Here is a 72,089-nt window from a genome sequence, read left to right as displayed (position 1 = left end):
CTGTCACTGCTCACCCACCCAACTCATCTGGTCACTTTCTTTTCTTTTTTTCTCCTGCTCTTTCTTCTACCACCTCTCCTATCCTTTGCCTAGACATGTTTCCTCTGCGCGACTTACACTCTTTTGAATCCTCTTCTCTTCTCTCTTTACCATCCTCCTTTTTATCTACGATTAATAGTTTCTCTCTCCACTGATAAAGCGGACATACCAACATTCTTACTACCCTTGACTCTCTCTATCTTTCTACCCCTTTTTACCCTGCTGCAAATCACCACAACCCTGGCTCACCCCTTCTCTTCTTAAGCTCCATAAAGCTGAACAGTGTTGCAAAAAATATTCCTCTTCCTCTGACCTTTCTACACTCTCCTCTCCCCTCTCAATTGTTGCTATGATCTTTTTCTATTCTATTGCTTAGTTGTAAAAAACACTGCTTCTCAAGTATCACCCTCTCATGACACACTCGCTATCTCTTCCAAGTTTTCAATAAAAACCTATCACCCCATCCTCATGACCCCTCCCTACTTTCTCCTTTTTTTACTCCACTGATTTCACAGAACACTTTTCTTCTAAGATCTCTTTTCTTCATTTTTCATTTCCCCATACGTCTTCCCCTTCTTCATCTCCCCATTTTCCCTCATCTACCTCTCCCTTGCACTAATCACTCACCTGATTGACTTTAATGCAGCTTTGTTCCTTTCTCGAGGCCATCCTACCATTTCTCCTCTTGATCCTATTAGTCCCCTCACTGCTCCCTTCTATTTACCCTCACCTCATTCCTTGACTTGTCTTTTTTGCCTTGATACTTCAGCTCAAGTACTATCCTCTTTTAAAACGGCAATTGTTATCCCTATTCTAAAAAAGCATCCCTGCAGCCCTCATTATCAGCTAATTTCATCCCCATTTCCCTTCCTCCCATTCTCACAGAATTGCTCAAACATGTGGTTTACTATCAAGTATCTTCTCACCTAAATCTGCACTCTGTACTTTCTCAACTCCAAGCTGACTTCCACCCAACTCATTCTACAGAGACAGTGCATTTCCATGTTCCCACCCTTTCTATTTTTGTCTCGTCATGGTATAGATCTCCTCTATTTTATCCTCTTAGATTGATTTTAATATGGTTGATCATCCCAATCTAATCTAAGTCTGTCTGTACTCCAATGGTTTCATTCTTATATTTCTAATCACACATAGTCTGTTTCTTGGGCTGATCAAGCTTCAGCTCCTCATTCTCTTCAATATGGTGTTCCCCAAGGTTCAGTTTGTGGTCAGTTTGTATGGAATATGCTCAAAGATTGTCTTCTCCTTTTCCTTCCCTTCTGAGTCTCTTCACTCCAACATCTCAGCTTGTTTTCTTCCATCCAATCAGCCAACCAAAACTGGAGTCCTTCCCCACCTCAACAAATTCTCCCCACTGTTCATCCCCACCTTTCTCCACTCCATTGCTTCTTCGGATTCTAGAATGGCCTCTGAGAGAGCAGAAGCTTAAGGAAGCAGCTCCTGCCCTCCACCCTGGCAACCATCTGAGGCCTAACTGACAATGTCAACCAAAAAGAAAACTGAAGCAATGGACAATCAATCCTCTTTCCATAAAACCAAAGCAGATCAATGATGATTCAGAGGAAGACATTCCTAGCATTGCTGACATTTTTAAACTATTGAAACAGGTGGCCAGTGACATGAGTGAAGTGAAGGCTACACTGAATGACTTGTCTGGTAAAGTCAGTGGCTTAGAAACTCGTATGTTGGATGTTGAGAATAGGACTTCTGTACTTGAAAGGGAAGCCTCTGGAAGTTACAGAGCCTATAGGGAATTGCAGGCAAACATGTCAAAGCTATAGTTAACAAATATGAACTTGGAAATACAGGTTAGGAGCAACAATGCTCACCTGGTTGGCATTCCTGAGAAACCAGAACAACTTCTGTCTGCTTTGGTGATTGATGTTCTGCAAGGGAGTTTACCTGGTTAGGGTATTCAACCAAATGATCTGGATTCAACTTTTACAGCTGGCAAACTTGAGGAAGGGAAGCCCAGGCAAATTATTGTGAAATTTGCGTGTACATCTACAAAGAAATTTTTTTTATACATGGCAAGGCAGCAGGATTCTTTGATATGGCAAGGGAAAAAATTTAATATTCATCTCAATTTCCCAAAGGAGGTAGCACTTAAAAGGAAGGCATTCACTGCAGCCAGGCACCTGGCTAGGGAGCGTGGTCTAAAAACTACCTCATGAAGCCAGAAACTTTGAAACTATTCCTTCCAGATGGTGTGAAAATAACTGATAGCCCTGAAAAAGCATGTGTTTGGCTTAGACACGTTCCATCTGAGACTCCTTTGCCTCAATAGGGCTTGCTTTGCTTGCCTGTTATTGTTTGGGGTTTCTGTGCTTTTGGATTTTAGATTTAAACTATTCTTGATGTTTGCTGTAATAACATTTTAATGCTTTGTTTGTTTGGTATAACATTTTTATTATATAAAAAGGTTGTTTCAATTGTACCGTTTAACTGCCATGATGCGCGTGCATTTGAATGTTTACTTTCGACCTCTGTATGATCATTTAGATCATTAGAGCAAGGTACCCATGGACGTGTCCTTGCGTGCGTGGATGTCTCTGTGCTTATGAGTATGCATACACGGAGTGGATTGGCTGCGCTTCGTTACGAATGGCCACGGATATTTCGGTCCGTTGTAGGAGTGGCCGCATCAGTCTCCCGGGTTGCAGTCATCTCCCAGAGACTCGGTATGGTGTGGCAGCCACTACCCAATTCCATGCGGTTTGTTAGTGAGAGAACGAAGATCCATAAATTGTGAGAAAGGTTAGTTCCTAGTTTCGTTGTATGTTCATGCTATCTCGCATTATTATTGTTGCTTTGATAGTCCCCCGGTGCCTCTCCGACTTGTCCATGTATGCGTCCCCTGTAAGAGTGTCGTGGTTAGGCTACGCATAATGTGTTTACGTCTCGCGTTGTCATAGTTACCAAATGCTTGTGTGAGAGTCTGTGTCGGACACTCAACAGTTATATAAATTGACAGTCTGATTACGTGTCAATGGGTGCATGGCTCAATCAGTGTATAGCTGTTCGTAGTGATCACTCAGTTTGGAATGAGAAGGAGTTGGATATCACATCTCATGCTATAGGAGGGGTCTCAGGTTTGGAATCGGAAGGAGTCAGATATCACATCTCATATTATAGGTGGGGTCCCAGGTTTGGTATTAGAAGCAGTGAGACATTTGTTTTTGACTGTACTTGGTCCGTCCAGAAGGACATGTATTAATGAGGTTGGGCTGATAGAAATATGGGGTTGTGTCCGGTCATGTGTGATTGTGATGGCCCAGCAAAGGCCACTTTCTAAGTTACAACAATATTGGTTCTGCAAATCACAGCTGACTTGGCCTTTATGCTCAATGTTGCTGATGCTCTATGTGGTTGTTTCTAACTTGATATCTCAGCCTGTTGTGTCGAACAGGGGATTGGTGTGTGACGGCACAATTGCTATTGATTAATCCACCTGACCTTTTGTTTTATTCCCTCCTGCTTGAATAGGATTGTAAAGACTGCGTTTTGGGCTATTGTTGTGCTGTATTTTATAATCTTCCTGGTGGCATGTGTTGGGGAGTGGTGACTCATTGTCCAGGTGCTGCTTTATTGCATTCAGTGATTCATTACCTTATTGCAATCACCTCATGTTGAGTTGTGAGCCATGTGTCTTCTTCCATGGAACCTGAATTGCCCCTTTTGTAGTTACATTGTGGGAATCACTAGCTGTCCTATGTGTTGGGTGTTACTTTGTTTCGCAATGGTAATGGATGATCTTGTGATAATGTATGGAGTTTCATGTGTGCTGTTCGTTCTAGTGGCGCTTTTCCACAGGTGTGAAATGACTTTCAACGTATATTCCTGTCATATTAGATGTGTAAGATGCATGTGTGGCTGGAATGTGCATCGCGAACGCATTGGGGTGGCATATCCGAGATGCTCTGGCAAAGCTTGTGTCATGTCTTGGGCTCCTCTACTTATGGGGGATTATATTTTACACTTTGTGGCTAAGTGTATTCCAATCTGTTCTACAAAACTACATGAGTCGTTTGCCTTAATTATTGGTGTGTGTGCTTTTTGCAAGTGCGCATGTGGGTACTATGTGAATGATATGTGTTGTCCAGGTGGATTGCTATGTCTCTTTTTTAGCAGGGGGTCTATTTGTTTTCCTCTTTGAGGCAAGTTCACTCTGCTGTAATGGCAAGGTTACTGGGCTATTGGCCACCTATCCACTGTTCCTATTATTAAACAACTAACGTGTCTTGGGCCGGGTCTTACTTTCTCATGACTGATGGGTGGTCCCTTCCTAAAGAGTGCAGATCTGCGACCTCTTGTTGAGCTTGGAGGGGGTCTTGTTTTCCCATTAATAACGCCACAACTTCTGTGGTGTACCCTTACGGACGGGTATTCTCCGAGATTGTCAAAATCATTGGGTGAGTTATAGCTCTTTTGCTGGCTATATGTGGGGTTGCATATGTTATTTCATAAGGGGGTCGCCGAATGTGCAAGGTGGACAGTGTGTTGTAGTAAGCTCAAAATTGGGTTTGACATTAGGCTACTGACATTAAACATGCATGATTTTATTTGGTGGATATTTGGCGCTCTTTTATGCCCTGCGATGCTGTATGGTAATTCAATGGTAGTGTCTGTTTCTCATGCAACTGTGTTCTGATCTTAAGGGTACCTAGTTCTATATAGAACTGCACAGCATTAGCTGGTAATGTGTTCACAAGGTGGGGTGGTTATGCCTTTTACATGGGTAATGTTATTAATGTTCGAACTCTAATGCAGACATATGGTGTCTGTTGAATTGTGCTATTAATTGGCTTACAGATAGTGTGCAAGATATTTTGTGTGTAAAGATGCCAAACCTTGGTTAGGGGATTATCAATAGGCATATTTACGCTTGTTAAGCTCATTGATGTTTTCCAAGCTTTATCCTTTGAATGGAGGATCACTTTTGAGAATAGGTATTTTTTAGTTTAACACTGGTACAATGAATGTTGGTGAGGCCTAGTGTAATCACTCTTTGGCTGTTATGGCGTTGCATTTGCTGTTTGAATCTCTATACTAGACTTCCATAGTGTGTCCTTGTTGGTCTTGTGATTAATTGATTAGGGGTGTTGTTGTACATATTTAGCCGTTTGCCTACGGTGGAAAGGGAAAATACTTATTTAAGGTCTTTTTACTCTCTAAGAGTTACTTTGGGATTTAGGTGCTGACTTGTTGCTGTATCTTTACAGTGTGTCATCTATTTGTTGCCTTTTATCTAATTTTTCCGGTTGCCTTTTGTCCTACCGGGGCATGGGCTACCGCCTTTTTCTTTTACTTTTTCTTTTACTCTTTCTTTTATTTCCACTTGCTTTGCTGCTCTTGACTAACCAGAAAACATATTTCACAGAATATAATAGATTTGTTAATATGAATATTAAAATTGTGGATCATCTCAACATCGTCTCGTGGAACGTAAATGGACTTAAGACTGTCACTAAGAGAACTAAAGTGTTGTCTTACTTACGAGCAGATTCTTGTGATTTTGCCCTCCTCCAAGAGACACGCCTTACTGACCTTGAGTCTGAGAAACTGAAGCGACGTTGGGTTGGAGAAACCTTTTTTTCAACCTACACATCCAGCAAAAGGGGAGTTTTTCTACTGATCAAGAAAAATCTGCCAATATCTATCCTCTGTAGCAAATCGGATGAAGAGGGGAGAGTCATCTGTGTCTTGCTCAAAGTCCAGGATTCAAAATTGCTTACATGTAATCTGTATGCACCAAACCTAGATGAGCCAGTTTTCTTTTATGAACTTGCAGCACTGCTTCAAAACTTTGATGTGGATTCAATTATACTGGTTGGTGATTTCAACTTGGTGCTCAATCCTGCTCTGGATCGCTCAAATGGGGACTGCTCAAGAAACCCCAAAAAAAGCAAGAGATTATTGGATGGTCTAATAAAGGAGTTTAACCTGGCTGATATATGGAGACTGGAACACCCGTGTGAAAGGGACTATACGTTTCGTTCTCAATGTGATGACACGTACTCCTGCATTGATTTTATCTTAAGCTCAGGACAGGTAACTTCCAGTTGTTGTTGTGATTCTAAAATTGGGCTTATTGCACTGTCAGATCACGCTCCTGTGTCTCTGAACCTCTCTTTACAACACACTTTAATAAAGTCACCACAATGGAGGATGAACTTTAACATTCTTAAAAATGAACTTATCAGGGAAGAAATCAAGGTTGAAATTGAGAATTTTATCCAGATTAACAAGACTGATGATGTCAAAATCTCTTCAGTATGGGAGGAACTGAAGTGCTTTGCCCGTGGTCTTCTGATTGATAGGACTGGTAAGCAAAGAAAAATGAGGGCAAAGGAAATCCAGAGGCTCTCCAATGAGGCAAACAGATTGGATACTTTATTTGCGATCAGCAGAGATGAAGGTACTAAGAATGATCTGAGGAGAGCCAAGTTTGAACTAAATAAAATAATAAAGTCAAGTGGACTATGCCCTTTTCAGGCAAAAAATTAATTATTTTGAAAACGGAGAAAAGACTGGAAAGTTGCTGGCATAGAGACTGGAAGTAGCAGAGGGTGATCGTTTCATTTCAGCAATTGCAAATCAAAACGGTGGAATGGAGAGTAAGCAGAGAGAAATAAACAAATTGTTTCGTGACTTTTATACAAAGCTTTATGAATCAGACCTGAGCAGTGATAATAATAATAATAATAATAATAATAATAATAATAATAATAATAATTTAGCATTTATATAGCGCCACAAACCCTCAGGTATCTGAGCGCTGCTTATTACCCATGGTGTGTGGTGCTCATGAGACGGGTATTGTAAATTTTCTTAACTCTTATGACATACCCCAACTCTCAAGGCCATCAATTGGCAAGTCTAGAAGAAAAATGTACGGTGGAAGATATAAAATTGGCTATTTCAAAATTTACAGCGGGTAAATCGCCGGGTATGGATGGCCTTCCAGGCGAGTTTTACAGAATCCTACCAGAGTCTGCTATACAACTCTTGCGTGATGTCTACAAGGAGGTCTTTGATTCAGGATTGTTACCTGGAATGATGCGGCATGCATTAATAACTGTTCTAAAGAAAAAAGACAAGTGTCCCACAAGGTGTGAAAACTACAGGCCGATTAGCCTGATTAATTGTGATTGTAAAATACTTGCGAAAATGCTGGCGATGCGACTGGAACCAGTGATTACAACTCTAATTCACAAAAACCAGGTCGGATTTCTTACAGGTAGGGCTGTGGCTGATAATATGCACCGTCTACTGCTGTCTATTGAAAATGGTCATAGACAGAGAGTAGCCACTGCTGCTATATCTTTAGACGCTGAGAAGGCTTTTGATTGGGTGGAGTGGGCCTTCGTGTTCTCTTGCCTGAAGAGGATGCGCTTTGGTGAAATATATCAGCAGTGGGTACAGCTTCTGTACAGATGCCCATCAGCCAGTGTGCCCACCAATGGCCTCATTTCTGATGCATTTACACTCCACAGGGGCACGAGACAGGGTTGTCCTCTCTGCTGTTGTTTATCCTGTCTATGGAACCGTTGGCACTCTGAGAGCAGTCAGGTTGTTTAAGAGGCAACCCATGGACAAGGAACTCTGTTGGAAGAGAAATGTTGCTAGAGGTTCCACCAATCATCTGATATGGTTTTGTCCTAAAACGAAGACATTCTGGGAGTGCATATGTGAGAGGTTGGGACTGGTTTTGAGTTGTACGATTCCCCTCTCAGCTACCTTGCTGATTCTAGGGGACATATCAATGATTGATGACATCTCTTTTGGGCAGGCGACTTGGATACTCCGTGCCAGTATGATCGCTAAGAGGATGATATTGAGATCATGGCAGTCGAACAGCTCCTTCAACATTGTTGAATGGGTGGATGAACTTTTGACTGTTTCAACTTATGAGAAGGCAATTTACAAGAATGCGGATGATATTGAGAATATCTGGGACATTTGGAACAGGTTCCTGGAGGTCTACGGTTGAATTTCATTTTCTGTACACAATGTGATGTCTCTGTAGCTGGAAAATGCTCTTGCTGTATTCATTATTTCTTGTAATTTATGTTCAATGTTTCATCGATTTTGCATTGTTCGTTCCATTGGCTAACCAAATGCTTTCTGGTTCTCTGTCCTTTCTTGGTTTCTGACTTTCTTTCTCTTACCCTTTTGTTTTTCTTTCTTATCGATTTCTTTCATTTGCAGATTTGGTTTTTGTATACGCTGTTAATTATTTGCCTAGATAGTGTATTTCTGTGTTTACTTATGACGTTTGTATATTGTAATGTTGGAATAAAAATTTAAACCACCAAAAAAAAAAAATCCATTGCTTCTTTCTTGTCCTATTTTAGCTTGCAATCTTGGTGTGACATTCAACGCCACTCTTTCCTTTTTTACTCACATACCCATACTGCTGGCATTTGCTGTTTTCACCTCTGAACTTTGCTCCTTTCTTTTCTTGACACTAAGCTTCTAAGTTCTTCTTTGATTTTCTCCTCTGTCGACTTTTGCTCTGCTGTTTTGATTGGTCTCCCTGCTTTGCATCTGACTCCTCTGCATTTTTTTTAAAATTCAGGTTTTCATCTGTTGCTTCTCAATTGCCCCATATCTTTTATCTATCTCTCTTTTGCCTTTTGCCTTTCATCTTTTTTCATTTTCTATGTATTGTATTTAAATATATTCGCGGCTTTGAGCCTCCCTATCTTTCCATGCCGTTCTACCTCTATTCTCTGCTCTTTCACGCTGCTTGTTCCCACGCATTAGAATTCTCTTCCTCTTTCTGCCCATTTATCTACTTCTCTTCCTCTCTTTCACACCCGGTTGAAACTCCATTTTCTTTCACTTATTTCTACCACCTACTTTTTCACGTTATTCTGTCGATTCTTGTGTCTGACACTTTGCGTTAATTTGTACCGTTTGTTCTATTGTATGTTTAATGCTTTCTTTTTGATTTTTTGTGATTTGTATTGCAAAGTTTTCACATATTCCACATCATTTTCACACACTAAGTAAATAACAACAAAAAAAGAATACAATCATATATACATTCAAATATTAAATACAAAATTACATTGATCCTAAAATCCCATCAAGATTAGAACTTAACTTTCAACATATTAAATGTGTGTTCAACGCTTTGGCGAAAGCCCTATACAAATTCAAATAAATACAAAATAGGTCAAATACAAATGGTTGCCTGATGAACACAGACTTGTCTACAAATTCATCAGCATCCTTCACAAGAGCCTTGCCAACAAGGACAGCGGTATTCAAACGTTTTTATGCCAATTCCCCCTTGTGTAAAAATGTTGTTGCCAAGCCCCTCCTTGTTTAGAAGTATTGTTGTTGACCCCTCCCCCTGGTGACATTTCTGCTCATATTTCCTATTAAAAGCAGTCACCACACTCTCTTTTGGAGAGACTTGGTCCCCTCCCCTGCCCCCATGGACGCCCTTCAGCCCCCCCCCCCCAGGGGGCCAGCCCCACAGTTTGAAGACCACTGAACTAGGAGATGATCTCATACAGCTGATTAAAAATAAAAATATTCTAAAAGGTTAGCGGCCCTCACAAAGTCAGCAAAGCGTGTTTGATGTTACTTTTCTGCATGGCATTGGACCTTGGGTCTAGTACCATGCCTACTCTTGTCAAAAGTCTTCTAGTACGCATTTTGGTCTTTTGACCTTGGGTCTGTGGCAGTATTGGTCTTTTTGGAGGAGGACAGAAATGAACTTGTAACAGGTGCCTGGGCAGCAACACCCACAATTATATGAAATAGTAGGTGTGGCTGATACCCTTGAGACATGCCAAGAGTGGGTGAGTCTACATCAAAGAAATGGTGCCCATCCTTGTGTGATGTAGGATCAACACAACACACCTGGGTCAAGTCCCACGCAAGTTTAATAACTTTGTCTGGATCGGTTTTGAATACATTCCTATACGTTGAATGGCCCTTTCTAGATTAAAAGAAGATATCCCTCTCTGAGGGCAATCTCAGCAAAACAGTTCCAAGAGTGTTTAACCAAAGGAGTCTCAGGGACCTAATTAGGGAAATAGTTATCTTGCCAAATTTCTCCAATCTCAGGGTTATTGGACCCAGTTAATTTCTTGATAACAACTTCAAGTCTCAGAATTGATGCACGCAGTGCATTTCTTGGTTGTCTCTGTCCTAGAGATCGCTGACCCTTCTCCAACCAGCAAGTATCAATCCCCTTCCTCTTGTGTCGGTTTCATGTCAAACATAGATACTCGCACCCTTTATCCAAGGATCTCGCTTCTGCGCCAGTAGAAAAATACTTTGTACACATTCCAACCAGACAGTTTTTCTTCTTCCTTGCTTAGGATTTTTGTCTGACTGTGATATTGTTACACACCATCCAAGGGTTGCATTCCTGGGCCTCTTGTGCCTCTAGTGGTCAGACGTTGTCACCATCCAGTTGGGTTGATGTCCAGGCCCAATCCTCCAGCTTCATCCTGATATGGTTCTAGGTCTGGCTCACACCCTGTTGCAGCCACCGTCCTACATGACCCAAAACCCTGGACTGGGCCTTCACAGAAGTATCTTTCACAGTCCGCTTCTCCTCCTATGTACTCGTACCCTGCAGTCGGTACTCTTTCACGATGCTTTGCTCCGGTCCGCTCTGCTCACACTCCCTGTACAGCCCCTGACGTTTTTATAGTACCCTTCATTAATGGGATTTTCCAAGAATGAACCTGATTTGTTATTCCCTAGTTTTTCTCTCTCTCCAAGTCATGATTGGTTATTCCCACATTTCCCTGGCCTTCTCTCAGCTGTTTTTATGCTTCTCTTAAAACTCATTGGGTGTTTCCGATCATTATTTCACTATTTTGAATGGAACTAACCAGCCCTAGGCCAGAGGAGGCGGAAGCTTCAACCAGAGTGTCTGCCATTTTGAGTCAGGCCGAGTGTTAATAATGGTACGCGGCCTTGCAGCACAGTGCCCCTACCCTGAGTGCAGGGCAGTCTGTAGACTATTGCAGGAAAGCTAAGTGCATTCCTCCTCTGTGAGTCAGCCAGAGAAAGAAGGCTGCACTCATGAGTGGTACCAACTGAATTGATATAGGAATATTGTATAAATGAGACCCCATCTAAGGCCAATAGTTCTTGGGCAGAATGAATGCATACTCAGGCTCCCTAGAGAGTGGATGTGTGTGTGTTAGATAGTTTGTTCGGAAGCACTGGGAGTGCAGGAGTGGTCGTGATAAACCCCACGTTTGCCACCTCAACGGAGCAGCTCCCTCAGCGAGCAGGCATGCCTAGGAGCCCAGAATAGGGAGTCAACTATTGTGACTTAGTCACACGTGTCTTTTCCTTTGGAACTTCTTCCCATCTCATGCCCTCTTCTGTAACCGCCCTCTTCTGCCATTCCAAGTGCTTTTTATTCTCACCTGGCATCTGAGAATTGGCCACATTATGACATTATGAGTGTGGTGCAAATAGTAAAAACACGGTTTTCCAGCGGTAAGTCGGTCGGAATACCAGCAAATGGAATTATGGTTACCGCGCCACTTGGTCTTGTGGATTTACCCTAGGACTCCAATGGGGATTTTTGGCAGACTTATTTATTTTATTCATTGGGTATTTATAATGCACCTATACAAAATGTGTTTCAAGGTGCAAAAAGACGGGGTAAGGGATGAAAAGGATGACAAAAACAGAAAGTGTCCTACTGGGTCTTGTGACATTCGGATCGTGCATGTGCAGTAGATAGAAGTGCAGGGGACAGGGAAGGAGGGGAAGTGCAGATCCGGGTGGAAGGGCCCGTGGGCTGAGCGAGTGCCAGGGGAGGCTAGATGGCTAGAGCCAGGGAAATGAAGAGAGTGCAGGCGAGGGAAGGTCCATGGGCTAGAAGGGCTCATGTGGTGCAGGCACAACCAGGCAGGTGCAGGGGGAGGGAGCCCGGGAGGGCAAGTGCAGGTTGGGAGACTGGGGGCAGGTCAGGGGAGACCAAGTGCAAGGGTAGACTGGACAAGGAGGGCATGGAGTCCTGTAAGAATCTGAAAGAACCATGCAGCCAGTCAAGTGGCAGACGGCAACATGCAGGGGAGGGAAGGGGAGAGGAAAGGAGGAAGAGAAAAGGAAGGTCTTGAAAAGCTCTTGTCACTGAAGGAGATCCGGCTCAAGTCTGAGAGGGGCAAGGACGCCATTCCACAGGGAGGCACCTGTGGAGGAGAGACATCTACCCCCACTCTCTGCTTGGGAAAGCATCTGATCTTGAAACACGTGTGTATAGGCGCGTTATAAATGCCATGTCATATCATATCTGCAGACAGTTGTAGCTAGAAGACAGAAGGGCCGTAGCAAGAAGATATTTAAGAAGAGAGTGTTGGATGTAGCAGGGTCTCAGGCCCCAGAAAGCCTTTTGGATGATGCAGAGGATCTTGAACTTGATCCTTGCAGCAACTGGGAACCTGTGGCAGAATGACCTCATCATAATTCCGCTGATTTTCTGAGGCAAAGTGAAGAATTTGGGGCTCATTATAGGTTTGTCAGTATCCTTCCGGGTAATTCCGGCGTGATACCGGCAAACCTATTTACTGTTTCCGCCGCCTGATATCCTGGTGTTACCTGGATATACAGGTGGCTGAAAGGGTGGTAAATCCCCATTCCATGGAGGGGAATGCAGGAATCACCAGCACCAGTATTACCGGTACTGGTAATTCCTGCATTTTTTTGCCAGTGGGGGTCTGATTTATGATATGATATTTTATTTATAGCGCGCCGATCCACAAGTGTTTCAGCAGTTCTACGGCACCGCCAAACCTATTATCACCCGCTTTAACTCCAGCATAAAGCTGGGTGTAGATCATTTTTCCTCCAAAATTCGGTGGAATTGCCAGTGGTAATTCTGTCAGCGTTGCGGGAAAAATGGAGGACACAGACTGTTAGGAGGATTCTCAAAAATGTGCTAATTCCCTTCACCTTAGAGACCCGCAGCAACTTTGCTGGATTTTGAAGACTTGATTTTTTTTAATCTGGAGAGAGTGTGAGCCTTTTTCCCACTCTCTCATGTGTTTTCAAATGTGTTTTACTCTTGTGTTTCCTTTGGTTATGGAGTCTAACCAACTCCATAGGCATCATCTTTTCCTTTGTGTCACACAGCACCCTCAGTGCAGTGGCACAGGGAAGACTTTCAGGCTTTCCCAAGGTTTAAATATCTTCTCTGGAATAAACCACTGTTTCCCAGAGTAAGTAAAGTGAAACTGACTTTACTAGTCTTTTAAAATTCCTAAACCCAGCACACCCTATCTTACAATAGAGTGCTGGAGGGGTTACTTAGTATCTATCCCCTGTGTCTATATACTTATATAGCAGTCAAACGCTACCCTTTCCTCTCAGAATGGCCGGTGGCAGTGGTTTTACAACAAACTACCATGATTTAACCCAACCGTGAGAGCCGGTAGCGTTAAATCGCGGGAGCCATGTTTTTCAAGATGGTGTCTGAACCCCCCTCTGTAACAACAGGTCCCGGTCTTCTTTTTTCGCCATTTCTTTTTGAGTTTGTCTTCTAGAGTTTGTCTTTGTGCGCCAAACCAGGTTTGGTTCCTTTGTTCATTCGCCTTTGGCGGGCTTCAGGAGTGAAGACGGCCTCTGGTGCCCGAGTGTCTGGGGTGGGCAGGAAGTGAGGGAGGTGCCCAAATCTCCCTGTGCTTAGTCTCCTAGGAGACCCAAATGCACTCTTTGGTGATTGGCTGGCTGACTGTCTGGCAAGGACAGCCACCCTGCTGGGTGAGTGACAGCTAGGCTTGAATGAATGGGAGAGAACTGAATAAAAGGCAAGTCTCTTGGCTTGGAAGGCAGAGTCGACCACTGGGACGAAAGAACCGAAGACGAGCTTGAAGAGGACGGCTGCTGCAACTCCTGAACCGTTGGTTTGCCCGGTGAAGCCCTGCTGCAGGTCCGAATCGGCAAGTTCACCATGACATAGAAGTCCCTACAAGGACGACTTCTCCCTTTGAGTTGGTGGGACCAATCAACTCAAAAGTAAGCCACCTGGATACCAATCTCTGAGCTGGTTGCCTTTTCCTCAGAGTGCTGCAGGAATCCGTATAACCAGGGAGAGGGACACCAGTTTGTGAATTGAAGATTTGCCAGTTGCAAGCTTTTGGACCAGTTCCAGTGCAGTGCAGGAGTCCCTCGACATCCTCCCTCTTGTTCCCACGACTGAGGCCCAGCAACAGCGAGATCTGCAGGAACTACCAGGAACAGAAGTCATCAGCTGCATCTTTTTCTTCATTGTAAGGTACTGTGAAACAAGACGGAGAGCACTAACTTCTCACGGTGAAAGTGCTTGAAACTTTTGCAACTCTCAGGCCTAATCAGCTTGTGACCCAACATATGGTTCTTCTTTTTACAAACTACTTCTGAGAATTATTGCAGAGACTTTACCGTTTACTTGCCAGAACCGCTTTATCCTATCCAAGACTTTAGCCCATTGACTTTGGCCTAAGCCTATTGAATTGAATTGACTCTTCTGGTGAATTCAAAGTATTTGAACTGTCTAAGAATAATTGAAACCTTTCATGTTCTAATAATCTTTTCCTTTTTACTCCTCTTGAAAAGTATTATAAAATAGTATTGAAGTATATTTATGTGTGATTATATTGCCTCCTTCTTATGAATGTTTTATAACTGACAGATAAATACATGAATAAGTATTTATCAAAGAAACCTTGAGTGTAAGAGTTTATTTGAACACCTGTAATTGTAGACCTCTCTGTAACATCATTACTGCTCACATTCCCCTCATGAGATAAGCCTGGCTCCTCAGCTCCACTACCAAAAACTGTGTAGTGCAGACTTATACCAAAGGTTGGTTTGCTTACACCTGTAGTCCTAGTTGTATGTAGTGGTCCCAAAGAGTACTGCATACAAACTTTGCCTAACACAGACTTACGTCTACTTTTTTCCCACACCATCAAACTCGTAATGAGGGCCAGTATTTTAAATACCAGTTGTTGCATGGGCTGTTTACTGCATGGTCTGCATAGAAAATACTGCATGGGGGAAACGTGTTACTTACCTAATGCAGCCTTTTCTATGTCCACCATGCAGTACATATCCCTCGCAATCCCAACTCATAGTTAGGTGGTATTTGAAAAATAGTTATTTAAAATACACCACTGCTACTTTCATCATGCTCATAATGAGGCCATTTTTTTATTTTCACCCATTTTGTTTAATTGGGGGCTGGATTGGGGTTCGAAGGGAGGCTGAACATGATCTCCCCCTTCCCTTACCCCTTCATCCCCCAACCCCTGGGCCATTATCCACTGGCCTGGGTAGGCACCCAGCACTCGGAGTCACCCCCTTGTTGGTCCATAGAGCCAGGCAAGGGGTCTCTTCACAGAATTACATTAGGTTGCCATACAGTGGTGATCAGTGTGTTTAATGTAAGTTGGTAGGATATTCAGAATTGAGTTATGAAGTTGCAGGAAAGAGGGGGTTTCGGATTAGTGAGGACACCTGTTGGAGGCCTCCTACTAGTCTAAACCTTTAGAGTTCCAGTCAGCTGCTGGAGTGGGTTTTTTAGAAGTGTTGTTCTTCATCAGGAAAGAGAGATTTTTATAGTCTGGGGTCCATTTTAAGACAGAAGCTAGGGAGACTAACCCAATTGGGTCAGATCTCCAGAATTTATTGATTGAGTTCTTGGGCACATGTGTGTGGCATGTGTTGGCAGAACAGACCCAAAAGGGTCCACTCCAAGTTGTTGAGTGCTTTGGTAAGATTGTTGTTCCTGTCATTCACTGCATATGTCGTTTTGGATCACTCACCAGGTTGCTCAACTGTTTTGTGAGATGTCCAAAGGGATCCCCATTTGTGCAGTGTGTGTTCATTTGTCAGATTATTTCTGGCAAACATTTGACTCTGGGCTTCTTGTTGCTTGAGGTTAGTCCAGAATGCTACTTTCCGTTCTGTCTCTATGGGTGCCTTCCTACTCCATCCGATGGGGTCTGGAGAATTGTCAGAATGTACTGGTTCTCTGAGGATTAGTTTATTTCCCTCTGTGTTCAGATTCCTGGGAATGGAATTCTAGAGTTGGTCACCAGAAACGAGAAGGAAGATCCAAACAAGGCAGGACATTGAGAAAGTGCTATTCTACTCACATTTAGAGTGTCAGTGCTCAGCTCTCTAGCCTTTTCCATATGACAGTAGCAGGGGAGTTCATGACATGAGGCAACCACAAAACACTAGGAATGGCTATTCTAGAAATGGAGTTGGCTAGAGTTGGAGATAGAATGCAACCCTCAGAAATGCCCCACTGCAGGATTTTCAGGGTAGATATAAAGGGTCTTAAAGATACGGCAGGTGATTTTTTTTTATTAAGAATGATTCTTGCCAAAAGTGAGCAAGTAGATCATATCTGTAAACTGCTGTTTCAACCTCCTAGTCCCAACTTTATATCAACTTTCTGATACATGCATTACATTCTCATGTTCTGTGGTGCTGTTCTGGGTCATAATCACTATATTTAGTTTCAAAGTGTGCCCTCTCCGGGGCCAAGGCTATCGGGTGGCTTCAGAAAGCTCTGAACAAGTTCCACTTACTCCTGAAAAACGAGGTAATTTACCGAAGAGTAATTAACTCTAATTTAACAAACAGAAGTACAATGATTCACTAATAGATTCACGATTTTTGTATGGGTGCACATGGTGCGATTTAGTTATGCAGACTTGTGTAACTTATGCTTGCACAACTTACTCGGGAGAGGTGTGAGGGGGAAAGGATGGGAAGAACAAACAGGGGAAGCATCACAATCAGTACACGGGTGCCGGGAGACCATATACAAAAAGTTGTAACATGTTTAATTTTTTTTCTTTTAATCACAATCTGATGTAGTGTAGGTAAGATTATGGAACCATATCTGATTTTAGTAGTTTACAAATTCCTCTGCACATATTTTTTACTTAGCATGACTCAGCCAGGATCCAAAGAGGACCATATTAACAGCAACACATTTTCCTTGATTCCCTTGTATGTTAACAGACTTAAAATTCAGAAGAAGATGATGTGGCATTAAGCACGCGTTCCAAGGGCTGGAATGGGTGGCAACTTCCCGGCAGCCCAAGTTGAAGGCCTGAGCGAAACAAGGAGGCTTAAAGGGGGCCTCGGGCCATTACCACCCGTTCCAGCCCTTGCAACGGGTGCTTGAGGCCATTAGCACCCATCTCATGGGCTGGGATGGGGCCAATTGAACGTATTTTCCTTCCATGAACGGGTCGCCTCGTGGTGTCCCATTCGCGGAATGAAAAGACTGCTCAAAGATGGCCGTCATGGAAAGAAAAGGCAGGCTCCGTATGGAGCTCCTCTCCCCTATCCATGGCGGCCTCACGCATGAGGAAAGGAAGCAGCGGTCGCTGCGAGTGCCACTGCCGGCGTAATGAGGCAAGTGGGGAGGGGGGAGGATTTAAAAAAGCGGTCTGGGGGTGGAGGGAATATGGCAGGAGGGGCAGGCGAATATCAGGTGGATTGGAATGCAGGCTCACATCGGGAGATTCAACCCGTGTTTCAAGACTCCTGATTACCTGGCTCCCCCGCTAAGGGTGCTACTTGTCCATCTGCTTAATTTAGGCACAGGTCTTTGCTGTATGCAGGAGGCACATCTTACATTTGAGGATGTGCACACTTCAGTGACTGGTTGTTGGTGCAGCCATTGTATCTTCTCTGGGCAGTGATCTCATGCAATGGTTATAAAGATTACACATTCTAAAAACCCAAATTAACAATAGAAACATTCTTGACTCATGGAAAGGGCAGATGGCGTTATGCTTCTGGGAAGTATACCTCTTCACTTTTATGATATGTCATTTTTGTGGCTTAAACATTGATGGTCCCATGGCTATGTGTAACTTAATTGGAAAATTGGTACACTTTTCAGGCTCGATCATCATCTCTGTGGATTTTAAAGATCCCTTATACAAAATATCAATAGCTAACAAACCACAGCAGGAAGTGATGATCAACTGTGGACCATCACTCAGAAATCTAGCAAAAACCTTAAGCTTTGGCTCTACATCCCAATGAACGGTCTTATTGTTTCTACTGAGGGGCACTTAAGCAATCTTCACAAATAAATACTTTGTGATTGTTTGATCAATGATTTGTGATGTTTCAAACTCCATGGATTTTCCCTGATCATACTAGGATAATTTGCCTCTTTCAGCCGACCCTCCAAATGACTAATGACAGAAGATCTTACTCCCGAAGATTGGTGAAATGTGGGGCATTTTTATGACTACAATCTGTACTTGATTATCCAAGGCTTTCTCTCGGATGATGCTTGTAAATCCACTGAGCTTTAATTCAGATCCCCGTAAATTGGAAACAGATCATAGTAATATGCTGCTGCAGCAGATTAAGAGATTTAGATGCTACCTTAGAAATGTAGCAAAAAGAGGTAGGGTGGACACCGCTTATTCTCAGTTATTTCAAAACTATAATAAGTTCCAAAACTTCAAAAAAATCTATAGTGGGAGCACACCCTGTAGCCTAGGCACGAGGGTATTGCCTATAAATCAAAAAAGAAGAAACAGATTACAATCTGTTCCTGAGTGTGCTCACTCATCACTCTCCCTCCGGAGTTGGTTTTAAATCTTGATGTTTTATAATTCCAATGAATAAACAAAGTTCAACTCGTCTTGAATTATGGTAGATCCATATATAATTTAATTATTTCAATTATTCTATTGTTACTATGTGCCTGACTCGCCAGTGCCCAATTCAATTTAGCCAATGCATTTTAGACACAAGTGCATTGTCAGGGCTCTTAGGCACTGTACAACAATTATCAAAAATCAGTTTCCCACAATTTTAATTACATATAGTCCCAATAGCCGATGATCAGTAAATTGTGTAAATTCTTTTTACAAACATCTGGAACATCAATGGTGGCCACTATGGAAATAGTTTCATGTACAGATTTGAAAAAGAACATATTTTGGATCACGCTGTATGGAGAAATTACATTTCTATGTGGGTGAGGTACATAGACGACATTTTCGGGATTTGGACTGGTACGCAGGAATCTCTACAAGATTGTTTTACATGCTTAAACATCATAGATCAACGGATTCAATTTACCTATGAAAGTTCAAGAACAGATATACACTTCTTAGGTGTCTCTATCCATGTACACATAGGGAGTTACCTTACCAACATCTACAGAAAAGAAACCGATCGTATAATTTACTCCATCGCTTAAGCTTTCATCAACCAAGTTTGATCAAGAAGTTACCTTAGAGCCAAATGATGAGAGTTAAATGCATAGTTAATGACCCAGCAACTTATGAAAGAGAGATTCAGAATTTGGGAAAAAGATTTGAAGCACGACCTTAGGAATGCAGGCTACTTTAGATGCTACAGTTTTCAAGGAGATATTAAAAGAGGCAAATCTTAAGCAGCAGGAATTCAAGCGGCTGGGAGAAAAGAAATAAAGGCAGAGCTGCTCGTCTAGATGGGCTTGTTCTTAAATTCTTGGCGAACAAGCTTATTCCAATCTTTCTGATCTATTCAAGCATATATTTTCCGGTTTGCTGGCTCCTCTCTCATGTTTCCTTATCCCAAAACCTAATAATAATGTGAAAGCTTGTGAAGTGTGCAGATGTCATTTGATCCAGATGACTGGTAATTATGCTATTGTAATCAATCTTTATTAATAATGTGAGGCTTAAGACCCTGGGAGTCAGCAGCCAAGATGAGTGTTTCACTCTGAGAATCCTTCCCTGGCATCAGATCTTTATCTCAGCTACCACATGTTCCGCCTGCATGACTGTCCTGAGCATCAACGATGAAATGGGAGACCTCTACCACATGGAGACTCTTCCTGGGGGGCCTGGCACTGTACTGACTCTGTGAAATGGCTGCGCCTCCAGAGGCTCAGGCTCCCTACCCATTTGTGAGCTATTAGTTGCAGCACATGGCTGTCAGTCTATTGGGGCACATGGCTATCATGGCCACAGGGAAAGCTTCAGTTCCTTCTATACAGGAGTTGCCATTCACCTGCCATTCACCTGGTGCACCATATTCACCCTGCACCCATCCGGACCTAAGAGCCAGCTGCAGTCACCCTCTTGGATAGGGTCTGTAGAGGTGGAGCCAAGTACCCCCACCCAAAGCTCTTCCCCCATGCTGCCTATATGTTGGGAGCCAGAGTGTGAGACACATGCACTGCCAGTGAAATTACCTATACCAAAGAGAATCTTGGAAGTGAGGTTCCTATTAAGAAAGCCATACATGCGTTCACGACAATATGATGGTCATTTGGATGAAATGCCGGAGGAAGTGTGAAAACTGAGCAAAAGAGAAGACTGGTGACATCATGAAGAAGCAGAGCTGACGCACCTAGAAGAGACGCAGAGACGAAAGAACCTAAATATTCTATAGGCTCTAAAGAGGAGGTGTTAAATATAAGCTACATTTCAGCTTGAGATGAAGATGTTCATGCTACCACAATAACGGAGAAGATGTCAAGTCATTTTAGAATTGTACAGATGCAGTAACGCAAGTAGACAAAGTATTCTTAAAGGCTGGCTATGTAGTGAATAGAGTGTGGCGATGCACCAATGTATATACATAGGAAATATATGGACTATGGGTGATTCTATAACGTACTTTAGCAGAGCTGGATCCCATGTGCAGAAAGGTTTTCCGTGTGTTGCAGCTAGAAATCGAAAAACTGAACCACTGTAGGCCTGAATGTTCGAGCAATGGTTACAGAATGTGTTAAACTAAAAAAACTCCTGTCTTAGGTGTGGAGCGAGAACATTGAAGATGTCAGAGGTTCATCATTTAATAGTATTTTAAATGCAGAAAGACTCTAAAACATGGTCTGCAGTCACGTGTATGGATGAGAATAGACACCAGGATGAGCCGTATCGAAACCAAGAAGACAGAGTATGCCTATACTCCCTCTTATTCTCCAGAGCAAATAACATTTCCAAGGCCAAGTTCAAACCTTAACTGACTAGCAGGCTGCAAGAGTGATGATAGATGACAGGCTAACTGGTGGGAATCTATGGTTATGACCAGCCCACCAGCACTTGGGTGCCAGCCTGCGTGCTGCTTACGTGTGTGGAATATTACAGAGGGGTACGAGGGTGCCAACCAATTATAGAGGGCCACGTAATAGAGAGCCCTATATATATGTTTGTATTACCAATGGGGCGTTGTGTATTTGATGACGTTCGTAGAGACTTGCACTAGAGGAGGGCTTAGTTGCTCCACCTGATGTTAGAGACCCAATCACCTTCCCTGACAAGTATGGAACGTATACCTAGATGTTCCCTGTACGCCAATCACCTTCCCAAATAGGTTTTTGTAGTTTGCCACGTAGGTAGACGTCAATGATGATGAGTTTTTAGTATCTGAACTGCATTTTTGTTTGCTGTGCATTGAGTGAGAAGATCGAGCAAGTTTGTAGATGTTCGTTGTAACTACCTGTTTTAGATAATTGATATTAAAACAGACGCATTTTGCCAACTTCCTGAGTAAGTTTGATTATTGATGTTTGAGTATATTCTGCATCCCCAAGAGCTGGGCCGGAAACTCCACTTCAGGTCTGTCGGCTTCTGCCGGGCTCCCCATATATGGTGCACCTCAATCTATGAGGAGACCTGCAGCAGTTTATTTTATGGTTCAACTGCCCTCTGGTGCAGTTGAACCATAAAAGGTCACCTGCACTCCTCAATGTGGCAGCGTTCCTGGCACCCCTCCAAGCCTGTGACCTACGTGTTGACCTGCCTTCGTCTCTCTGCGGTGACCTGAAGACCTAGTCTTCTATGACACCTGGTGAGCATGGGCTGTGCTATGAAGGGTGTGGTCCAGCGTGCTCAGCTCGGTCCACTGGTGCCGATCTCTGTCTCCCCCTGGATCTGCCTGTGCCTCTAGCAGGCCTGTATGGCCATGGCACCACTACCACTTTGTATATGCAAACTGCTTTGAACTGGGCCCCCTCAGATGTTGTCTAGATGTCTGTGGGTTGGTGTAGTTATGTCTAAAGAGCCTTGCAGCCCCTGCCCACTACCGGTCCCAATGTCAGTGGTCCTCTGAGACATTTTGCAGCCACTTTCCCACATTTGTTCATGTCTGTGTTCAGGATCCCTATCCATTGTTGGCTAATCTCTTAGAACTTCATGCATATTTCCCTGGTGTCCCACAGCACTGTCACCATGGACACTCTGTGACCTCTGGGTTGTAGAGACTCTTGTGCAGTACTTTATGGGCACAATCTCTTTGCATCTTGAAGTGGAACCCTTGTATGCACTGCTCCAGAAATGCAGGTTTTGTAGTGGCTTGTGTTGCTGCTTCCTCTCGCTTGTTTGCACTGATTTAATTGATGCGCTACAGATGCCGTGAAGTGGGGCATTTCCATGCTACAGGTTACTGCCTCTCCTGCTGCATGGCTGGGGGGGTCACACATAGTCTCCAGACAGAAGAAACCTGCTGAGGAAACATAGGTCCTGTCACACACTGTAAAGGCCTCGCTGGGTGCTCAAGGTCCCATCAATGGCGATTCTCTGGATCTAAACACTCAGCTCAAGGAAAAGCTGGCCTGCTTCAGATATGTGGGTATCAAGCCTGATAAGGTTAAGGTAGTCCATGCTAGACAGGATTTCAGGCAGTGTTACCGAGCAGATACCCTGTGACAGCTGGTGAATTTTTTTTATTTGAGGGGTGAAACATTTTCCATTTATATGCGGGAGCGGCTGAGCATAGCTAGAGAGCCTGAACCAACCAAAGATGGCTCAGTGGGTTCTCCCATAAAAACATTTAAAAAATAATGGGTTGAAATTGTGCTTTTTATGTTTTCCTTTTTACCTTCTGTGACAAAATCAGGTAAAAAGCCCCACAGTTTGCAATCAGTTTTGTATTGTTACACATGAAAAAATCCAGTAGATGCAAAACACCAATGGTGCACACTTGCCAACTCCTTTTCATGATTCCTTTTCCCACAATATGTCAGTATAAAAATTCATTTTCATGCTGGCTATGGTCATACATGTCCATGCAGGCAATATTACCATGTAAGAACATATTCCTGTTGGCTTTGCTAGCAAACAATGCCATGCCAAAGTATGAAAATACGTCTAGACTGGCTGCACCAATGTAGACCAGTTTGATTATGTAAGAAAACTCATCATGCTTGCTTTACCTTTGATACCAGTCCAATATAGCATGCAGCAGTAATAAAATATATTCCGACATGCTGCACCAATGTAGGTAAGTCTTGCCACATAATAAAACATACCATGTTTGTTTTTACCTTTGATGACCAATAATAAATGCCATGCCACAGTAAGAAAATATAACCATACTGGCTGCACCAATATAGACTAGTTTGGCTATGTAGGAAAACTCATCATGCTGGCTTTACCTTTGATGCCAGTCCCAAATGGCATGCAGCAGTAATAAAATATGTCCAGACATGCTGCACCCATTTAGGCCAGTCTAGCCATGTAATAACACTTACCAAACTAGATGCACAGTGTAATAGTTCCACCACAAAGATAGACCCTTCCCATGGCAACAGCTCGATAAATCCTTCAGATAATTACCTTTTTCTTGATAGTGGATACATGGCAGGTTCTACGTTATTTCGCCGCAGTATTTTTCATCGCGGGTTTTTTCATCGCCGTTTTTTTTCTCAAAAAACTCGTATTTTTTTTTTGGGGGGATTACCCCAAAAGCCCCCATTTTTTTTTATTCCCTTACACCCACAACCATATATTGAATTTTTTAACCCCCCCCAAAAAAAAAAAACGATGAGGTTTTTTTTTTCGAAATAAAAACGGCGATGAAAAAACACGTGATGAAAAATACTGCGGTGAAATACGTGTATACCACATGGCATGCCTCTCATACTTACTCTAAGGAGGATACTCCTTCTATTCCACATTTCGTGAGATGCATCAAATAATATTCAAAAAAGCAGTGCCGAGGCGCGCACTCCAATTCCTGGCCAATATATTACCTGAACAAGTGTCCAAAAACAATCACAGGGTTGAATCCCAAAGTGTCCAGAATATTCACAGGGTTAAATTCCAATTACTGCCCAATAGTTCACTGGGTTGATTCCCTTTTTTTCACTTTTGTTCTCCTCAAAGTATCCAAAAAATTCACAGGGTTAAATCCCAATTTGTTGCCCAATAGTTCACAGGGTTAATTCCCTTCTTGCACTGTTGTACTCCTCCAAGCGCTTTTGTATCTGCAAAACGCATCAGGAAGGCTGAGTTGCCATGTCAATTCAGGTGAAACCAATATAAATGCAGTTGCAGTCTCTAGGAATTATGGTCAATGTAGTGTACCCATTTAAACAATTCAGGTGACCAGTGAAAGACTCCCCTCCAACACACACATCATACCCTTAGCAGGGGGAGGGGGAAAACCATGATTATGGCTCTCCAGTGTACGGAAAAATAACCCTGGTGCTGCAGCCTCTGGAGTCCGGATCTCCACAAGTTAAATGTTCAAAAAAGCAGGGGCGAGGCTCACACTCCAATTCATGGCCAATATATTACCTGAACAGGTGTCCAGAAACAATCACAGGGTTAAATCCCAAAGTGTCCAAAATATTCACAGGGTTAAATCCCAGTTACTGCCCAATAGTTCACAGAGTTGATTCCCTTCTTTTCACTGTTGTGCTCCTCCAAGTATCCACTAAATTCACAGGGTTAAATCCCAATTTGCTGCCCAATAGTTCACAGGGTTAATTCACTTCTTGTACTGTTGTACTCCTCCAAGCGCTTTCGTATCTGCAATACTCATCAGGGAGGCTGAGTTGCCATTTAATTCAGGTGAAACCAATATAAATGCAGTTGTAGTCTCTAGGAATTATGGTCAATGTAGTGAACCCATTTAAACAATGCAGGTGTCCAGTGAAAGACTCTCCTCCACCACACACATCATACCCTTAGCAGGGGGACGGGGGAAACCATGATTATGGCTCTCCAGTGTAGGGCAAAATAACCCTAGTGCTGCAGCCTCTGGAGTCCGGATCTCCACAAGTTAAATGTTCAAAAAAGCAGGGGCGAGGCGCGCACTCCAATTCCTGGCCAATATATTACCTGAACAAGTGTCCAGAAACAATCACAGGGTTATATCCCAAAGTGTTCAAAATATTCACAGAGTTAAATCCCAGTTCCTGCCCAATAGTTCACAGGGTTGATTACCTTTTTTTCACTGTTGTGCTCCTCCAAGTATCCAAAAAATTCAAATGCATCAAATAATAGACCTATCCTTGATCCCAGGCATGCTCTTTCATTCAGTCCTGGAATGCACCATGCTTCCCTATATCTACTCATATCACCCGCTTGGATCTTAAATTTGATGGACTGTTTATGGACCAAGCTCTTTGGAGGTTCAAAGCAGCTTCTCTTTCAGATGTAGCCTTTCCAGAGTGAGTTTGGGTCACATTTATTGTTGTACCTTGAGTTATATATGGGTACAGTGGCCCAAACCTCTACACTATGCGAGGCGTTCAATAGACATGTTGGAGGGATCTGTATCAGACAGATAATGGGATCCTAAACATTGTAAGAGCGGCAATTGGGTCTTTAGTGCCCTCTCTGGGGGCTGTGGAAAATAATGATGCTATCGTTAATTATCAGATTAAATTTTGCAACATGAAAAGCAAACTTGAAGAGTTCTGTGATTTGCCTGATGGGCAAATCAAATAGTTCACAAAATCATTAATTGCAATGAGGTATGCCAAAGGGGAAGACCTGGCATTGCTCTAGGAGGGTTTGTTAGATTTGACATGGTTTACTCTCCTACCTTGGACATACACATCTTCCAGAAAGATAGTAATTAAGAATGTAAAACATTTTGCCAACTTTGTACTGAAATCAAGATGAGATATCCAGGGGGGCAATATGGCATTATCTGGATGATCTTGTGCTAGGCATTCTTCCCTAAAACGTAGCGTAGATGTTTGTGGTACCAATTACCACTCAGAAGATTTGAAGGCTTATATTCAGCCTGGGGGGTCTGGACTCGGATGGTCTCATATGTACATTCTATAAGGAGCTCAGGCCACTTATGGCTCCTATGCTGCTGGTGGTTTGGTAGGAGGCCATCCCATTATGCAGTCCTCCACCCTCGATGAAGGCAGAGATAATTACATCATTGCTGAAACCAGGCCAGACTTGCATCCTACCCAAAAGGTTTATGTGCCATATGCTAACCTTTAGCCATCCCTACCAGGCACGTTCCCTCCTTAGTAGGTTGGCTGGCATTAATCTACACCATTTGTTCTGTGTTTTCTCCCATGTCAGACCATCCTTAGAGGCTATAGCTGTGGTCTTAGATGACAAATAAGTATTTGATTTAGTCACCTGGGTATTTCTCTTCACAGAAATGAACAGCCTAGGTTTTGTTAAATACATTTGTGTTAGTGTCTGAATCCTATTGTGGATCCCACTGATGGACTTTTTCGCTGTACTGCAGAAGAAGACGTGTTGCCGTCTATTATGCCTCCTCTTTGTGATGTCTCTTGAACTTCTACCAGTACAAATTAGGGTAAGGCACTGTCATTGAGGGCTGACTCTTGGCGGCCACCGGCATACCGTATCAATGCAGTGTATGTGGTAAGTTGACAGGTTGGGCAGATTTTCAGAATTGTGAGTGGATTGAGTGAAGTCAGGCCTATTTCCATTGCTGCAGGGCACTGGGCCTTTGCCAGATACAGAGGGGTTGCAGAGTTGAAGATACACTCAAGGTGAAATCACATATTTTGGGTACACAGGCACAGCAAAAAGGCATCCTTGAGACGATTCATGATACACATCTCCAGGAACTAGCCTTGTGTGCCCAACATGCACGGATGCGTTGGTATGGACTGTGATATATAAGTTTGTTGGAGAGGTGTAAAGTTCTGAGGTTTCATGTCTTTTGGGGGCGTGTCCAGTTGTCATCTGTGAGTGGTTTTGTTGACTTATTGTGTGTTTGTAGGTAGAATTTGAGCATGTTAGTGTGGGGAGCAAGGAGTGGCAACCTCAATTGCCATTTGGGCATCCATCTGAGGTGGCCATGCCAATGTCCTCTTAGCATTGCACCTCTGGTAGGGTAATTGTGGCCAGGGGATTGCGGTATAAATCCTTATAACATGTATAGCAATTGATGCCAGTGGAAAGACATTCCTCTGATAATGTCCTTGCTATACTCATTAGGAACCACCATCTGCTTCTCCATTTCCCCACGTAAAGCTAACCATGGGCTCTATCACAAGTCTGGCGGTATCCCGGCGGTAATTCTGCTGTGATACCACCAGCGCAAATTGCATTACGGCAGCTCCGCCTGACGCTATTAGCACCGGATCCCGAGTTGCGTGTGGGGGGAAGCGGTAAGTCCCCTTTCACATTGGGTCCCCACGGGACCTTTGTGTGTGATATTACCGCGGCACAATTTGCGCAGTGGTAATAGCACTGCAAACGGGCAGAAAAGAGAGGTTTTTACCTGGGTAAACCTCCCACTTTCCAGCCCAACTCGGGATTGGGCAGAGTGGTAATGCAGGAGTAATATCGTTACCACCACATTTTTACCTCTCTACCCAATCTCTGGTGAGGCCTCATGTTTGGCATCCACTAAGAGGGACACACACTGCATCCTGCAAGGCCAGGACCAGAGTGGCTGCAGCCAGCTTCTCAGATAAGATCTGGGATCTGGAAAGATGCGACCACAATACTCTGGCACCTGACCCTTAGAGCGGCCAGTTCAGACACACACAGTAACCAATCAAAGCCAATCAGTTGTCAGTGAAGCCAATAAGGCTACTGCTAAGTACTTTAGACAGTGACAGCTAATTACAACTTTGTCAAGCTAATGACTCTTCTGGGCTATCTTCTGTTGGCAGCTCAGAGTAGATCAGGCAAGAAAAGCGTGTCCCAGGGAGCTCGATGCTGCCACCTACAGTCAAACCAGGAACTCTCATATGGCATTCTCTCACTGACTGGTGGTAAGAACATCCTTTAAGTACACAAAGCGTGCACATATGTATTCTTTTACTGATACATGAATGAATGGATGGATACATAAAAAAAGGTTGAGACTGAAAAAGGAAGATAGCTAGGGAGAGAGAGTAAGTAAAATAGAGGTGGAGCGGGGGTAACAGGAGGAGCTGGAGTGAAAAAAGAGAGTTACGGGGAGAAAGGAAAATAGACAGAGAGAGGCTGTTAGCGAAAGATAAGATCCACATGGATGAAAAGAAATTAAAATTAAAATTAAATAATGGAATAATGGAAAAACAGAAGAGACGAGTAAGCGAGGAAGAAAAAAGAACAAAGAGAGAGTGAAATATACAAAGGAGGACCAGCCACAAAAATATACAAAGGAAGAGTGAAATATAAAAAGAGAACAGGAAAGACATTTATTATGAATTCAATAAAGAAATAATGAAATAAAGGAGGAGTGAAAGATTCAAACCGACACCTGAATTAATCAAGAAAAACTATACATACAAACAAGACATACAAAAAAAGAAGAGAAGGATGGAAAGTATGGAGTAAGAAGGAAAAGTGGAATGAAGAGAGGAGGGAAAATGGAAAGACGAAATTAGGCATGGAAGAGTCGGGAGGAAATGTGTGAAAGAGGCAGCAGGAGAAGGGATAGAAAGAAGGAAGTGAAAGGAAGGAAGGGAATAGAAGGTTGGATAAGAAAGGAAGAAGTATTGAGAGGTGGAAGAAGAGAGGAATACATGAATGTTGAGATTTGACACATGTTGGGCACAAGGAAGGAGGTAAGAATTAAGTGTGAGTTAGCTATATAAATAAGGAAAAAAGGGAGGACAGGAAGGAAGAATGGAGGGAGGAAGGAAGGAAAGAAAGGCGGAAGAAATAATGAAAGAGACAGAAAGGAGAAAAAGAAAGAAAGAAAGAAAGAAAGAAAGAAAGAAAGAAAGAAAGAAAGAAAGAAAGAAAGAAAGAAAGAAAGAAAGAAAGAAAGGAAGAGAGAAAGAAAGAAAGAAAGAAAGAAAGAAAGAAAGAAAGAAAGAAAGAAAGAAAGAAAGAAAGAAAGAAAGAAAGAAAGAAAAGAAAGAAGGGAGTAAGGGACGAAGGGAAGAAGGGAAGAAAGGGAGGACAGAAGGAAGGACACACACTTGAAGAACAGACAGAAATATTCCAACTAGTGCCATGTACGGAGCGATCGAATGAGTCATAGGAAAGAAAGGAGGTGGACAGATGAGAATGAGACAGAAGAGAGTGCGGAGAAATGGACATAGATAAAAGGTTGGTGGGGGTACAAATGGAAGAAATAGTGGGTGTTAAGAAGCGAAGCAGCAGGAGGCCAAATCCTCCACTGCTTTCTATTCGATGTGCACCCGAGGAAAGTCAGCATATCCAGTGCGTGGGCGGGGAACAGCGTGTCCCGCCCGAAGCCTCTCCCCACTCACTGGACGTAAAGTGCAGACCGAGCCCTGGGCAGGAACAGGGAAATCCTGTCCTGGGAGGGCTGCTTCCTCCAGGAGGGCCTTCCCAGGCCTGGGGGGTCACGCTGACACCGAGGGAAGGACTGTGCTGCGCACGCAAGAGGAGGCCCGCCAAAACGTCCAGACCAGTGGAAAATAACTGCCCTCCAGTGACACCAAGGAACGGAGCCTGCGAGGATTGCACACCCCAGCTTCTCGGGATATGCTCCAATGAGGCGAACACCAGAAGCACAGCAATACACCACCAGAGTAGCCTTTGCCGTACACGCATAACGCTATGAGGCTGACACTCTAAGCGCTACGACCAATGCCCTTAGAGCTTAGAGACTGCACATCACTGGGAAACACGTGACCCTATCCAGAAAAACAGCGCACTATCCAGTGTAACCTATACCCACCTAGGGGTACTGGAACAACTGGAGGTCCCTAAGAGAATACCTGGGCTCTCATTGGGACAAAGTGGCTGCTGCTCTGCAGGAGTAAAGGGATGACTAGTGGCTAAACCCCCTCACCACTCCTAAACCAGCAGTGATCCCATTCATGGAGGTGAAAGAGCTCCAGCCAGACGGGTATACCGCCTTCACCTATTTTGGTAGCGTAGACCGAGTGCAGTCTTTGGGCCTCATCAGGGGTTGGGCAAAGCGGTAAAAATGCAGCGTTAGCGCTATCAGTGCCGCTTTACCACTCTGCCGAATCCCGAATTTGGGCGGAAAGTAGCAGATTTACCTCCAGCTTTTAAGCTGGAGGTAAATCTTGCCACTTTCCGCCCATTTGCGGCTCTCTTATTACCATGACGCTATTAGCGCTGGCAGTAATATCCCTGATACTGCCCCATAGAGTCGTAGCCTTACCACAACTCGGGATCCGGTGCTAATATCGCCAGACCGAGTTGCAATAGCTCTATTTGCGTGGGCAGTAACCCGGCGGATTTACTGCTGGGATACCGCTGAATGCAAGGATGAGGCCCTTTATCTTTAGGAGGGGTGTGGCACACAGTTTTGATCTCTCTCACCCTTCTATGGCTTTTGGCCTTGGATATGCTTTCATAGGTTTCTTGATGCACTTGCGCATTCGATTTACTCTTCGCCATTTTCACTTCTCTATGATCTCTTCATGCTTGTACCTTTTGGGCAGCTACAGACCTCCAAAATGTGGGGTCGGGTTGGGAAAGTAGTGCTTGCTTCTGACCATCGTTTAAGTGCCCACCTGTGGGAACTCTGTGCTTGACTCAAGCATAGGCATGCGTTTAATATTGTAAAATGGTGCATACTTTTTAAGCATAACTTTATGGGAGGGAAACCCCTCATTTTGAAACTGTTAAAAAAATGCATGTCATGTTTATTTGAATTTAAAAGTGATGGTTTATCATATTGTATGTGAGTGTTGATTAGAAACAACTCCTATAATAATGGAGAGATGCACCAATAAAACCAATGCGATTCTGGCTGTTTTGCATATTAAAGAGCATTTTGGTAACATGAGAATGACCAAAGAGCTTTATATATGTCATAAATGTCTGTGATAGTTATATGACTGAACCACTAAATACCTAATGCAAGCTGAGTTTGGTACTCAATTCTTTCTTTAAAAAAAAAAACTAAAAACAAATCACCATAACAATAATGTTTTTGTAAATATCAAGCATATATATAGGTTTCGCCAGCAAACACATTAACTGTTAGAGTGGAATGACTGCTAACAGCACTATTGTGGCACAGCCAGACTCTGTGAAACAAAACCGAAATTATGTTTAAACAAGCATTGGCAATGCCAACAATTTGTGCAGGCATGGAAAAGCACTTGGCAGGCACTGCCCTAATGTTATTAACTGACCATTGATGGTAGCAGGTGAAAAATAATGCGAGTGCCTGGGCATCTAATAGCAGTGCCTGGCAAATGTCTAATGCTTATACACAATCCAAAACTGTTGGCTTTGCCGATGCTTGCTTTTAACAGGATTTCATTGAAAGTCACTGATAGTGCTTATAATTCGAGTGGCTGAAGGCTAACCTGGTTAAGAAATGTTATTACACCCGTAGTGCGTTTAAAACTCACATTAAGTCATTGGGTCTCATTATGAGTATGCCAGTCTGTTAACAATGGTGCCGGTAAACTACCGGCTCCGTTGTTACCGGACTGGCACACTCCGAGTTCTGAGGGCGGGTGCCGTCCCGAACGTCACCCGCCCGTAGACCTCAACTGACGCACCGGCACTGTTGCACACGGTGCTGGTGCATCCATCCTCCCCATTCCCATTCAGTCCAATGGGACTCGAATGGGAATGGGGAGTTACTTTTTTCGGCGCCTGGTCATAGGGACCGCCAGGGCTGTATTGCCCGGGTGATTCCCCATTGCCAGGCGCTGGAAATAAAAATGACTCTGGCAGCAGCCATGCTGTTTTTACTGGCACGGCTACTGCCGGACTCATAATGAGGCCAACTCTCAGGAGAATGCTTTGATAAAAACATGGGCAGGCATTTCAAGTGCAAACCTTGATGGTAAGGCTTGAGTAAAGCAAGCTCAAAGAGTTCTGATGAGGAGGTGTTTTGGGCGGGCAGAGGCAGAAACTAGCTTGAAATGGCCTCAGGGATTAGCATGGCATGGGTGGGCAAATAACCAAACAACACCTACAATCTTTGTGCCCCGCCTCATATACCTTGCAACCTAATAGTCAAACTAAAAATGACAACATTGAAAAGAAACTGGTATAAAATGCTGCCTTATTGTAATTAGGTCTTTGGGGGAAGGGGCACTCTGGGTTGATCAGCAGGGATTATTATTTTTTTTTTTATTTAGTTAAAAGGTGTTATAACTTTATTGTACGTTTTTAAACTTTACAGAATCCATAGTCAAAACAGATTTCCAATAGAACCACTAGGATTACTAAGTGCTTTACTTATATCCTGTTTTCAACCAGGAGTACGTCCTCTTCTTTGATACATATTTTTTATTTTGCTTTAATGTATGACAGTTTTGTACAAACGTTTCACAACCAAATAAAATAAAACCATTACAAAAGCAATAAAAGACCCACCACTATGTAATACACAAAACCTCTGTGGAATGATCACACATTTAAACACCTCTGCCTGTTAAACACATAGGGCCTGATTCACAGAAGTGTTTTATAATAGCGAAATCCCATAGGAAAATGCTCTGTAAATCAGGCCCATAGATTATTACTCTCAAATCCGGGCAATCTTCGGCAGATAGTGGGAACATACCCAATCCTTAATAAGATCAATCCAAGCTCAAGACAAAATGGAGAAAATATCATTAACTTTCTTCCACATCTTTGTCAAATAAATGGCACCGACTTCATGATTCCCACTAATGTACAGGGCCCAGATTCCTTCCCTGGTTCGTTCAGGAAGGCCTGCAGAATATAAGGCTGTTCTTCGAAGAGTCTGAAGGGACTCACATTGTGTCAACGAGTGTTTGGCGGTTTCCAAGGTATCGTCCCCGCAGAGACGACATACCCTGTCCTCCCTCAAGAGGCAACGCCATCTTCCCTCAAGATCCTGTTTTCTAACAGTGCAGAGTTTTAGCTTAATGTAGTCCCATACTAAAGCATTTCCAATAAAGTATTTCATGTACTTAGGAAGACATTTCCTCTGCTTGGTATATTGGACAGAATCTGCCCCTGTTCATGTGATGCTAAATTGACAATTAACTGTTGTCTGCTATAGTCCATGAGCATACCTTTCACTTTTGACTTAAACAGATGATAGCTCAGGTCACCTGTACTCGCTGGCATGATCGTTGCAACGTGACTGTTCGGCATAAGCCTAGCTCTTGTCCTCATAGCCTCTTGTTATCGTAGCCTCGCAGACATAACCCTGAAGTGTGTTAATGGCAGCTCTGACAAATTTGCAATATCTTATGAGCAGGGTCGGAGAGTGACAAGAAAGGGGCCCTGACACCTCAAACAAAGTGGCCCTCAAACACTCATCCATGACTCCTGTCAATTCACAGCTCTACAGAAAATGCTACTTATGGAGGGTTCATGGTATTTGTTCCATGTAATGTTTTGTGTAAACACTTGAGAAAACAAGTGATAACGTTCCTTTTCCATGGCCCCGGCATTTGATAATGATTTCTTATTTAAATTGCACGTTTGCCAAAGCACTGTACATAGCACATATTTACATACAATAAATCCCAACCGAAGTAGTTGGTACTTATTTATCAGCCTCTGATTAATGAAAGGCTGAGTTGGCCTTGCCAGGATTTGAATCTGCTTCCTGCAGATCAGGCGTAGATTGTAGCAGTGCCAGTGAGCGCTCAACCTCTTGGTCTATATTACTGAAGTAATCTAGGAGGAGAAAGCAGTTCCTTCCTTCTTCTCTCCCACCATCCATCACTCCCTTATCCCTCCCTTCCTTCCTCTTGATTTTCTTCTTTCTTTTTTCTTTTGTTCCTTCTTTTCTTCTTGCTTCCCCTTCCATTCTCAGCCCTTTTTTTCATGGGCATCTTTCCTCTCCTCCTTTCATTGCTCTCTTAGATTGTTTCCTTCCTGTCTCCCTACCATCTTTCCTCTTAACTTTCCCCCATCCTTCTACCCTTCTTTTTTTGTCTCTTCTACCATTCCTCCTTATTCCTGTCCTTCCTCACTCTCTGTCATTCCTACCCCATTGTTATATTGGAAGATAGCAGTTAAAGATAAATTATTTTGCATGGGTCAACAGGCTAGGGTGTACTCGAGTCGAGTGTAATGATGGGCTCTACCGCATTCTTGAATCACAGCTGATACCAAAGGGCAGCTGCATCGCCAAGTCCTTAGTCGAGACAGCATGAGAGTTGATAAATCCATGTTCATACAGAAGCATTTAATCTAAGCATGCATGAACCCCACATCTGGGTCTGTCTAGGTATAGATACCTCACTGGATTAGGGGACAGGATTTACAATGCTTGTATGTGTTGTCTAGTCCTGCGGGTAAGGTGCCAGTAAAGGGTGATGTCTGTAAGCAAGCAGTTTCAGCTATGACTTAACAATGCCACAATTCACCACAACCATGGTGCCACCACACATCTCATGCCGCTCAGACAATCCCCAATTTAAAGTAATGGCACACTATGGTTACTACCTCCCCAATTCTACAGTGTGAGAACCATCCCTTGTTAAATCAGGGTAATGCACCTAAACTACCGAGGTGCGATGGCTGGCTGGAAAATTAGGAAAACCTGTCCTCAGCGCACCACGTGATGCTCAAGCCAGTTTGACACAGCGTGCTGCAGAACTAGCACTACCGATAACCTGGCTTTAGATTGCTGTATTCAGACTTTAGTGAAGTGAGAGGCTCTCACTTTCCACAGCTTCCTGTTTTCTGTTCAAATCCCTGAGCAAACATGCCCTACACCAGAAAACACGTATTCAAAGGAAACATGGTGCAATAAACCTTATGTCCCTTGGGCTCTCTCCCAGGCACAGAAATTGCCCAAGAAAACAGGCCTTGATGCAACTTCAGAAAGGATCCTCAATGCAGCCACTGAATCCGAACCATACACAGCTTCTGAGAGGTCCCTTACTGAGGGGCCTGTAACAAAACTCTGAGTGCACAGGGAAGCACAGAGAAAACATTGTTTCATATAATTGTGTGTGTTGGGGTTCAGCTGTGCAAGTGTACAGGCACAGTAAGGTAGGATCTGTCCATTCAACTATACACCCAATATATATTGAAGCAGGATGTTTGGAATAAGGGCCAGCATTTAGATGCCAGAGACCATTACTAATGTTGAAATAAACAACACTGAGCTTTTAAGAGAGAATAATGATCGTATGCCACAGGTATCAGCAAATGCAACCGTCTGCCAGCACAAATGTTCTTTGTATTCCATCCACCCTTGACCTGCAAAGTTAAGGAGGAAGCAGTGTCCAAGGCATTCTGGGAAATCATTTGTTTTGCTGATTGCCTTAATCCCCATATTTTGGATATATAGTAAATTATGAAATACTATTGTATGGTTTCCATAACGCAACAGCCGTATGCTGCAAAGTTTGTAAGCAACGTCAAACACAAGGCTCCAAATCCAACAGACTGGACTGAGAGCGAAAGGACCACATCATGACAAATTATAGTGCACACTTGTGCTTGCCACACTTTATACCTAATGCAGAAGTACAATTAACTATCTGTGTCCTATAATTTGTAAGCGACTTCAATTCAACACTACAGCTACGTCAATGCCTAGTCTGGGATGCTGATGGAAGCCCTTATTGATGTATTTTTATTTCCAGTTTGTTTACTCTGGATGACGACCCTTATATAACACCCCTCTCTCAGAATCCCCCTGACCCAGCTGAGCTAAGAAGTAGGTTTGTTTTGCAAATTTAAAAGGTTTATTTGAAATTTAATATATCTATCACACTTTTATAGTAAATTAATGTTTGATAGCACACTTGTGAAGATGATAGTGGTCAACAATCGATAATGTTACAGTGGTACACTCTTTTGATGGCTTAGAAGTGAGATAGAGAGGATAAAGTAGCTGAGAATGCTTTTATGGCTTCAAAGACAATGCAATGATGAATGAAATGCAGTACAGAAAATAAACTTGATATGATTTCAACCAAAACAATGTAATCACTTTTCTTTGACAATTCACCCCCTCCCCCCTTTATGCAAGGTAAAGAGATGGAAGGAAGCACACAGTTCTCAGGAATGCAATCAAATATAATTCTGTTCCCCCCCTAGCAAGCTTAGAGGAAAACAGCTAGGAGTCTTAAACACAGGCAATATACTTTGATGTGGATGCAATTAAGTGAAAATAAGCGAAAAATGCTTTTAATTCCCTATAGGAGGTTCAGGGTAGGTGATAGCTACTTTGTATTAGTTCAGGATCACTTTAGCAATGCTCTATGAATGATAGTCAGGTTGCAAACGAATTTTGGCAAAGGAAAGCAAGGACAACTATTTTTACACGTGGCTGAAATGAAGCAAAATGTCAAATCGCGGAAAATTGAGTCGCGTGCGTCGAGCGCAATAACGGAGGGAGTATGAGGAGTAGTAGAGCTTGTTGGAATCTCAGCTTCAAAATAAAAGTTAAATCTCGCTTCTATCATAAACAGTTCCGGAGATACGGCCGATTTAGTAAAGGTAGTTTTTCGGATTTGAAATTTAAAAGCTCAGAATGACAGATGACAGTTTTTAGGTTTAGAGATGACAGAATGACACGATTCTAGGAGGCAGTTCTAAATAGGTTAAAATAGTTTGGATTAGATTATTTTAAACTAAGAGGTTGGTTTGGCACAGTGCTAGCTGGGTACTCACACTAGATTTTGGCCAGGAATGCGACTTTGTCACGGATCTGGACTCCTGGCGGTTCTCTTGCCACGGATGATCTCTGCCTGGTTCTGCTCACTGGATAATTCTACCTTCTGGGTCAGCTCTGCTAGCGGCATTGCACAGCGGTCTGGATCTCTGGTTCTGACAAAAGTTCTTGGCAAATATTCAAACAGCTCACCCGGCTGTTGAATAGTTTGCAAATGATTTGGAGGCCTGCTGAAAAAGGATTCAGCTTGTGGATTCAGGCTCTCTGCTACAAATTCTGGAGTTAATTTCTGGTCTCTGGAGATTGATGGATTTGAAGTCTGGATCTCTGGATGTGAAGTCTGAAGTCAAAATGCTCTGCAGAAAGTGAAAAAGAAAGTCCTATCTGGCTTCCAGTGGCTCTTTTTATGTGTTTAGAAAGTGGGTGTGTGCCTGGGCATAGCTGAGCCGGCCCCTCGCAATCTATCATTGGCCACGTCCTCCTCTCTCCCTTGATTGGGGAGCTGGGTTGTGTGTCATCTTTATGGCTTACAGACAGACACTCCCCTTGTCAATGTGCACACAAATCTATTTCTGATCCAAATACATATTTCCTAGGTACACAATTTGTTGAAATTACATGTACATATTACCGTTTATTTATGGTCCATGCTTCTACTCACATTCCAGTAATTTATTAGGTTTCTAGCCGGTGTCTGTAATATCAATAAATAGCGGGGTTTCACCTCAGAACATGGTACAAAGTTGAATCAAGTCTTGAATTGTGGGTACATTTCTTGGATTAAGGTTCTCCGAATTGCACATTTTTGTGAGCTTAATACAATATTTTAGAAGCATTTAACTTATACATATATTTGCTGCAATATGATTCCACAAAAGTGTCTGGGTCCGCCCCCAGAAACTTGGGAGTACCACATGTCTCTCCTCTCCCAGGCAGGGCTTTGTTTACAGTCCACACTGAAAATCAGCATACCCCATTCAAGGGAGAGAGTCTAATGTTTTGGCTGAGGTCAGCAGGCCAGGGGGCCACTCTGCATTTGGTTAGCATGTCCATGTGATCTCCTTGGCTGTTGTGTGGGTCTCTGAGGTGAGAAGGTTTCCCAGCCTCTTGGCCTGTTAAGGCAATCAGATTGTCTCTGGGAACAGCAGGTGGTTAAGAGTTTTAATTAACCAGCGGGCCTTTGAAGTTTCCAGCTGTCTCAGGAGGCTGATTAGCTTCTGAAGCAGCAGTTCTCCTGTCAGAGTTTAGACAGCTAGCGCCGGTTTGTGGATAAAGCTGGTACTGCACCCATTTTTGGGATCTGTCTTGAATTAATGCATTTCAATAGAGTGGTCTTTTGCTTGATAGTATAGGATCCTTGCTTAACATTGTTTTGATGGCATCCTTACAGTAGAGTGGTGATGTGGAACCCCCCACAAGAAGGTTGTATCTTTAGAGTGGTCTTGTGCCCATGATTTTAGCAACTTTTTGACATCAATAAAAACGGATTTTGAACAGAACCATCTTTCTTTGCACTGGTGGGTGGCAGATTAGGTGACCATTTTGGTGTGCGCAAACTGCGCGGTTCTCATGGATTCTGGTGTGAATGTGGGCGGTGACAGCTCATCCCCACATCTACCCAGTCTATTGATTTAGTTTGTTCTGGGATAGAATAATGGGGGGCGACAGCTCATCCCCACATCTACCCAGTCTATTGATTCAACATGGGTCAAAACCCTTGACAAGCCACCCCGCCCGACTGCGCTTTGATTTGGAGTCGAGGGGGAGTCGGGTGCAAAGGATGTTTTTGATCCACGCGCTGGTATGTCCGCATCATCTTCTTCCAATTCCGTAGATGGCACAGTTCAACATCTTTTCCTCCATCTGGTTGGATCGATCGGTTCTCCTCGCCGGTCCTGATGGGAATATTGGGCGGTACCCCGGGCCCCTCGGATCTCTGCTCCCGGTCCCCGGTCATCCTCCTTGGTCAGTCTCCATGGTTTCACCTCTCCTAGGATGAGAAAGCAAAAGCGGCAATACTTATTCGTGGTCATTTCTCCCCCACTATTGATCTAGTGGGGCGGCATGTACATTTTATAAATCAAGAGACATAGCATTCTTATTTTGAAAAACAAGATATAATTCAAAGTCAGTTGCATACAAGAATCATAATATTTTAGAGACTATATGTGGGATATTTTAGGGTGGAACTGAATTAATCTGGAGCGGTCCCCTCTGGTATTGCAGAGGACTCCTCCAGTTGCTGCAGAGTGTGCCTGGGATGGCAACACTTTAGCTGATTTATATGTACCCACTTGTCTTCCCCTTCCGCCAGACTACCTTTGGGGTTGCGGATCTTATACGCTACTTGGGAGACCTTGTCTATAATTTCAAATGGTCCCTTCCATGTAGGCAAACATTTTCGCTGTTTGGCCTGGTTCCTTTGGAAATTGTATAGATAGACCCGGTCTCCCACAGTATATTCCTTCCTGCTGGTCTTCGGGTCGTAGTGGGTTTTTATGCTATCAGCTGATCTTTCTAGATTCCGCTGAGCATAGGCAAAAGCATGCTGAAGGTGTTTCCTTAAATTCTCCACATACTCATGAGTTGTGGAGGCATTTATCAGTGTCTGCTCTTGGGTCCTGTAGAGCAAATGCTGGGGAAGCACCATCTTGCGTCCGGTCATCAACTCAAATGGTGACATTTTAGTTGCAGATGAAGGGGTAGATCTGATGGCCATTAGGACCAGAGGTAATCGGATATCCCAACTTGGCCCAGAATCTGCCACAAACTTTTTTAATATGCTCACAATGGTTCAGTTGTATCTCTCTACTGCTCCAGAAGAAGCTGGCCTGTAAGCAATGTGTAGCTTCCTTTTAACCCCCAGTATGTCCCACATCTTTGTCATTACCTCGCTGGTGAAATGGCTTCCTCTGTCTGACTCAATCCTTTGAGGTAGACCAAAACAGGAAAAGATGTGGTTAATCATCAGGGCAGCTGCTGTTTCTGCCTTGCAATTTGGGGCCGGGAGACATTCCACCCACTTGGTAAACAAGCATGTGACGGTCAACATGTACTTCTTTCCTCTAGACGAGCGAATTACAGGGCCTACAAAGTCGATTTGCAAATCTGACCATGGCAGTGTCATCCCCCTCTTTTGGAGAGGCGCACGGTGTGTGAGGGATGATGGCTGAAATTTTGCACACACCAGACACCCCTTCAAGTATTGGTCGAGGTCCTGCCCCATGTGAGGCCAGTAGGCAACCTCTCTTAATATCTCAAGGATTGTGTGAAACCCCCTATGACCGGCGGTGGCCACATCATGGGCGTGACTTAACATCAGGCTTCGGAATGAGGTAGGGACCACCCACTGATCATGGCCAGCTTGGGATTTCCTTACTAACAAACTGTCTTGGATTCGGAACATCTTTGGACATTTCATCAACACTCTAAGGTCCTCCTTCCCAATGTAATCGGTATCCGTCAGGGGAAAGTTCTGAGGGTCCTCAATGTGTTGGTAAAACTTACCAATTATTGGATCCCCTTTTTGAGCCGTTCTTAAATCAGCATCAGGGGTCTCCTTACTCCATTGCGCAGTTGAAAGATCATTGTGAGCATTTGTCTGGGACCTAGTGATAGCATTACCTGGATTTCCCCCAACAGGGACTCTATTTCTATTAGATCCCCTTGGATGGCCCCGGTTTTGGCCAGCTGATCAGCTAAGTCATTTCCAGTTTTGTCTGGTCCCTCCACTTTGGAATGACCCTTGATCTTTTTCCAGTAGATGGTCATCCCATTCGAGGTGACCAGATCATCAAAGTTTTGGATTAACTTCCCATGTTTCAAGGTTTTGTTATTAGCACATAACATGCCTCTGGTTTTCCAATTAACCAGGTGCTCCACGAACCCGTTCCGTACATAATCCGAATCTGTGATTATGATCAGTTCGTGGAGTTGATGTTGGACAGCAGTGAGGATGGCTTGATGCACAGCCATCAATTCTATCACCTGACTACTTCGGGGACCAATTTTGTATCCAGCGGAGGGTTCTGGGGACTCATTCACCCATGCGTTCCCTATGCCGGCCACGAGTTCTTTTTCCCCGTTGTTGTCAACATGGTAAGAGCATCCATCCACATAGACAGTGGGCATTCCCTCACACTTGTCTTCTTCAAAGATTTTGTGTGGGGAATTAAGGTATGCCTCCATGTTGTCCTTGATTTTTAGACTTTTGTCCTCGAGACAGTTTTCTCTGGCACAATCATGCAAGTCAGCCAGACCTTGCGCGAGGGGACTCTTCTTGTTTTGGCCATATCTGACCTCCACAGAAAAGCCTTGCATTGACAGAATCAGGAAGTAATTTGGGAATTACTCACATTTCCGGCCCGGATTCTGTCACTTTGGAGGTATTGCAGAGGCTGGTGTGGAGTCACTATGATGTGTTCCCCCTGAATGAACAGGCGGTAATTCTTCAATGCCCACACCATTGCCAGGAGTGCCTTCTCCCAATCGTTGAATTTTTCCTCCACAGAGGATAAAGTTTTGCTCGCATAGGATATTACTTTATTGACCTTTTCATGCTTTTGGTATAATACTGCTGTCAAGCACGTATTAGAGAACCCTGTCTCCAGGAAGAACTCCTTGTTTCTGATGGGGTAAGCTAGGCAAGGCGCTTGTGAGAGGCTTCTCTTGAGTTGTCTTACTGCCTCGGATTGTTCTGGACCCCATTCCCACTTGCCCCCCCTTCAAGAGATGATTCAGGGGTCTAGTGATCTCTGCGTAGCCTTCAATGAACTTTCTGTGGAATTAGTCAGTCCAAGGAGGCTCCTTAGTTCCCGCAGAGTTGTGGGATCCTTCAGTTTCTGAAGTTCTTACACTTTCTTTTCTTGGGGACAAAGACCCGGAGGAGTAATCTCATGCCCCAAGAAATTAACACGGGTTCTACACCGCTGTGCTTTCTGAAAGGAAAGTTTTGCTCCGGCGGCCCTCAACTGCGTCAGAACATAACGGATCTCTGCTATGTGTTCCTCCACAGATGAACGTTTGATGAGGACATCATCTACATAAGCCAGGTTACCCCTCGCACCCAGGTTGGGCATGGCCTTATGTAGGAAAATGTTGAATTCATTGCTGGAGTTAAGGTATCCGAAAGGAGTTCGGGTCCATGTGTACTGCTGTCCCCCAAAGGTAAAAGCCAGTTTGTATTGGTCCTCCCTACTGACAGGCACGGTCCAGTATCCATTTCTCAGGTCTATTGCTGTGAATACCTGTGACCCCTGAATCTGGGCAGCCCTTGGTTAATGTAGGGCAGAGGCCATCGGGAAGTATGGACCTGTTTGTTGAGCTCCCTAAGGTCGGCGCAGAGTCTCCACTGGCCGTTTGGCTTCAATATTCCCAGCACCGGATTATTGAAAGTGCTGTGGACTGGATGGATTATTCCCCGGGACTCAAGGTTCTTAATTATTTCAGTAAGGGACTCCATGGATGCGAGAGGAAAGCGATATTGCTTCACAAACACTGGAGTCATGCCAGGGTCCGTGGGAATTTTTGTTGTGTGGATGTCGGTGCGACCACAGTCATATGAGTCTACCGCAAAGAGATCTTGGAAATCCAAGAAAACTTGTTTCAACTTTAGCTTCTGTTCCAGAGTCACGCAGGGATCAGCTAGGTTGACTCTCTCTTCCACCATCTGCCTGAAGCCTGGAAAGACTTCTGGTTTAGCTATCTCAGCGGCCTCCTCCAGCTGGGTGGAGAAGTCCCTGGTCAGAGTGCTGATTTGGACTGGAGGCTGCAGGTGGGAAAGGCAGCCCTCATGGACCTGGAAAATCACCTCATCCCTCCTGAAGTCACAAGTCACATCTTCCTTACCATAAGGGCAAGAAGTGTACACCAGGAAGTTCCCCCCATGCCGGGTGAAAATCCTGTCTGGTGTTGTATTGTCATCACTGTCACTGTCAAAACAGTCCTTGGGGATTTGTCCTAACAGTTCATTTCCTAAATCAATGGAGAAATGTCGGTCATCAACCGCCGTTCCAATAATGGCGCCTGCAATTAAGCAGCTGTTATCCACCTCTATTGGAATGGTGTCATGTTCTATGTTGACTAATGGTGTTGGGTTTACCCCCAACCCTTGCTGTTGGAGAGAAGCATTTAGATGAATATAAGCATCAGGGTTTTTCAATGTTTGTCCTTTTTTAACTTTCACTTCCAGGGAGAATTGTCGGGTCCTTTCTTGGATGGTGACTTCCTCCTTAAGCTGGATTTCAACTGCATAAGGGAGCAATTGAGCTGACCTAAATGCTTTTTCTGGATCATCAAAGCCCATGGGATTATCCGCTAATCGGGACCAAGCTTTGAAGTTTATTAGGTCCACACTAATGGCAAAGCGATTGAGAATGTCACTGCCTAAGTACAAGGCGGCAGTGATGTCTCGCACGACACTACAATTATGGACTATGCTCTTGTTGCCAATGGAGATTTTGAGCATACACCTGCTTGGCAGGAGATGTTTCGAATTGGGTGTTTCCAGATCCATTTCCCATTTGTCTATCAGTTTGAATGTGGGAATGGCTGGATCTTTTGGGAGTTGGCGGAACATGGCTTCGCTGATGAAGCTCTTACCGTTGTTCACACACACTCGGGCGAGAACAGAGTCCTTCCCATCATTTAACTGAACAGGGATGAACAATTGCTCTCCAATTTGCTGAATATCAGCCAGGCTATGAGCTGATTTCACATCTTTCTGGACTATAGGAGTGGGAGTGTCTGATTGTGGATTGGTAAAGAATTTCAGAGTGTTTCCTTCCAGTGTGGAATACCACCTTAAACTGGAAGGAAGGTCAATTTTCAGAAATAGAGAGGACCCCCCATCTCCAGTCTGTTGTCCTACTGCTATTACTGTCACATCTGGAATTTGGTTGTTCTGGAAGTGAAATTCTACTTGGTCAGATTTTTGTTCAACAATGTGGCACGTGCCGTTTAAACTAACATGGTTGACACTCTGCTTTAATTCTATTGGTCGGCTAGTCTGGGTCCAGAGGACCTTGTTTACCCAATCTATTACGGGTGACAACCTTCTCAGGAGGTCATTCCCTAGTAAACAAGGGGTGCCCTCTGGAGTCACTACTTTGACCAGGTGTTTCACCTTGTGTCAACCTATTTTGATGTCCAAATCTGCAGTCCCCTGGACGGGAATTCCCTTCCCGTCAAAGTTCTGCAGTTGTCCAGGTAGAGAGGTGAGAGGAATGCGGTAATTCTCCCCCCTTCCTGCATTTAGTTCATCAAAGGCTCTCCTGGACAGAAGGGTAGCTTGAGATCCAGTGTCCACCAGCGCCAAGATTGTACCCTGCCCCTGTACTTGTACCGGGGCATAATATCTTCCCTCCTTCTCCTCAAGGGGGCACAGATCATGCACATTTTTGGACAACTGCTAGGCTAACTTTCTAGTTTTGGACATGGCGAGAGAAGAGATTTGGGCAGAATTCTGTGGAGAGAAATGGGAATCTGAAAGAAAAAGTTTGCAACTGGATATTGAGGCGGTTTTTGGTTCCTCTGGTACCAGTTCTGGGCCGCCACCCCCTTTTTGGAGGCAGTCACCTGGATGGGTTTGAACCAGGGGTTTTTGGTATTGTTGGTTCTGGGATAGAATGATGGGCGGCGACAGCTCAATCCCCACATCTACCCAGTCTGTTGATTCGGTTTTAGGTTCCCCTGGTTCCGGTTCTGGGCCGCCCCTGCCTTTTTGGAGGCAGTCACCAGGACGGGTTTGAACCAGGGAAGTTTGGTTTTGTTGGTTCTGGGATAGGATGATGGGCGGCGACAGCTCAATCCCCACATCTACCCAGTCTGGAATGGAATCTCTTGGGACCCATTTTTCCTTGGGATGAGTTCCCCCATCTCTGAAGGAGAAGATCCTTTCCCAGCATCCTCTGAGGATCCCTCTCCCTCAAATTGGAAGACCTGTACCTCCTCCACAAAGTGGGTCTGTTTGGGTCCTTTGTTTCTCCTACCTCCCCTCTGCTCCTTGGGAGGCAGGCATTCAGGGGCAGGAGATTTTGTTTCCGGTTCCTGGTTTTCCAGGGGCTGTTTACAAGTGAGGAAGGAAGCTTCCTCCAAGGCTTTACACCCCCCTTCCCCTTGTGCCTCCTCCCTGGGAACCGGTGGGTTATCGGGGTGCTGCCCCCGTCATTGTTCTGGAGCACCAGGTCCAGAGTTTGGGACATTCTGTGCCGGCATGCCCATCTGAGGGTTCTGTTGGGCCCTCAGCATGCGGGCCAAATCCTGTGCCATGTTCTGAACCTGGCGCTCTAATTGTGAAACCCGCTCAGGCTGATACGGGGCTCTATTGTCTCCCCTGGGCTGATACCGGGAAGGGTAGCTATCCCTTCTCTGGTAATACCTTGGGTTGGGAAGATTTGGGTACCCCTCCACCCTTGGCCTCCCCTCTCCCGGATTAGGTTGTCTGGGCTCGGGGAATTGGGGAAAAAAGGATGAATGGTTTTGGGGTTGGAAACCTTGTGGATACCTGGGAAAAAAGTTCTGCCCAGTGTTTGGTGAATTTCTGCCCTCCTGTGGGAAGTTTGGAGGGAAGTTCTCTTGGTTAGGTGCTTGACTGGATCCCCCCCCTTGGGCTGGAGGACTCCACACATAACCCAGGATGGGTCGGTTTCCCTTGTAGCGGGGACTTACATAATCAGGGGAGCGAGGGACCCCATTTGTGGGACTACCTCCTCGACTCCCTGTCTGTGACTGGCCCGAGAACCTTCTGGGCTGTGAATTATTTGGCGCAGACAGGTTTTTAGGCCCCCCCATCTCCAAATCTAAAACGGGGGCAACCTTTACCTCTGCCAACTTGGCAGCAGCAGGGCTGCTGTTGGTTTTGGGGTTTTTCTGCGCATTACTTTTATTTTCTATGGGCTTCTGCACCTCATAGATCCGAGTGGCTTGCTCAATGACCCAGTCTAAAGGTCTTTTCTCGTGAAAATCTCTCACGAGCTGGGTCATTATGTACTTGGGAAGAGCATGGAAAAATGTGTTGATGAATTCTCTGCTGTCCGTGCGCACCCTTCTGGTGTTCTGCGCAAAGGCACGCTTCAATTCTTGCACGAATTCTTGTGGGGCCTGATCCTCCCCACATTGCAAATTGTAAGCTGCCTTGAGAGCCTCTTGGGGATTTCTATGTACAGAAATTTTTTTCAAGATGGCCGCCCTATATGTGGACCATCTTGAATGGTTTTGGTCCTCCAGCCCCGCTAAGAAACTGGAGTATTCAGGGGAGAATGTCCATTTGACGTACTGGATGCAGCTACTGCTGTCCTTCAAATGGAAAGTCTCCATCATTTGCTCATAGAGCTCCAAGTGTTCCCAAACAGAATACTTGGCGTTCTTATGATAAGGCGTGATGACACTCCTGATTGCCTAGTCTGTTTTAAGGGGTCCTTAAGCAAAGCCCTTTTCACCTTATTGGCCTTTTTGGTTCGGGTAACCCTGGTCCATTCATCCTCTGATTCAGAAGCACTGCTCCCAAAGGTGCCGTCTGATCTTCCAGGTTTTCCCGGATTCTGCGAGCCTAGGAATAGCTGGCAGAATGTGGGGACCTGGTCTCCTGTGTCCTGTGACGCTCAGAGGAGTCTTCAGATCCCTCCTTGCTACCAGGATTTGATGGGTACCCCCCTCTGACCTAACTGGACAGAGGTTTTCAGGATGCCCTTTGTGGGCCTACTCTCCTGGGGTTCCCCACTAAATTGCACTGTACTTAGGTGCCCATACACGGATGCCCGCCCATCCATTCCTGGGTGGTACTGGCCTACGAGCCCCATCCTTTTGGCTGGATAGTAATCTGCCATCCCTGTGGCCCTGCGCTCATGTGCGCCAGGGGACATTGTGGTGGCAGAGTCCAGGTACTGGGAGAGATGAAGGCCTCGGGTACTAGGGCTCCTGAGGTTACGCTCAGGTGTTTCCCTTTCCCAGCGAACCACATCTCTATCAGCCCCTGCTCCCTGTTGCAATGTAAGAGCCTGCGCTTTCAGTTCCTCAGTTAAGGCCTTACTAGACTCTATCAGTCTCTCCTGCATGGCTACCTGTTGCTGGAGCCTATCATTATGCTGACAGAGAGCCTCATTCTCTCTCTGTGACTCCTGATTGGTCCTGGTGTACTGGGCCAGTCTTTGCTGCAGGTGGGTTACCTCCTGAGTCCCATCCAAACTGGCCTGCTCCTTTCTTGCCAGAGCCTCTTCCACCCTCCTGATGTGCTCTAACAAGTTCTGATGCTCTTTTTGGAGGTCACCCAGCCCCTGGAGGGCCAAGTGATTTTCTTCAGTTTTTCTTTTTAAATGGCAGACTTCCTGGCCTAAGGTGTCCCTTTCCTGACTAAGAGTCTGCATCTGTGCCGCCAGGTCGTCCCTTTGCCTTTGAAAGGCACCAGCTTTCTGGCGCTCCTGATCAAACTCTGCCTGGGTATCCAGGTCTTTCAGGATCAGTTTATTGCTCTCTGCCTTTTCCCTATCTATGTGGCTTTGCAGGGTGACTACCTGCTCAGCACATGCCCTATTGAAATCTAATTGTTGCTCCAACTTTTTCTGGCTCTGCAGTAGGGAGTCCAAACCTTCTTGGTACTCCTTCTGCAAGGCCAGAAATCTGGTATCCTAGTCAGACTTTTCCTGTTGCAGGATACACATCTCCTCTTTGATTTTAATGAGATACTGTCTGCTCTCATTTTCTGACTCCTGGCTTCTGTGCATCCTCTGCTCAGAAGAGACCAGGTCAGATTGGGCCATCTCTAACGCGATCTGTTGCCTATTTGCCAGATCTTGGCCTTCAGCACATTTGTCCTACATGGCTCCCATATATAGATACAAATATGCTGCTATCCTACCCATCTTGTCGTGTTCATCTTTAGCTTTAGGAGCCATGTATATTTCACTCAGGGCCACATGTAAGGGACCCTAATCTCTCCAGTAATCTAACCCAGTTGCAGTGACCTGTTGTATGATTGCCTGCAACCACGCATCCTGGCCCTGCTTAGTCCATTCACCTCTCACAAATAGCTTATGTAAGAAGTGTTCTCTGGCTATTTTGATGTCTACCAGTGTCGTCATTCTGGAATTTGAGTTCCTTCCTGACTTACAGAAGTTTGTATTTAATTTTGCAAAACAGACCGTTTCCTAGAGTGTTCCTTTGAGGGGTGCTTTGACAGTGTAAAACAGCGTGGTGATCTAACCGGATATGTGTATTGGGTCAGTTGGCACACTGTATTAAGCTGCACAAGTGGTAAATCTAACCCAGAATATCCCGGCTCCGAGCCCCCACTTTGTAAGCGACTTCAATTCAACACTACAGCTAAGTCAATGCCTAGTCTGGGATGCTGATGGAAGCCTTTATTGATGTATTTTTATATCCAGTTCGTTTACTCTGGATGACAACCCTTATATAACACCCCTCTCTCAGAATCCCCCTGACCCCGCTGAGCCAAGAAGTAGGTTTGTTTTGCAAATTTAAAAGGTTTATTTGAAATTTAAACAATATATATCTATCACACTTTTATAGTAAATTAATATTTGATAGCACACTTGTGAAGATGATAGTGGTCAACAATGGATAATGTTACAGTGGTACACTCTTTTGATGGCTTAGAAGTGAGATAGAGAGAATAAAGTTGCTGAGAATGCTTTTATGGCTTCAAAGACAATGCAATGATGAATGAAATGCAGTACAGAAAATAAACTTGATATGATTTCAACAAAAACAATGTAATCACTTTTCTTTGACAATTCACCCCCACCACTTTATGCAAGGTAAAGAGATGGAAGGAAGCACACAGTTCTCAGGAATGCAATCAAATATAATTCAGTTCCCCCCCTAGCAAGCTTAGAGGAAAACAGCTAGGAGTCTTAAATTCAGGCAATATACTATGATGTGGTTGCAATTAAGTGAAAAATATGCGAAACATGCTTTTAATTCACTATAGGAGGTTCAGGGTAGGTGATAGCTACTTTGTATTAGTTCAGGATCACTTTAGAAATGCTCTATGAATGATTGTCAGGTTGCAAACGAATTTCGGCAAAGGAAAGCAAGGACAAATATTTTTACACGTGGCTGAAAATAAGCAAAATGTCAAATTGCGGCAAATTGAGTCGCTTGCATCAAGTGCAATTACGTAGGGAGTATGAGGAGTAGCTTGTTGAAAAGCTTAGAATCTCAGCTTCAAAATAAAAGTTAAATCTTGCTTCTATCACAAACGGATCCGGAGATACGGCCGATTTAGTAAAGGTAGTTTTTCGGATTTGAAATTTGAAAGCTCAGAATGACAGATGACAGTTTTCAGGTTTAGAGATAACAGAATGACACGATTCTAGGAGGCAGTTCTAAATAGGTTAAAATAGTTTGGATTAGATTACTTTAAACTAAGAGATTGGTTTTGGCACAGTGCTAGATGGGTACTCACACAAGATTTTGGACAGGAATGCGACTTCGTCACGGATCAGGTCAACCGGTTGGACTGGACTCCTGGCGGTTCTCTCGCCACGGACGATCTCTGCCTGGTTCTGCTCACTGGATAATTCTACTTCCGGCTAAGCTCTGCTAGCGGCACTGCACAGTGGTCTGGATCTCTGGTTCTGACAAAAGTTCTTGGCAAAAATTCAAACAGCTCGTCCGGCTGTTGAATAGTTTGCAAATGATTTGGAGGCCTGTTGAATAAGGATTCAGCTTGTGGATTCAGGCCTCTCTGCTACAAATTCTGGAGTTAATTTCTGGTCTCTGGGGATTGATGGATTTGAAGTCTGGATCTCTGGATGTGAAGTCTGAAGTCAAAATGCTCCGCAGAAAGTGAAAAAGAAAGTCCTATCTGGCTTCCAGTGGCTCTTTGTATGTGTTTAGAAAGTGGGTGTGTGCCTGGGCATAGCTGAGCCGGCCCCTCGCAATCTATCATTGGCCACGTCATCCTCTCTCCCTTGATTGGGGAGCTGGGTTGTGTGTCATCTTTATTGCTTACAGACAGACACTCCCCCTTGTCAATGTGCACACAAATCTATTTCTGATCCAAATACATATTTCCTAGATACACAATTTGTTGAAATTACATGTACATATTACCGATTATTTATGGTCCATGCTTGTTCGACTCTGATCTTCCTGAGGGCTTGCATTCGCAAATGGCAACTTAATTTCGTTTTTAGTTGGTTTACCAATGTTAAATCTGTATAGAAAATTACACAAATGTACACCCTCCTTCTACACACATTCCAGTAATTTACTAGGTTTCTAGCATAAACCCGGTCTCTGTAATATCAATAAATAGCGGGGTTTCGCCTCAGAACATGGTACAAAGTTGAATCAAGTCTTGAATTTTGGGTAAATTTCTTGGATTAAGGTTCTCCAAATTGCACATTTTTGTGAGCTTAATACAATATTTTAGAATCATTTAACTTAAACATATATTTGTTGCAATATGATTCCACAAAAGTGTCTGGGTCCGCCCCCAGAAACTTGGCAGTACCACATGTCTCTCCTCTCCCAGGCAGGGCTCTGTTTACAGTCCACACAGAAAATCAACATACCCCATTCAAGGGAGAGAGTCTACTGTGTCGGTTGAGGTCAGCCGGCCAGGGGGCCACTCTGCATTTGGTTAGCATGTCCATGTGATCTCCTTGGCTGTTGTGTGGGTCTCTGAGGTGAGAAGGTTTCCCAGCCTCTTGGCCTGTTAATGCAATCAGATTGTCTCTGGGAAGAGCAGGTGGTTAAGAGTTTTAATTAACCAGCGGGCCTTTGAATTTTCCAGCTGTCTCAGGAGGCTGATTAGCTTCTGAAGCAGCAGTTCTCCTGTCAGAGTTTAGACCGCTAGCGCCGGTTTGTGGACAAAGCTGGTACTGCACCCATTTTTGGGATCTGTCTTGAATTAATGCATTTCAATAGAGTGGTCTTTTGCTTGATAGTATAAGATCCTTGCTTAACATTGTTTTGATGGCATCCTTACAGTAGAGTGGTGATGTGGAACCCCCCACAAGAAGGTTGTATCTTTAGAGTGGTCTTGTGCCCATGATTTTAGCAACTTTTTGACATCAATAAAAACGGATTTTGAACAGAACCATCTTTCTTTGCACTGGTGGGTGGCAGATTAGGTGACCATTTTGGTGTGCGCAAACTGCGTGGTTCTCCTGGATTCTGGCGTGAATGTGGGCCGCGACAGCTCATCCCCACATCTACCCAGTCTATTCATTTAGTTTGTTCTGGGATAGAATAATGGGCGGCGACAGCTCATCCCCACATCTACCCAGTCTATTGATTCAACATGGGTCAAAACCCTTGACAAATAGTACACTGGAACTTAGGAAATCAGCTCTTACAAGAAGCACTGTGCATTTGATACTCCTAGTCAACGGGCTTGCACACAAATGCAGCAATATTAACTACAGTTTAAGGGAAATTTCCATTTCTGTAAACTAAAATTATGAAGCTTTGTCCTGGCCTGTAGCAGTTTGTCCATGTTTAATTCCAGACATTTTTAGAAGATGATAAGAGCTTTCGCTCATGGGTCAAAAAGAGACACATGGTGTGGATGCAGTTCATTTTCAGTCTTAGATTGCTTTCAGAGAGGCTTGATCATGACCTGATAAGTCTGACATACATGCATACAATCTCACTACATGAAGGAGCCAGCCGGTAGGATAACATAGACCCAGGGCAGCCCAGGTCGAAACACATAGCTTCCTGCACATATTTTTTGTGACAGTGAAGCCACCTAAATACTGTATTGTGACCACTCCCTCTCAGGCCCACCCAATTTAAACCTTTAGAATTAACCCCCTTCACCATGCTTTTTTAACACTGATAAACTGAGTAGCATCAAATACCTTTAGCACTGGGCAGCACTGAGTTTTTTCACCACAGAACACCATCACATTCACATCCCTTTAACACAAAGCCGCACCGACCGAAGTGTAGTACCTTTGACAGCAGCGCAAACATCTCTTTTGCGAAGTAGCATCACAGGGCAGCACTCATGTTTTATACATTAGGCTGCACATTTGGTAATTCTGTCCTGACTTTGCTGCAGCAGATAACCACTTTAGAACCCGTGCCGCCTGATTCACCTAAACTGTAGTTGTACCAACTCCATTTGTGGAGCCCTCCCACCGAGTAGCACCCCAAAGAAGTGAGGGCCCAGGCCCGGCCCGGCTATCTTAAAATGGATAGACAAGCGCAGACTGTCCTGGACTTGCGACCAGAAACCTAGTGCCCACTAGCGAGCATCATTAAGGCTGCCTCCAACAAACCAACTGAGCTGCACCATAAACGCCTTATGCACAGACGAGCAACATGGACAGCAGGAAGATAAAGGTAAAAGGGGAATGGGAATTTGGAACAGGTTGACGCTTCAATTAGTAGAATGAAAGAATGCACAATTATATGATTTCTGAAAACTTCACATCAACCAGGATACCAAGGCCCTGCATGCGCCACCAGGACAGGACCTTTCACCTTTCCCTGCTTCCAGGGAAGCTCTTCCATGTGGGCCGAGTCCACACTACTTTATACGTGTTGTTCTGGCATTCATTCAAATTGGCAATCCTGCACATGACATTTATGTTCATACAAATGGGTGGTTTTAGGATTCAGTGTTTCACTCTCCCATGGTGCACTTTTGTAAGGACTAGGAATACTGCAAAGGCCGGCCCTCCACCGCTGTCTAGCCGCACTGAGCCAGGTGTTGCAAGCAAAGACCCACTCAGACCCCAACAAGGCTCCCTTCCGCAGCAGCTCCGGATACAGTGCCAGGAACAGCATCGAGTTTAAGTCATCTCATGCTTCCACCACCATATGCCATGGATGGGAGGGATGCTGCTGCCTGCAACAGGTGTTTGAGAAAACCTAATCGTCATTCAAACCACACTCATTCAGTCTGATTGGAAATGTGATGTTTTTTTCATATTTGTTTTTGTCTGCACTCAAACACTGACTGAGTGGCAGTGCTCTGGCCCTTTCTCAAACAACAGAGCTAGTAACAATTAATTACAAACAATTCACTTGACTGTTCTCATTCAGAGTGACTGCCTCTTCTCCAACTCCCAATCCCCGCTGGCCCATTCAATTTTATATTTTTTATTTCTTACTATGTGTAACCCACATGCACAAATTCTGTCTCCAGACTCTCCACTCCAGTTTATGGTTGTGCCAGGTAGCTCGAATAGGCCCTTCCTCTTTGTTGGGTGTGCTTTGCTTGAGGCCTGCTCCCTCCTCTGTCATCAACTCTTCCTTTCGAATATCTGCGCATTGTGCTGGGCGTGGTACCCATCAACGCACTAATGCGCATGACTGCCCATGCGTCTTGAGCATGATTGGCTGCCACTGTCAGCCTGCTAGATATCAACAGGTCCCCTGACCCTGCCATGAGAGACTCAAGAGTCATCCCTGGGTCAGCCCTGCCGCCCACCCAAGGCAGGCAAAAGCAAACTTGATGTAGGGCCCACCCCAGAACAGGAATTGTGGGTGTTCTCGAAGAGAAAGTGAAGCTGCCTGCCCAGCACCAAGCCTGTGAATGGCTGGGGCACTGGCAGCCCCATGACTCATGCTATTGGTGCATCATCAAAGCAAATTTAACAGTTACTCTTTTAACTTTTCTTTGATGATGTTCTTCGACTGATGTTCTTCGGCTGACACTGTGTGCATTCTAATCAGAAATACATCCGTTTACCACTGTGCGGTGCACTGGCGGCAGGCTCTGTGAGGCAACGTAACAAGTACAACTTCAGTTACAGAAATCCAGCCCAGCTCCATGGATATTAATGTGGCTCATAAAACTGGCCCCAGAGTGGCTTATTAAATGGTCCCCAGAGCCATCCAAAGTGCATTTTGATTCTGCCAGTAGCAGAATGGTAGATAAGCCAGTCCGCCCCTGGTTATGAGACAACTAAGTTGTATCTTCTGCAGAATGGGCGAGATATTGAACTCCAAATGGACCATTTCCATAGATTGCTTGAGCAGTGTCCCTCCAGTTTGTCCACCCTGTGTAAGTGGGTCATGGCCCACATAAGCACACCATACATAATGACAGGAGTAGGGAGTTCAGAAAGAAAGGTTCTAGGAGGTATATGTATGTTGTTTGTGCCTTCCCTAAATTCCTCCTTACCTATCCACTTACGCACCCTTAACCTCTTACCAGTTTCCCTAACCTCCCTAATACCCATCCACAATTTCTCCCTAACCCTCTTCTCCCATTGGCTGCTGCATGATGTCCTGTTAGTCTCACATCAGGCACCCATGCCAGCCACGATGGGAGGGTTGTACTCCATTTGGTTTATGTGGTTCAGTAGGAGTTGTGTGACTTCCTCCCTAGCTTGACAGAATCATCAGCTCCCACGAGGGTTAAGCTTGCCACCTAAGCCAAATGGAGTCAACCTCCACGCCTTTAGCTGAGATTATTAAGGCATTGCAAGAAATTCAGACAGAGTTAGCAAATGCAAGGCACGGGCTAGTGCACTCAAGACGCAAGTCAATTGGGTAATTGCTCTAGGCACACCATTACAGAGTGACGTTTTTGTGGCTCCGTCAGATTCTGCTCTGCGCACCTCCACCATGATGGTGGAACAGCCATAAGGGATGACTTTAGCGCCACCTGAAAGGTTCTCAGGGGACCCACGGAAAAATTGTACTTTCTTGAATCAGTGTCAGTTGCAATTTCTCTGTAAACCCGCAGCTTTTCAGACAACACAAGCAAGAATGGCATTTGTAATTTCGTGACCCAATACAATAGGTTAGTGGTGGAGAGATATTGGCCTCAGCCTAAGCAAGCTGTCATTTTCTATCAGGGCTTTAGGGAAGAATTAACGGATGCCATAGTACACGTACAGCCGCAACCCGAATCAAGTAGTAATTGATTGAGCGAACAAAGGGGCAACAAGAAAAGACCTGAGGTGCTTCCTTTTGCACACTTAGATAAGGGCAGAAAAGCAAGTCCTTGGTTGGGGGAAGGGGAACCTATGCTAATAGGCAACATCAGGGTTCCTTTGTTGGCCGAGGAGAAAGAGAACAGGAGTCAAAACAATGTATGTCTACATTGCGGGAAGGCAGGCCATTATATTCACAATTGTCCCAAAATGCCTGTACGTAATCCTGAAAGCCGAAGAGTAGAGGTGGGCAAAGAGACAGCTTGACAGTAGAGGGAGCTATCTTGTCGAGTCTATCCACAGTTCAGCTTCCAAATTCCATTGCCAACACAATACAGAATAAGAATACCCCATGTGTATGTACTAGTGACATTGTGCTTTTCTGATTGCAAGGAAATGGTATCTGCCATGGTCAATTCAGGGGCCACAGGGAATTTCCTGGATATCACATTAGCCCATAAATTAATGGTCTATACACAAGGCAAGGAGGCCATGGAACCAGTGCATTCGGTGGATGGTTCCTGTTTAATTTCAGGTCCCATTACTGCTCATATTAGTCCCTTAAGTATGCTGTATTTGATGGGGCATGAGGAGGTTTTGGCCTTTGACTTGATTGAAGCCCCACAGTTTGGAGTGATTCTAGGAATGCTGTGGCTAGTAAGGCATAACCTGATTATCGATTGGGTGGAACGCACTTTTACGTTTGGGTCAAAGCTTTGTGAAACCCATTTACAAGATTTGGTTGGGCCAACCACCATCTTAGTGGAAGGAGCTATTTCACATGCATGTACAGGGGTGGTGGAAACAGAGTTGCCTGTGATTATCAGAGAATTTGCTGAGGCATTCGATAAAGGAAAGGCTGAGACACTAACTCCACATAGGGAGTACGATTGTGTTATTGATCTGGAATCAAAGGCTAATTACAATGTAGCTGAATGTATGGCTTGTCTGAGCAGGAGAATCAACACCTGAAGAAGTATTTGGATCACATCTTGGCGTGTGGGTTCATCTGGCATCCAAATCTCCAATCTCCTCCCCCTTGTTTTTGTCTCAAAAAAAGAAGGCACCCACGTAGCTGTATTGATTACAGAGCATTTAATAATGTGACGATTAAAAATCGTTCCCACTTCCAATTATTTCAGTCCTACTGGATCAGGTGAAATCTGCAGCAATATATAGAAAATTGGACTTGAGAGTAGCCTACCATCTAACACGAGTTAAGGAAGAGGAAGAGTGGAAGATGGACAAAGTTTGGGTTGTTTGAGTACCTTGGAGAGTATTTAGACCAGTTAATCATAGTGTATATTGACAACATCCTTATATATTCAGAGACAGAATAGCAACACATGCAGCATGTTAAGGCAGTTTTGAAGTGACTCCCGAATTATAAGTTTTTTGCTAAACTTGAAAATGTGAGTTTTACAAATAGGAGAGTGGAATTCCTCAGGTACATTTCGTAACGCTCACCTGGCTCCCACGGAGGCGCTGGTCTGGTCTGGGTTGCTGTGGCCTCTTCAAGCGTGATACGCAGAATTTGGACCACCGATTGAACAGGACCCCCAAATCTTGCTTGTCTGGCCCGTATGAATATCCTTTTGCAGATGAGAAAGGGGATTAACTGTCTGCTGAATAGCGTGCTTGCTCCCCCTTCCCCCGTTCGTTCTTCTCTGATTCCTCCAAAACCCCCGGTTTGGAAGGATGAACTCTCCATCCTGCTTCTGGTGCAGGGGCACACGTTCGTCCAGTTACTTCACTGGTTTTCAGAATGGCGCTGGCACATCCACTTGACTTTTCTGAGCGATACGACGTAAGTATGAAGATGCAAAAGTTCAAGTGTGAGCCTCCTTTTTATGTTGTCTTTTCTGTCCTTTATTTCAGGTGCAGAACAAAGGCGATGCGTTGAGGGGTTAAATTGCCGGTGGTAAAATCAGGTGAGCTAGTGATGAGGGCGACCCCTCTAAATGTTTTTATAATTCCCCAGTAATGTCTTTTGTCCTTTCCCCATAGGGGCCGGGGTGCGGTACCTGCCAAAGATGCGGCGCCGACCCGAGATGTGGAATGGTTCACCAAGAAAAGCCAGTAAGTAATATGGCTGAAAATGTCATTTCCCCATAGGGGCCGGGGTGCGGTACCTGCCAAAGATGCGGCGCCGACCCGAGATGTGGAATGGTTCACCAAGAAAAGCCGGTAAGTAATATGGCTGAAAATTCAGCTTTCCTCTTGTGTTCCCTTGCTCACCTTTTGTCTCTTCTTCTCTCCCCTAGGTGCAGAGATGTGGTGACCGTTGCTGAGAGCCGCGATGGAGCCGGGCGGCGTCTCTGGAACAGGTGAGTGAAGCACGGCGCTGCAGCGAGCAACGCAGTGCTTTTAAATGGAAGTCTTCCTTCAGGAATGCTGGCGTGAAGATTCCAGATGCAGGTAAGAAGGTTGAATAAGTTCTTGGTTTTCACCTTTCTCTTCTCTTATTCCCTTACAGGTGTTCCAGGTTCGAGGCGGGCATGGCTGGAGTCCAGGTGCAGGAGCAGCCACGGTGAGCGTTCAGCTGCTGGGATGCAGAACAACGTGAAGCACGTGTGGCTGTCCGGGCGTGGCTTAAATAGCTTTGGAAGAAGTTCCAGGGGAGTATTCTTCCACAGCCCCACCCCAGTAACAAAATAGTTCCTTCAGAAAAATAGTCCCTCCTAAGCCTCATTTGGCTTGGTTCTTCATGCAGCATGGTCTGCATCAGGTGAGTGTGCAGCATGGTCTGCTTCAGGTAAGTGCACCAAACACTTCCCCTTATGAGCCTGGCGCCTATGGCGCCAGGACTGATGTTCAACATGAGCCTGGCGCCAACGGCGCCAGGACAGAGTCCAAAGAGCCCCTATAAAGAGCTGTTGGGCTTTTACCCGGGGCGTGATGCCTGCTCCCGGGGGTGCTGGGCCTGGCCTGGTGGTCCGGGGGTAGGCATCATGACAGCACTCCCCCCCCAAGGCCCCTCCCAAGGTCTTTTCCCAAGGAGGTTTCGGTTTGTTTGGGAAATTCCGATGGAACCTTTTTACTAGCCGAGGTGCATGTACGTGGTCGCTGGGTTCCCAAGAACTTTCCTGAGGCCCGTACCCCTCCCAATCAATTAGATAGAAAAGTTTTGATTTTGAGATCTTAGAGTCCAAAATGTTCTTCACCTCGAATTCAGGCTCCCCATCTATCTGGATTGGTTCTGGTGGCTTTATTAATCTGGTTCCTGTTTGCACTGGTTTCAAAAGCAACACATGAAAAACGGGGTGAATCCGCATGTTAGCTGGTAGATCTAGCTTGACTGCCACTGGGTTAATTATAGCTTTGATCGAGTAAGGGCCTAAATACCTTGGATTAAAAGTCTGAGGTCCCTTGAGCGATAAGTGTTTGTTAGCCAACCATACTTGATCCCCTATTTGGTATGGAGGCACCTCCTTTCGATGCAGATCCGCATTCTTTTTGTATTTCCCTTTCGCATGTTGTAAGTGTGCAGTAGCATCCTTGAAGGCTTGAGTAATCGTAGAATGCAAATGGTCCACTGCGGGCATTTCGAGGCTCAAAGGTGATTCCAAGTCTGAAGTACGAGGGTGATGTCCATATAGGGTATAAAAGGGGCTCTGACCAGTTCCAGAGTGTATCGAGTTATTGTATGCATATTCAGCCACCCATAAAATATCCTTCCAATTACCCTCCGATTGGTGCAACATACATCGTAGATATTGTTCAAGGGTCTGGTTCGTTCTCTCCGTTTGACCATCGGTCTGTGGGTGGTGGCTGGTTGAGAGTCTTACATCGATTTGTGCCAGTTGACAACACTTTTTCCAAAAATGAGAAATAAACTGGTTTCCCCGATCGGAGATTAGTATGGACGGGAATCCATGCAGACGGATGATATTTTCGAGGAATTCCTTGGCAAGAACAAAAGCTGAAGGTAATCCTTTCAACGAAATAAAATGGGCCATCTTGGAAAATTAATCCACCCCAACCAGAATAGTATTGTATCCATTACAAGAGGGCAGGTCCGTGATAAAATCTAGTGACAAGGTGTGCCAAGGTGCTGGTGGAATGTCTAAGGGTTGAAGAAGACCGGTGGGTTTTGTTTTTTGACCTTTGTTTTGGGCGCAAACTCCACAGCACATCACGAAAGGTTTAATATCCTTTCGCCAGGACGGCCACCAGAATTGTCGTTTAATTTTTTCCTCTGTTTTGGCAATGCCAGGATGTCCTTCCATCAGAGTATCGTGATGATGGGAAATAACCAGTTCTTGCAATTCCTTTTCTGGCAAAAATAAACGTCCTTGGAAGTAAGGTAAGCCATCGTTGATTGAAAAGGCAGATCCACTTTTGATCCAATCCTGCAAGGCTGAAGAGTCGAGGAATAGTTTTACCCGTGCTTGAATGTCTTCAAGGGTTTGTAAAGTGGTTATCCCCAAGATTCTTTGTTCGGGAATTATCGGCACAGGTTCTGAGGTTGTGTCCATTTCTCCCATTCCAATTCAAGCGCGTCCGCTTTGCCATTCTTACAGCCGGGATGGTAGGTGATTACAAAATCGAACTCAGCAAAGAATAAAGCCCATCGGAGCTGTCGTGAAGACTGAGCCTTGGCAGTTTTTAAATATTGTAAATTTCGGTGATCAGTGATCACGGTGATGGTATGCCTGGGGCCAAGAAGATGATGCCGCCAAGCCTTAAAGGCGGACTTAATGGCTAATAATTCCTTATCGGTGATTGCATAATTTATCTCCGGCGGCGAGAACTTTCTGGACCAAAATGCTACGGGGTGCAGTTGGTTGGTTTCGGGGTCTCTCTGAGACAGGACAGCTCCCATGGCTAAGCTGGGTGCGCCGGTTTCGACTATATATGGGAGATCAGGACGCGGGTGTTTCAAAATAGGTGCAGACGTAAATTTAGATTTGAATTCCTGAAAGGCCTGTTCAGCTTCCTCGGTCCATTCAAAACGTTTATTCTTCCACAAGAGTGCAGTGATGGGTTGCACCACCCGTGAAAATTCCGGGATAAACCTGCGATATAAATTAGCAAAACCAAGCATGCTTTGGACACCTTTCCCCGAACTAGGTGATGGCCATTTGAGGATGGCATCCACTTTCCGTGAGTCATTTCGGACCCCTTTAGGTGTCAGGACGAATCCAAGAAACTCAACCTCGGTGGTATGGAAAACGCAATTTTCCAGCTTTGCAAACAGTTTGTGCTGGCGCAATTTCTCAAGGACGGCCCTGACATGTTTTCTGTGATCAGATTCCGAAGAGGAGTACACCAGACTGTCATCGATATACACGACAACACAGACATCGATGAGTTACCGAAGGACATCATTCATGAAGAAATGGAAGGCAGCAGGCGCGTTGCACAACCCGAAAGGCATCACCTGGTATTCGAATAGTCCATATTTTGTACGGAAGGCCGTTTTCCATTCGTCGCCTTCTTTTACTCGTACCAGATGATAAGCCTCCCAGAGATCTAACTTGGTGTATATGCAAGCGTCCTTCACCTGGTCAAGGAGTTCAGGGATCAAAGGAAGAGGGTAACGATTTTTAACAGTTATCTGGTTCAATGCGCGGTAATCGATACAAGTTCTAAGGTCGCCTTCTTTTTTTGGCACGAAGAACAAAGCCGAGGATGCTGGACACTTTGACGGGCGAATGAAACCATTGGCTAGGTATTGGTCTAAATATTGTCTCAAATGCAGATTCTCCGGCTCAGTAAGGGCATAAATCCTGCTACAAGGTTGTTGTGCACCGGGCACCAGATCGATTTGGCAATCGTACGATCTGTGAGGAGGTAACCTGTTGGCCTGTTCCTTTTGGAAGACGTCCTGAAAGTCTTGGTATTCCGGAGGTAGTTGCATGGAGACAGAGGTTACTGATGCTAGACTGATCTTCAGATTTTCTGGGTAGCAGGTTTGTGCACACTCCGGAAAGGTTATTCTCTTCGCTCGCCAATCAATTCGAGGATTATGTGTCTCTAACCAAGGGATTCCGAGAATAACCTGAAACTGTGGAGCCTTGATTACATCAAACACAACTGCCTCCCGATGGCCGTCCGGACCTACAAGTGTCACCTCAGCTGTGGAATGTGTTACTGGTCCCGAGGCAATTTCAGTTCCATCAACTGTGGTGATGACATCTTTGCTGGTTTTAAGACGCAGGGGAAGGTTAATCCTGGAGACCAATTCACGATCCACATAGTTTCCTATAGCCCCACTATCGATGTATGCCTTTATTGCATGCAACCGCTTAGGCTGTTCCGGATCTACGAGGACCATTGGCACAGTGAAATGCGAGGTCTGAGAGTTCGTTTTCAAGCTCGGCAAGCGGACCCCTACGCTTGTCGGGCGGGGTCGTTTCCCGATACAGAGGTTTCATGGATTTTATCAGCAGCTCCTACCACCTTCCTGGGCGGCCTTGCCGGGCAATCTGGTAGAAAGTGTCCAGAGGATCCACAATAAAGACATAAGTGCATCTGCCGTCTTCTTTCACGTTCCTTTTGCGTTAAAGGTCCTTTAACTCCTCCTATTTGCATTGGCTCAGAGGCTTCAGCCCCCTTGAGGTTAGCGTGGGTCTTGACTAACACCCGGGTCTCAAACTTGGACCGATCAGCTTTTCTGTTTTGCAGTCTGTGATCCAATTGGACCACTAAGTCTATATATTCTGAGCATTCTTGGGCCAGGACATCTTTAAGTTCTCCGCGTAGAACTCGAATAAAAGAACGTGATTCTTTTATCCTCTGGCCACCCAGTTTCCACAATTAGTCTATTAAAGGTTGCAATGTAGGAAAGGAGGGCTTGATTGCCCTGTCGCAGAGATAGAAGTTCGTCATCTAGAGCCTGCCCCTGGGAGTGACGAGCAAATAGCCTTTCCATGCTTGCTTGAAATCCTTGAAAATCACGAAGAATCGGGTCATCTTGAGTTACCAGTGGAACTGACCAATCGGCAGCACTGCCGCTGAGATATGACAATACAAAGGCTACCTCGGTCTGGTCACTAGGCAAGGCCCCAGGTCTGCACAGGAAATGCAAACGACACTGATTCATGAATACAGCGAATCGTTTGGGGTCCCCAGCAAAGCGTTCGGGTGGGGCCAGCGGCATGTTTCCAGGTAGATTAATCTGCACCGGGTTACTGGAAAGGACAGGAGCGGGGTTCGCTCCGGAACCGGGTAAAGGGGTTTGTCCAGCTTGACCTTGCAAAAGCTGTCTAGCCAGGTCATCAGCTCTTTCCTTTGTTACAATCACTTCCCTCCTGAGAGCATTAGTCTCTTGACGAGCGGCGTGTACTTCGGCCCGTAATTCCCCCAGTAGTTGGGCCAACTGGTCAGTATCGGAAGTTTCCATAGCGACTGGGTGGGAATTTGTAGGAAGGCTTCGCGTTCCATAACGCTCACCTGGCTCCCACGGAGGCGCTGGTCTGGTCTGCGTTGCTGTGGCCTCTTCAAGCGTGATGTGCAGAATTCGGACCACCGATTGAACAGGACCCCCAAATCTTGCTTGTCGGGCCCGTAGGAATATCCTGTGGGAGTGTCCATGGATTACAAGAAAGAGCGGGCAGTGACCAACTGAGCAATCATTTTTAGGATATGCAAACTTCTATCAATATTCATTGACAACTTTTCACAGATCATAGCACCCAACACCAGGTTGTTACGCAAGGCTGTCATGTTTGCTTGGGATGAGGACACTGAGAAGGCATTCCAGAGATTATAGAACGCATTTATTGAAGCACCCATCTTATGACAACCAGATTTGACTAAGGTTTCTCGGGTGGAGACGGATGCCTCCAATCTTGCTATTCAGGCTATTCTATCCTGAAAGGATTCAGATGGAGTCCTTCATCCGGTAGCTTAGTTCTCCCAAAAGCTAACTAGTTGTGAGCAGAACTATTCTATCACAATCAAGGAACTTTTGGCAATGAAGGCAGTTTTTTCAGGAGTGGCAGCACTATTTTATGGGGGCACATCAGCAGGCGGTAGTTGTGACTGATCACAAGTATTTGCAATATCTGAGATCTGCAGAGACACTGAGCCCTAGGCAGTTAAGGTGGTCCCAGTATTTTGGGGAATTTGACTTTTTGGTAACTTATCGGCCAGGTCAGAAGAATATTAAGGCTGCGTTAACCAGGCAGCAAAATTTGCAATTGGGTATGTAGGAAGAGCATAACATCATTCCAGTGGAAACAATTATTGGGGCAATCTCAGAAGACATATTAAGGCGGTGCGTTGAGTGTTCTTGACCACAAAATGGCAGGAATGGGTGGCATGAAATCCTGTGAAGAAGATACAGGATGGGCTACCTTACCATGATAACACAATGTTTCAGGCCACAGAGAATCTCAGGAAGAAGGCACAATTGTGGTGTCACATGCTACCTTTAGCAGGGCATCCAGGGGAAAGTAAGACCAAGCACATGGTGCAACATTATTTTTGGTGGCCAAACATGGACAAGACCATACATGCTTAAATTCAGGGCTTTGTGGTGTGCATGAGGCAGAAATCAGATCACTCCAGGAAGGCGGGGTTGTTACAATCTTTACCCACCCCAAATGAACCATGGAGTTCCATATGGATGGACTTTGTGACATATCTGCCTAAAGACAATGGCTATGACACCATTATGGTGGTATCGGACTATTTTCCATACAAGCTCACTTAATCCCATGTAGTGGAATACCCCCTGCTGCCAAACTGGCAGATTTATTTTTATAGCACATAGTTAGACTGCATGGTTTACGTGCTGCCATTGTTTCCGATAGAGGGTCACAATTTACTGGTTTGGTGTGCTTTTTGCACAATGATTGGAATCCGCAGTGCTCTATCTACCAGTTATCACCCCCAAACGGATGGACAGACAGAATGAGTGAGCCAAACCCTGGAGCAATACATACACTGCTCATTAGCGGAGAGAATTGATTCCTAGGTGAAGGCTCTTTGGTTGGCGGAGTTCCTACATAACAACTCTGAACACGTCTCATTGGGAATGACTCCTAATGTGTTTGTATGGACAAGGCCAAAATATGATTCCTGAGAGGTTGCCCACGATTAATCACCTGCTGACATTAACTCAGTGGAAACAGATGCTTCTGAGTATACGTGAGAAAGCATGACAAAAAAAAAGCCAAGGTAACTTTCAAGAGGACTGCAGATCGGATAAGATGAGAGGCTTCACACTATGTGGTTGGGGATAGAGTCCAGTTGTCCACGCAGAACAAGCAATTGGTGGGGTCACTTTAATTTCTGTCCCCATTCATTGGGCCTTATGTAATGTCATTGAAAAATGTATTTCAAAGACTGCTGTTAAATTGAGGTTGCCTGGTACCATGAAAATTCACTCTGTGGTTCATGTATCTTTGGTCAAACCTGTCGCGAACTGTGGCAAGGTCAGAGAACTCTGGTTATGATACCTGATGTGTCCGGGGAACATGCAGTGCAATGCATGCTGGATTCCATGAAGTGGTATGGACGCATGTGGTATTTGGTGGATAGGGCCGGGGTTGGGCCTGAGGATTATTCTTGGGAACCGGCAGAAGTAGTACATGCACCCAAACTGGTGAGACAATTTCACCTTTCACATCCTGGAAAACCAGGTCCTTGGAGGCCCCCTGGGAAGGGGAGTAATGTTAGAGTGAAGAGTAGCTTAGGGGTCCTTTTTCATCTTGCCAAGGCCTGTTGTGGCCAGAGCCACCACACGTGGGCTAAAAAGCCCTGGAGGTGCTTGGAGCTGGGGCCCAGGGCCATTCTGTCATGAAAACTACATGTCCTATGAAGCTTTGGGGCAGGTAGCACGTGGATGCAAGCACACATGTGTAGAGGAGGTCCCAAATAAAGCCTACACTCCAGTCGCCCATTTTGAATTACCAGGAATGTTCACATCGAGATATGTGAAGTATGATGAGCAAAGAAACCAGCAGAGAGCCGCAGTAGGTCTCTGCCCAGTACTTATAAAAAGAACAATGCGTATTGATGTCCCGGTACCCAGAAAACCATGGACAGTAAGGTATCCATTAAGAAAACCCTACCAGCATATTAGACGAAATGAAGATTGCTTAAGTACCGTCCCGGAAGAAACCAAAGAAGCCTTAATTGAAGACGAATGGTGATGTCACTAGGGCCCGGACAGACTCACAGATGGAAGAAATGACAACCAAAAAATGACACACAGAGACAAAACGCCATGAATAAAGATATTGTGAACCCAAAAGGAGAGAACGAGGTTGAAATACAAAGAAGCTTAAGCTGTTAGCAGGATGGAGATATTCAACCAGCTAACACCTGTAAATATGCTTGGAACTACAAGAAATCTAAGAAAACAGTGTAGCTTGCTATGCTAAGTAGAAGAATAGCATGGCAACGCCATTATACATAATCTACCTCAAAAAGCACGAAAAGCAGAATCAACTGAAGTTACTAGAGGCCAAACAAGACAAGATTCATATTCTAAGCAAAACAAGAAGAGACAGTTGAATCGAAACTCAGCATATGCAACTCGGGCCAGGAGAGCCAAGGTCATACCAAGAGAAGGAACCAACAGTAGCTACATATAATTGAGACTTAAGAACAGAATATCCTGTCTTCGAAGGGTCGAGATAAGGAGGCATAGGCAGGTGGCAAGCTGAATAAGGATTAAATGCACAAATTGAGAGAAACTAGACAAATTCACGATGTGGGTAGCACGTGACCAGCTGAGCGAGAAGGAGCACGGGTTCACCTACGTTTGGCATCCTCCCAGGCAGAGATATCAGACCTTTTCCAGACAGAAGATGCAGTTTCGAGGCCAACCAGAGTAAAATAATTGACACATAGTTGCTGAAGCGATGATTGATTGTAACCTTAATTGGAGGAAGGCTGGGTAAATAGGGGGTACCCTGCACTTTGCTGACCGTTTTGCGTGCTGCTAAGCAAAGTGGAAATTTATGCATGGGGTTGGTGCCAACCCAATCATAATGGACCAAATAATCTAGGGTCCTATAGTTAGTAGAACTAATGGGACGTCGTACTTTTAGTGACATTGAAGGAAGGGCTTAAATGTCTACCTGACAGTGTTTACTCAATCCCCTCACTCCGTTACCATATACAGATATAGTACCTATATTAAAGTTACCTTTTCCTAACCAATAGAATTGCATGTTAACTTTTGAGTGTTACACGTCAATTATGACGAGTTTTGAGTATAAATGTCACTGCTTGTATGAAATTTGTTGGAGTTGAAGCGAGACAGACTATCACATCACTGCTGATTTCCATGACTCCCCGTTTTTTTGTACTTGTCATTAAACTGACTCCCTTTGCCAAATCATTGAGTTGTCCTTATTGATTGGTGTTGGAATAATAAATCTGCACCCCCATCCATCTCAAAGGTGCAGCTACCTCGTCTTAAAGTACTTCGGAGCAAACCTCGGCTCTATGGGCTGGCCAGTGGTCTCCGGAGTACACATTTGCTTGAGGACGTTTAAGAAAACTGCTCACCTCTATCAGGTGCTGGTGATACTTCCTGATGAGGTAAGGACAAGCGGCGTGTTCCGGAGAGGTTTCCATGATCAAGCAGCGGTGAAGGCTCAATGCTGACACGTTATCCCATGCTGTGGCCGTGAACAGATGACCATGAACAAGACGCAAGGTCAGCATGGCTCTCCTGCTGGGCCTGGGGTCGCCGCAGGAGTTCTTCTAAGGCATCCAGTATGCAGCAGAGAGTCGCCACGATGCTGCAGCTGGGAATACTATTTTGCCTGCATTCATGTGCTCTGGGCAGCCAGGTGTGCCCCAAGCATAAGATAAGTAACCATTGTGTGGGAAATTAGTGTTATGAAGTTCTAGAGACATGCTCACTAAGATTGACAGACTATTGAATGTGTATGAGGTCATGCAGTAGCTTTTACCTGTGAAGCGACAGGGTTTTGGGCGATTTACTAACAACAGAGTTATCTGTGCCACTCATGGAACTAGAAGGCATGATGTTTGTTGACGCATCCAGGGAGATATGTGCCAGTCCCTCGAACTAAGATTGTTGGGACCAGGGAAGCCCTACTCGATCAGGCTTCTTTCATTTTGAGACATGTTCAGTTATAGGAGTCTCTTGTGTTTATGTTTGCTTTCCTCATGATGCTTGTAGGTGGTAGTTCCACCTTTCATGCTTCCATTTCATGTGCAACCAGGCACTTTGAAACAGTTGTTGCTAATTGTATAAGTGCCTAACAAATGACCCATAAATAAAAATAAACATTATATTTGTTTATTTCATCTGTATTTTGTGATGTATGTGTTTGACATGGCAGAGAAACATGGCTTGCATTAAGGGTCTGAGACAGCTTAGAGAAAGGAGTAGGGACTTGGAAAAGAAAGGTTCTAGAAGGTATATGTATGTTGTTTGTGCCTTTCCTAAAATCCCCCATACCTATCATGTCATGTACCCTCAACTTCTTCCCTAACCTCCCCATACCCATCCCCAATTAATTTCTCCCTTAGCCTCTTCCCCCATTCGCTGCCGTGTGGTGTCCTGTTAGTCTCACATCAGGCACTTGTGCCAACCACAATGGGAGGGTCGTACTCGCTTCGGATTCCGTGATTCGGGATGAGTTGTCTGACTTCCCCTCTAGCATGCCAAAGACTGGCCCATGATGGGCCAGTCTGGATATCATTTGTACTGTGGAATGGTATGAATTAATGGGCATCAAGTGTAAAACAAATGTGATAAGTGATTTTATGGGGCTAGTATGGCCTACTTTGGTACAAACAGTGTAAATATATTTTCTCATGTGGCATTGCAATTTTTACTGGCATCAAGGGTAAACCCAGTGTGATGAGTGTTCTTATGTGGGAGGACGGGCCTGTTTTGGTGCAGCCAGTCTAGGTATGCTTTCCTATAGTGGCATGGCCTTTTTACTGGCAAGGCCAACAGGAGTTTGGTCTTTAATGGGGATACTGGCATATATTGACAGTGCCACTCTAGATGTTTTTTTTATAGTATAATTACTGACATTATGTGCAAAGTACATGTTCTGATGTGTATATACTCGCAGATATTGGTGCAGCCAGCATGGAAATGTGTGCGCAAAGCCAGCATGAAAATGTTTTTATACTGGCATATGAATATTGTGGGAAAAGGCATCATGAACGTGCTCCTGTGCACTCTTCGTGGCTTGAATCTAATGGATTTGTGTTATTATTATTTTGTTTTATTTGGTGTTTGGCTTAATTTAAACCTTTCACCTTTGTTACATCACATAAACTAGTATAACAGTTAAAACATCATGTACATATTTCATGTATATTAAAAGGTAACAGCATCACGGAATGAAAAGAAAAGAATAAAGACAGAAGAGAAGAAGTAAAACAAACAAAAAGTCACACACTTTATCAATTCTTTATTTCATCATATCATAAGTTCTTTGCTGATGGCTAATTAATTTAAAAATGGCCTCTAGAAACTTAATCAATGCTAAAAATCAAAGATGTCCATTCCCTACACATACAAATAATCCACCACTCATCTGGGGTCAGCACTGTAAATTCATTAAAAAGAATTGTGACTTTATATAGTTTATAACTGGACAAAACAGCAACCGGTGGCAAGGGGTTCCTTATTGTTATTGACTGTACAAAGTGTACATCTTGCACATGTTTCTCCATGTCTGTTTCTGGCAGCTAATACTTCTTTGGTTGGATATAAGTTTAGTCGAAATCTCGTATAATGCATTCGATAAAAGCTGCTCTGGAATTTCAAACAATACTTTGGAAGCATGTTATATTACGTACATTCCGAGAAAGGTTGAGTATAAAATGTATAGAGTTGTCTTTGTTCCTGCGTCTCGATCCAGTCATTCCTCCATATTTTGGCTTTCACGGACATTGGATTTTCCAATAAATACTCCTCTGTGGTGTCGAATTTTGCTAAAATCTCAGAGCAAGCCCTCTTCCAATCATACAGGGTTTGGTCATTGCTTTTGGAAAGAGATCCCTTCACCAGCCCGAATATGCATTTAAGATATAGTGACAGACTTTTCCATATGACCATAGCGGAAAGGGAGATCAAACCTAATTCTATCCTTATCACTTGAATCGGTACACATTTGGGGATTCTAAGGATTTTTTTCTAAAATAAGCCCTCTATGGTTGGCCATACGTTACCTGGTAGGGCAAAACAAGCTTCAGCACCATATGTTAATATAGGATTACCTTCATATGGTAACAATATATAACAGGGAGAGGGAAAATCCCCTGTATTGTTTCAATAAAAGGCATCCCTGCGCTGCCAAACTTTTAGTTTTTAATCTTAAAAGGCCTTCATGCGGCATGTCTCTCAAGCTAGTGTTTAAACACATCCCTCGGTACATAACAGAATCAACTTTAATGAATATTTTATTGTTTAGATACCAAGATGTTTAATTTGATTTTTTGCCCTTTCGTCGACTGCAAAGATAATATTCTCGATTTAGCTACATTAGCTGTCCCTAAGGCATTTGATTGTGTGGAGCGAACTAGGCTTTGGGGAATGCTTAGGACATCGGACTGTTAGGAGGCCTGGGTTTGGGTGCATCGAACTCCTGCATAAAGACATTAGAATTAAGGTCAGGCTGGACAAAAAGGGCATGTACTCTGGATGGATCCGTGTGGATTGTGGCTTACGTCAGGGTTGTGAACTAGCTCCCTTTTTGTTTAATTTATACATCTTCGGTATTAGGACAGCTTTGGAAAGTGTAGGTGTTAATCCTCCAATGTTGGGACATGTGACAATTCAGTATCTTTTATATGCGGATGATATTGTTATACTCGTACCCACTGCTATAGGCTTACAGAAATCCCTGATGCGGACACAGGGTTTCTTTAAGGACCTTGGACAAGAGATCAGTGTGACCAAATTTAAAATTGTGGTTATTAACTGCAGAAAGATCTTGTCAGGTAGATCAAACTTTAGTTGGTATATTTATGGTAAAAAGTTGGAGGTGGTCACCGACTTTAGATATCTTGGTGTGGTGATCAACTCAAATTGATCAGTGTCTCTAGCTAAACAAGCCTTGAAGTTAGATGCTATTTCAGCGGCTGCACAACTTTGAGTGCTGGACAGAAAATATGGACGTTTTTCATTACTGCCAGCGCTCAAAATGTATAACCAGGTCCTAGTACCAAAACTAACTTACGGGGCGGAGGTCCGGTAGGCGGGCTTGGACTGGGCTAAAATTTTGTCTTTCATTTGGAAATGATTTCTGAGCCTTCCAGGTGGTACCCAGTACCCGCCGGTTAAGCATATTCTGGGTATCACATTTGTAGACAACAAGGTCCACTGGAGTCGAATTCTCATTTTATGGTCTGTCATGTTTCCACAACCCTCGACTCTTTTAATTCAATTGAATACAACAACCTAGACAACTGTCCGATGCTTAAGGTCTGGGTGAATTCTGTTCTGATCATTGTTAATGAAAGAGCAGTACCGCTGGATGAATTGGAGCGCAATCCAGGCAAGGTTAAGAAGTTATTATATGAAAAAGAGGGAAAAATTGCTTGTTTACAAGCTATTTGAGCACTTTTGTCTGGACATTACATCGTTCAATTCTCCCCAGAGATACATCATATAAAACTAAACTTACTACCAACCAACTATGCACTAGATGGCCGGGCATTGGTTTCATCCACTGAACGCCTGTATCGTTGCTTTAGAATTGACTGTGAAACTTTGAAACATCTAATTGTGGAATGTCTGGCTCTAACTATTCAACATGAGGACATTTTTAAATCCTATTTTAATACTCGCCCTTTGTTAAATTGGGAATCTTTCTGGTGGACGCTACTAGTTAGTCCCAATGACAGATTGTTAATTAATGTGATGAATCTACTAAAATCGCTCGTGTCTTTGTATGAAATCTCTCTGTTTTAAAATGTTTTTTTATTAAGTAATACTTGACATTGACTGACTTTGTATTTTGTTAGTTTGTTTTTATTGTACTAAATGGTTTTTATGTGAGTATGTGTGTAAAGTTTAATTTGTTAACTATATCACACAATAAATAAATAATAATAAAACCAATTTTGCTAAATTGATTTTCAGACCATTTCGAGCAACATAATCTTGCAGGGCACTCAATTGGTGTTGAAGCCAATAGGTGTTTGGTCTATAAGGACCAAGTAGTCCGCATATAGCAATCGACCGAGAGGCTCCCTGTTAATTCTAGGTGGAAAGCTCCAAGCCCTGCCCAATGTTTCAGGCAAGTCAGAAACAAATAAATTAAATAGGGCTAAAGCAATCGGGCAACCTTGTTTCAACCCCCTTCCCATTTTAATAGGACTTGGCAGCGATCACTTCATACCTAGTCTTATTTTCAAGGACGTCTCCGAACATCGGTCCATCGGGCAACCCCAGCTGTTAAGTTTTGTCTAAAGAAGCCTTCTGTCGATAGTGTGAAAGGCATGGGCCATATCAATAAACAGCAAATATACTTTTGTTTCTTTTCTAATGGCCCGCTTTTTCAAGTTGTTAATCAAAATGACATTCAGGGATGTGCCCACCTACTTTACAAGTCTGGACTGGAAGACATTTTAATGGCCAGATTCCATCAGCTTGTTTAAGATTCCATCACCCAGTCCAATATTCGATCACCCAGTCCAAGATTCCATCACCCAGTCCGAAGCCCTTTCAAAATCAATAGAGTAAATATTTTACCCGCTACATCTGGAAGGGCGAAAGGGCAGTAATTTGTTGGGTCTGACCTATCTCCCCTCTTGTTGATTGGGACCACTAGGGTGGACTGACCAGATTGTAGCTTTTTGATCTGGGCAAATAGTTTCCACAGAAAGGTCACCCATAAATCTGGTTCCTCTCTCCTCTTTGAGGAGTGCAGTTGTCAAACCGTCGGGCTGGGGGCCCGCAAATTGCTTGCCTTCCTAATCAGAGCCAGAATGTCCTCCTTGTCTGTAACGAATGCCCATTCCTCTGGGCTGTCCCACGCAGGTTGGTTCAGATTGGTCCCCAGGTGCTCTGGCAGGTCCGTAAAACAAGAGGCGGGCGGGTTAGGTTAGTCGCGTGAAGAGGGGGTAGGAGAGTGAGAGAAGTGGTGGGCTGTTGGTGGCTTCAGTTCGGTTTCCACCGTGCGCTGCGCTTTGGTGTGAGTATCTGACCAGAGCGGGACCTCGTGTGCTGTTTGTGCGGTTTATTTGTTGTTTGTGTGTTGTTGCGGTGTAGTGAAGTGCGTGCGGTTTGCTGGGCGAGAAAATGGTTGTCTGGATTGTCAGGCGAATTAGGTATGCAGAGATTTGAAGTTGGGTTAGTGGGTTTTATGTCATGGTTCTAGCAGATCTTGTTTTATTTAACTAGCTTTCTTATGGTTCAATAAAGAGTTTGCAACCAAACAAAAAAGCTTGCCTTGGTGACAGTTATGTAGTCAAACTGATCACTTTTTTTCTTTGAGGGTTGTCAGCATGAGTAATTCTCTAATCCATGTGTGGTTGCCACACGGA

The sequence above is a fragment of the Ambystoma mexicanum genome, chromosome 4q, assembly GCF_040938575.1.
Source record: "Ambystoma mexicanum isolate Mex_15411 chromosome 4q, UKY_AmexF1_1, whole genome shotgun sequence".
Lineage (NCBI taxonomy): Eukaryota > Metazoa > Chordata > Amphibia > Caudata > Ambystomatidae > Ambystoma > Ambystoma mexicanum.
This window is presented reverse-complemented; position numbering follows the sequence as displayed.